Below are 72,089 nucleotides of genomic sequence, written 5' to 3'. Positions count from 1 at the left end.
GAAACTCCCGTGTTCCTGGCGCCCACTCTGACTTGGGTTCTTTCGTGACCATCATCTCTTCAGCCAGCGATTCGTTGACTCGCTCTTTCACTTGCTCACGTACTCGTTCGCTCGTTCGCTTAGTACATTTTGACTGACAGCTGCTCTGTGCGTGAGGCACTGTTGTCGGCGTTCTACCCCGAGACTCTTGCGTGGAACGGCTTGTCCCTTCTACGCCCGCTAATGTCTCCTCGGCATCCGCAGCCCTCTTGTTCCAGGTGGCCACCGCCTCCAGAGAGCGTTGAATAACCAAACAAAACTTCCCCCTCTCACCGGGCTGATATCCTGACGGGGAGAGACAGCCAATAAGTAATAAGTGAGGAAAATGGAGAGCGCCTGGTTTGCTCTTGAAGGAACCAGGGTGCCCGGAGGGGAGATGAGGCCAAGAGGCCACAGGTCCTTCAGGTCACTGTAAGAACGTAGGTGCGTACTTGCAGTGAGCTGGGACTCACTGGAGGGCATCACATCTCAGCAGGATCGCTCCCCTGCTGCGTTCAGACGAGACTGGGTGCTGCGGGGAGAGTGGGTGGGCAAGGGCAGGAGTGGGGAGACCACTAAGCAGGCTCCTGCCACGACCCAGGTGAGAGATGGCGGTTGGCTTGCTTCGAAAGGCGGTGGTCAGACCCTGGATGTACGTGGAAGGGGGAGCCGACTGCATTTGCACTCGGGCCCGACGTGGGGAGGGACAGCGAGACCCAGGACCCCAGATGTGGAGAGTGAGTTCACAGCTTTCGCCTGAGCAACTGCAAGTGTCCAGTTGTCGTCAGCTGAGAAAGGGACGCCTACCCAAGTTGCTACTTTGGGGAGGGAATGTCAGGATCGTGGTTGCGTGAGGTCCGACGTGACCAGCAGCTACCCAAGGGGAGACGGGGGAGCAGGCAGTTTGATCGATGGGTCTGGAGGTCAGGGAAGAGGTCTGGGCAGGAGATGAGTAAATAGTCAGCAGCATGGGGACAGTACCGGAAACCATGATCCCATAGGAGGTCATCTAGTGAGTGAGGCTTGACACAAAGGTCTGGGTCCGGGGCTCTGCGACACCTCGGGTCTGGGGAAGGGGTTGAACCAGCAAAAACAGTCTGAGCAAGAAGGGCCAGAGAAAGAGAAGGACATCCGAGCCTGTGACATCGTTAGAGCCACGCGAAGGGGGCGTCTTAAGAAACACCACATGCTGCTAAGTGTCCGAGAGAGGCATGGTCTGAGCACTGACCTAGAGCCTTGGCAATGTGGGTCATCGCAACCTCGGAGTGGTGAGGACAGGGGCCTGGTTGGGGTGAGTTCAAGAGCGTGGGACGCCGTGGACGTTGACACCTCTTTGGGGTAGTTTGAAGGGGCAAAATGGAGCAGGAGCCGGAGGAGGAAGTGGGATCGGGAACGGGTTCCTCGGGATGATGCGAAATCACAGTGACTTTGCAGGGCCCGCTCTGCTGGTGTCCTCGTCGATGAGGAAGGACTCTGTGATGGGCTTTAAGACAAGATCTCGGGCCCGCCAGAGAGGAGGAGGTGGGACCCCAACCCAGGTCTGTCCCGCTCAGCTTTGTTCTGTCCACTGCATCTTGCCGGATTTTTAAAAAAATCTTATTGTAGACCCAGAAATTCCACTCCGAGGCACACGGTCTAGAGAAATGCACATTTACGTGCACCAAGAAATATCTAAAAGAGTGTTCACTGTGACAGTCTTCATCTCAGAGCCCTAAACTGAAAACAATTCGAATCTCCATCAGTAGTAAAATGGATAAAGAGATTGTGATATATTCTTTTTGTTTAATTTTTTTAAATGTTTATTTATTTTTGAGAGAGAGACAGAGCATGAGTGGGGGAGGAGCAGAGAGAGAGGGAGACACAGAATCCAAAGCAGGCTCCGGGTTCTGAGCTGTCAGCACAGAGCTCGACGCGGGGCTCGAAGCCACGAACCGTGAGATCGTGACCTGAGCTGAAGTCGGACGCTTAACCGACTGAGCCGCCCAGGCGCCCCTATGATATTTTTAATGTCATAGACTTTTTAGTTAAAAATAAGAGGAAAAAAAACCCCTTCTTGTAACCAGAATCCCTGGAGCTATCTCCGAAGCTCTTTCTGACTTAAAAGACCCCTCTCTTCTACATCTGTTGAAAGTTTTCCTCCTCTGGAAAGTTCCTCTGGACCGGCACTTTGGTGCCAGGTGCTCACATCCACCAAGCCCTGCAGAGCTGCTGTGGGTCCCAGCCCACCTGCGTGTACCCCATGTGTGTGTATCCTACGTGCGCCCAAGTCATTTTCTGCACCGCTGAGCCTAGATGGGGAGCTCCTGGAAGACAAAAAAATAGCTTATTACATCTCCCCAAGATATACACCACAATCTCCGTCCCTTTCCTTCCCTCCTACACACACACACACACACACACACACACACACACACCTCCTTCACACACTATACACAGATGTTTAAAGCGTGTCTTGGGCTTTAAAACAGAAATCTGCATTCAGAACCTCTCCTTCCATGAGAAAAGGCCAAGAAAAGGGGTTTACGACCCACACTCAGGATTGGGGGGCGGGGAGGGGGGGTCGTTGGTTGTCTCACACTTCTCATTGGATTCTTGCAGTACAAAGTCGAGAATGGAAAAAGCAGCCCTTTGCGAGCATATGCTTTGTGTCCTTTCTAGTTCAAGATAAGATGAATCGTTGATCTTGCTTTTTGCCTCTTTCTGTCTTGTAATTTTTCGCTTTTGAGCAATAAATAATGAGGGGTTTGCCCTGAAAGCAACTTCTCGTGTTTTTGTTAGTCAGAAGTGTTCTGAGGTCAGAACAGCATGAACCGTAAAGTCCAGTCTACAAAAGAGAGCGTACTCCCATTTCGCGGGCGGCAAGTCTGGGGAGCGGGGAAGATGATGTGATCTTGCTGGTGACTTGAGGTTAGGGGATGACCCTGATGTCAAACAAAAAGCCAGATGTGGGCCGGAAAACTGCCGGCACAGAGGCCCCTCACACTTCTCCTGGATTCATTCAAACGCTTCAGGCTTTTAAGGGAGGGAAGCAAAAATCCGTGGCGATCGATCCTTGCTCTTTTCCCAGCCTTGCTTCTTCCCTAAGACTTGTATTTCCCACTTGTAATTCTTCCTACGTACGTGTGATTAACTTTCTACCCAATTTAATATTTCAGCTGAAATTATCAGGAACGTAATTTGGTTTCAATTTTAAAAGGCTACATGTAGACCTGATCCTTTCTAGAAGGTACTTGTAATGTGAAATTAAGGACAAGACTCCAGCTTTAAGGCAACTGTTAAAGGAATAAGTAATGGAAAGTTGCCTTTCACATCTCACTCATTTTAGACACATTCTAATTAACTCCGCCGGAAAAAATAATTGGCTTAGATCGGGTCGATCTGATTGAGGATCTAAATAACCTCGCTTGAGTGGTATTTATATTTCAGCTTCTGGTCTTAGGTGAAGTTAGTGTGTGGATTGAATGCTAATTGCACGCTACGTGGGGACAGAAATAACACCAAGGCCCGTCGAATGATCTGTACTTGCTCCCTAATCTTGTAAATAGGTGCATAGAGAGTCTTTCAAAAGTTCATTTCATGTGAGTGGTTTCTCAAAGTTCCTTTTAAGTTGGTTGTTTGGAGCTCACATTATTTCCCTAAAGAAGTAATATGCTTAGTGCTTAACTTCACTGGTCATAGCAATAATAATGGCAAAATCCATCTAAGCTCTAATGCAGCTAAAATAAAGTATTTAAAGAACCAGCCAGAGCCACTGGTCCTGGGTGGCAGATGCCATCTAGTTTAGGAGAAAGGAAGACAATAAGAGGATGCCTCTTATCCCAGGTCCTGGGACAGACACCACCCCGTCCGTGTCCAGAGAGAGACGCATCCAGAGCGATGACCAGGACAGATGCTCACCTGGACAGGTTGGCAAGTCCAGAAGCAGATGGCCATCAGCTTTGGATGGATGACCCAGCTCAGCAGACTCCCATGGTTGCCAGGGGTTGAGAAAGGCTCATATCAGAAGAGTAAGCAAAGGGATTGAGATGAAATCCAAGCAGGAAGACTGGTAGTTGAGTTGGCATCTAAGAACTGACTCTGAACCTGGGAAAAGTCTGAAGCTAACTCTAACAAATAAAAGAGAATCAAAACCCCACGGTGGGTTTCAGATTGAGGGTCAGACAGGGCTGAGGATGTGGTTGGGTGGAGAGTGGGTAGAGGGGACAGGGTAGAAGGAGCAGGGGCAGGAAATGAGATGGGTTCATTACAACCCTTCCTTCCCCATGTGAAACTTTTCCTTTCCTACTCTTTAAGGGAACCATATTTGAAGCGGCATTTTGAAATCAAAGGCACTTGTCTCTGGCCATCTGCACTTCTCGCCCTCCTCTCCATAGACTCTGGGTGATAGGACCCTCATCTGAGACACCCTCAGCTCCTTGCTGCAACATCTGACTCACGTCTGCCTGCACTCGTACTCAAACGACCTCTCTCCTCCCTCCCTTCCCTGCTGGCCAAGGTTCCAGGCTCTCACTGCGAATGAAACTACCATGCTTGAGGAAAGGACTTACATACACTGCGAAAGAAACCCTTCCAGAAGGGTCTGCATCCTGGAAGGATGCTTGTTAGCGAAGAGGAAGCTCCGAAAGGTGGGTTCCAGGCCATGCAAAGTGAAGGCAGTGGAGGAGAGGGTGTGGAGAGGGGAGAAGAGGAAGGTTTTTAGGCAGGGAGGACTGACCTGCCCAAGAGTCTGTCCGTAGCTGTGCCCCTCTGAGTGGGTGCTGTTGCTCAAGTTTTCCTTCCTCCAATTCTGAGCCACGGGTTTCCGAAAAGCTCTGGATTTTCACTGCATATTCTACTGCTATAACAAGGACTAGATTATACTGGAGAAAGGGTGACAGGGACATGATAATGGTAACCCCCTAAAATCTACTGAGTACCTTCTCAGTACTCCTAGATGCCAGAAATTGTTCTAAGTATTATATATAATATATTTATTATATATTTATATATATATATATTATATATTTGTATATATTTATTTAAGGGCTTTTTTTTTTAAGAGAGGGAGAGAGAGTTTGAGTGGAGGAGAAGGGCAGTAGGAGAGAGAGAGAGAGAGCAAGAGAATCCCAAGTAGGCTCCACGCCCCTGGGATCATGACCCAAGCAGACATCAAGAGTTGAACGCTCAACCGACTGAGCCACGAAGGCGCCCCAAGGGCTCCTTTTTTATGACTACATATTTTTATTTTGTTTTATCGATGCCCATAATTTATTTCATCAGTCCCCCATTGTTGGTATTTAGGTTATTTCCAATTTTCATTGTCTATTTATAAGAATGCTTCTTCCGGGGCGCCTGGGTGGCTCGGTCGGTTAAGCATCTGACTTCGGCTCAGGTCATGATCTCGTGGTCCGTGAGTTCGAGCCCCGTGTCGGGCTCTGTGCTGACAGCTCAGAGCCTGGAGCCTGTTTCAGATTCTGTGTCTTCCTCTCTCTGACCCTCCCCCGTTCATGCTCTGTCTCTCTCTGTCTCAAGAATTAAATAAAAAAAATGTTAAAAAAAAATTAAAAAAAAAAAGAATGCTTCTTCCATTTAACCAGATAACATTTAAGCTGCTATGCAGAAATTTTGTCACCCAGTTCCTAGTTTGCCTTTTAACTTTATCGTGGGTTTGCATTGAGGAGTTTGTTTTTAATGTATTTTTTCTTTTTAGCTTTGGTCCCCCATCACCATTTCCCCTGCCCGCCATCTCCCACCTCTGGCAACCGCCATTCTGTTCTTTATATCTGGGAACTGGGTTTTGCCTTTCTCTGTCTGACTCGTTTCATTTAGTATAACGTCCTTGAGGTTCATCCAAGCCATCACAAATGGCAAGATTTGTTTTTAATGCCTGAATAGTATTCCATTGTATATTCCATTGACCCTTAAATAACGACGATTTGAGCACAGATCCACTTATACATGGATTTTTTTTTACAGTACAATAGTATAGACATATCATCTCTTTATTATGAGTTTGTAATAACACTTTTCTTTTCTCTGGCTTCCTTTATTTTAAGAATATGGTATATAATACATATAACATACAAAATATGTGTCAATCAACTGTTATCGGTAAGGCTTCTGGTCAACAGGAGGCTATTGGTGGTTACGTTTTGGGGGAGTCAAGAGTTATACACAGATTTTTGACGACACAGGGGGCTGGTGTCCCTAACCCCTGCATTGTTCAAGGGTCAAATGTGTATACCACAATGTCTACAATCATCTATCGTGGACACTTAGGTTGCTTCCGTAGCTTGGCTATTGCTTAAATACTGCCGTCGTGAGCATGGCAGAGGGGTGGGGGTGCAGATATCTTTTCAAGTTAGCGTTGTCATTTTCTTTGAACAAAGACCCAGGAGTGTAATTGCTGGATCATATGGTATTTCTATTGTGAATTTTTTGAGAAACCACCATCATGTGTTCTCTAGTGGCCATGCCTATTTGCATTTCCACCAAGAGAGCACCAAGGTTCTTTTTTCTCCACCTCCTTGCTAACCCTTGTTATTTCTTATCTTTTTGATCATGCCCATTCTAACATGTGCGAGGTGATACCTCACTGAGGTTTTCTATATGCATTTCCAGGATGATTAATAGTGTCGAGTACCTTTCAAGTACCTATTGGCCATCTGTTATGTGTTCTCTGGAAAAATATCTATTCAGATCTTCTGCCCATTTTTACTTTATTGTTTTTATCTTATATATAGATAGCATGCACACATGCAAACATGGGAGAGGGGCAGAGGGAGAGAGCGAGAATCTTCAGCAGACTCTCAACCCCATGACCCTGAGATCATGACCTGAGCCCAAATCAAGAGTTGGTCGCTCAGCCAACTGAGCCACTCAGGCACCTCTCTGCCCATTGTAAAATCAGATTGTGTGGGTTTTTTGGTTTTTGTTTTTTAACTTTTTTTTTTGCTATTGAGTTGTACAGGTTCTTTATACATTTTGGATATTAGCTCCATATAGTTGAGAAAACTAGGATTTGCAAATATTTTCTCAGTCATAGGTTACCTTTGTGTTTTGTTAATGGTTTCCTTCGCTGTGCCAAGGCTTTTTAGTTTGATACGGTGCTGTTTGTTTACTTTTGCTTTGGTTTTTTTTTTTGCTTTTGGTATCAGATTTAAAAAATCATGGGAAGAAGCTTGGCACCTGTGTTTTCTTCTGGGAAGTTTATGGTTTCAGGTATTTGTCTTTTTTTTTTTTTTTTTTTTTTTTCCAAAAGAGAAAAGTCAATTATATTTTATTATGTTTATGAGAGTAAATGACAATGTGATGCATAGAAAAAACTATCTTTAAACATTGCAGTACTATTTGAATTATGTAAAGATCTCTGGAAGATTTCTTTTTTTTTTTTTTTTTTTTTTTATTTTTTAATATATGAAATTTACTGTCAAATTGGTTTCCATACAACACCCAGTGCTCATCCCAAAAGGTGCCCTCCTCAATACCCATCACCCACCCTCCCCTCCCTCCCACCCTGCCCTCCCTCCCACCCCCCATCAACCCTCAGTTTGTTCTCAGTTTTTAACAGTCTCTTATGCTTTGGCTCTCTCCCACTCTAACCTCTTTTTTTTTTTTTTTTTTCCTTCCCCTCCCCCATGGGTTTCTGTTATGTTTCTCAGGATCCACCTAAGAGTGAAACCATATGGTATCTGTCTTTCTCTGTATGGCTTATTTCACTTAGCATCACACTCTCCAGTTCCATCCATGTTGCTACAAAAGGCCATATTTCATTTTTTCTCATTGCCACGTAGTATTCCATTGTGTATATAAACCACAATTTCTTTATCCATTCATCAGTTGATGGACATTTAGGCTCTTTCCATAATTTGGCTATTGTTGAGAGTGCCGCTATAAACATTGGGGTACAGGTGCCCCTATGCATCAGTACTCCTGTATCCCTTGGATAAATTCCTAGCAGTGCTATTGCTGGGTCATAGGGTAGGTCTATTTTTAATTTTCTGAGGAACCTCCACACTGCTTTCCAGAGCGGCTGCACCAATTTGCATTCCCACCAACAGTGCAAGAGGGTTCCTGTTTCTCCACATCCTCTCCAGCATCTATAGTCTCCTGATTTGTTCATTTTGGCCACTCTGACTGGCGTGAGGTGGTATCTGAGTGTGGTTTTGATTTGTATTTCCCTGATAAGGAGCGACGTTGAACATCTTTTCATGTGCCTGTTGGCCATCCGGATGTCTTCTTTAGAGAAGTGTCTATTCATGTTTTCTGCCCATTTCTTCACTGGGTTATTTGTTTTTCGGGTGTGGAGTTTGATGAGCTCTTTATAGATTTTGGATACTAGCCCTTTGTCCGATGTGTCATTTGCAAATATCTTTTCCCATTCCATTGGTTGCCTTTGAGTTTTGTTGGTTGTTTCCTTTGCTGTGCAGAAGCTTTTTATCTTCATAAGGTCCCAGTAATTCACTTTTGCTTTTAATTCCCTTGCCTTTGGGGATGTGCCGAGTAAGAGATTGCTACGGCTGAGGTCAGAGAGGTCTTTTCCTGCTTTCTCCTCTAAGGTTTTGATGGTTTCCTGTCTCACATTCAGGTCCTTTATCCATTTTGAGTTTATTTTTGTGAATGGTGTGAGAAAGTGGTCTAGTTTCAACCTTCTGCATGTTGCTGTCCAGTTCTCCCAGCACCATTTGTTAAAGAGACTGTCTTTTTTCCATTGGATGTTCTTTCCTGCTTTGTCAAAGATGAGTTGGCCATACGTTTGTGGGTCTAGTTCTGGGGTTTCTATTCTATTCCATTGGTCTATGTGTCTGTTTTTGTGCCAATACCATGCTGTCTTGATGATGACAGCTTTGTAGTAGAGGCTAAAGTCTGGGATTGTGATGCCTCCTGCTTTGGTCTTCTTCTTCAAAATTACTTTGGCTATTCGGGGCCTTTTGTGGTTCCATATGAATTTTAGGATTGCTTGTTCTAGTTTCGAGAAGAATGCTGGTGCAATTTTGATTGGGATTGCATTGAATGTGTAGATAGCTTTGGGTAGTATTGACATTTTGACAATATTTATTCTTCCAATCCATGAGCAGGGAATGTCTTTCCATTTCTTTATATCTTCTTCAATTACCTGCAGAAGCTTTCTATAGTTTTCAGCATACAGATCTTTTACATCTTTGGTTAGATTTATTCCTAGGTATTTTATGCTTCTTGGTGCAATTGTGAATGGGATCAGTTTCTTCATTTGTCTTTCTGTTGCTTCATTGTTAGTGTATAAGAATGCAACTGATTTCTGCACATTGATTTTATATCCTGCAACTTTGCTGAATTCATGTATCAGTTCTAGCAGACTTTTGGTGGAGTCTATCGGATTTTCCATGTATAATATCATGTCATCTGCAAAAAGCGAAAGCTTGACTTCATCTTTGCCAATTTTGATGCCTTTGATTTCCTTTTGTTGTCTGATTGCTGATGCTAGAACTTCCAGCACTATATTAAACAGCAGCGGTGACAGTGGGCATCCCTGTCGTGTTCCTGATCTCAGGGAAAAAGCTCTCAGTTTTTCCCCGTTGAGGATGATGTTAGCTGTGGGCTTTTCATAAATGGCCTTTATGATCTTTAAGTATGTTCCTTCTATCCCGACTTTCTCAAGGGTTTTTATTAAGAAAGGGTGCTGGATTTTGTCAAAGGCCTTTTCTGCATCGATTGACAGGATCATATGGTTCTTCTCTTTTTTTTTGTTAATGTGATGTATCACGTTGATCGATTTGCGAATGTTGAACCAGCCCTGCATCCCAGGAATGAATCCCACTTGATCATGGTGAATAATTCTTTTTATATGCTGTTGAATTCGATTTGCTAGTATCTTATTAAGAATTTTTGCATCCATATTCATCAGGGATATTGGCCTGTAGTTCTCTTTTTTTACTGGGTCTCTGTCTGGTTTAGGAATCAAAGTAATACTGGCTTCATAGAATGAGTCTGGAAGTTTTCCTTCCCTTTCTATTTCTTGGAATAGCTTGAGAAGGATAGGTATTATCTCTGCTTTAAATGTCTGGTAGAACTCCCCTGGGAAGCCATCTGGTCCTGGACTCTTATTTGTTGGGAGATTTTTGATAACCGATTCAATTTCTTCGCTGGTGATGGGTCTGTTCAAGCTTTCTATTTCCTCCTGATTGAGTTTTGGAAGAGTGTGGGTGTTTAGAAATTTGTCCATTTCTTCCAGGTTGTCCAATTTGCTGGCATATAATTTTTCATAGTATTCCCTGATAATTGTTTGTATCTCTGAGGGATTGGTTGTAATCATTCCATTTTCATTCATGATTTTATCTATTTGGGTCATCTCCCTTTTCTTTTTGAGAAGCCTGGCTAGAGGTTTGTCAATTTTGTTTATTTTTTCAAAAAACCAACTCTTGGTTTCGTTGATCTGCTCTACAGTTTTTTTAGATTCTATATTGTTTATTTCTGCTCTGATCTTTATGATTTCTCTTCTTCTGCTGGGTTTAGGCTGCCTTTGCTGTTCTGCTTCTATTTCCTTTAGGTGTGCTGTTAGATTTTGTATTTGGGATTTTTCTTGTTTCTTGAGATAGGCCTGGATTGCAATGTATTTTCCTCTCAGGACTGCCTTCGCTGCATCCCAAAGCGTTTGGATTGTTGTATTTTCATTTTCGTTTGTTTCCATATATATTTTAATTTCTTCTCTAATTGCCTGGTTGACCCACTCATTCGTTAGTAGGGTGTTCTTTAACCTCCATGCTTTTGGAGGTTTTCCAGACTTTTTCCTGTGGTTGATTTCAAGTTTCATAGCATTGTGGTCTGAAAGTATGCATGGTATAATTTCAATTCTTGTAAACTTATGAAGGGCTGTTTTGTGACCCAGTATATGATCTATCTTGGAGAACGTTCCATGTGCACTCGAGAAGAAAGTATATTCTGTTGCTTTGGGATGCAGAGTTCTAAATATATCTGTCAAGTCCATCTGATCCAATGTATCATTCAGGGCCCTTGTTTCTTTATTGACTGTGTGCCTAGATGATCTATCCATTTCTGTAAGTGGGGTGTTAAAGTCCCCTGCAATGACCACATTCTTATCAATAAGGTTGCTTATGTTTATGAGTAATTGTTTTATATATCTGGGGGCTTGGGTATTTGGCGCATAGACATTTATAATAGTTAGCTCTTCCTGGTGGATAGACCCTGTGATTATTATATAATGCCCTTCTTCATCTCTTGTTACAGCCTTTAATTTAAAGTCTAGTTTGTCTGATATAAGTATGGCTACTCCAGCTTTCTTTTGGCTTCCAGGAGCATGATAGATAGTTCTCCATCCCCTCACTCTCAATCTAAAGGTGTCCTCAGATCTAAAATGAGTCTCTTGTAGACAGCAAATAGATGGGTCTTGTTTTTTTATCCATTCTGATACCCTATGTCTTTTAGTTGGCGCATTTAATCCATTTACATTCAGTGTTATTATAGAAAGATATGGGTTTAGAGTCATTGTGATGTCTGTATGTTTTATGCTTGTAGTGATGTCTCTGGTACTTTGTCTCACAGGATCCCCCTTAGGATCTCTTGTAGGGCTGGTTTCGTGGTGACAAATTCCTTCAGTTTTTGTTTGTTTGGGAAGACCTTTATCTCTCCTTCTATTCTAAATGACAGACTTGCTGGATAAAGGATTCTCGGCTGCATATTTTTTCTGTTTAGCACACTGTAGATATCGTGCCAAGCCTTTCTGGCCTGCCAAGTTTCAAAGGAGAGATCAGTCACGAGTCTTATAGGTGTCCCTTTATATGTGAGGGCACGTTTATCCCTTGCTGCTTTCAGAATTTTCTCTTTATCCTTGTATTTTGCCAGTTTCACTATGATATGTCGTGCAGAAGATCGATTCAAGTTACGTCTGAAGGGAGTTCTCTGTGCCTCTTGGATTTCAATGCCTTTTTCCTTCCCCAGTTCAGGGAAGTTCTCAGCTATAATTTGTTCAAGTACCCCTTCAGCACCTTTCCCTCTCTCTTCCTCCTCTGGGATACCAATTATGCGTATATTATTTTTTTTTAGTGTATCACTTAGTTCTCTAATTTTCCCCTCATACTCCTGGATTTTTTTATCTCTCTTTCTTTCAGCTTCCTCTTTCTCCATAACTTTATCTTCTAGTTCACCTATTCTCTCCTCTGCCTCTTCAAGCCGAGCCATCGTGGATTCCATTTTGTTTTGCATTTCGTTTAAAGCGTTTTTCAACTCCTCGTGACTGTTCCTTAGTCCCTCGATCTTTGTGGCAAGAGATTCTCTGCTGTCCTGTATACTGTTTTCAAGCCCAGCGATTAATTTTATGACTATTATTCTAAATTCACTTTCTGTTATATTATTTAAATCCTTTTTGATCAGTTCATTAGCTGTTGTTATTTCCTGGAGATTCTTCTGAGGGGAATTCTTCCGTTTGGTCATTTTGGAGAGTCCCTGGCGTGGTGAGGACCTGCAGTGCACTTCCCCTGTGCTGTGGTGTATAACTGGAGTTAGTGGGCGGGGCCGCAGTCCGACCCGATGTCTGCCCCCAGCCCACTGCTGGGGCCACAGTCAGACTGGTGTGTGCCTTCTCTTCCCCTCTCCTAGGGGCAGGATTCACTGTGGGGTGGCGTGGTCTGGGCTACTTGCACACTGCCAGGCTTGTGTTGCTGGGGATCTGGCGTATTAGCTGGGGTGGGTAGGCAAGGTGCACGGGGGCTGGAGGGGCAGGCTTAGCTCGCTTCTCCTTAGGTGATCCGCTTCAGGAGGAGCCCTGTGGCAGCGGGAGGGAGTCAGATCCGCTGCCGGAGGTTTGGCTCCGCAGAAGCACAGAGTTGGGTGTTTGCGCGGAGCGAGCAAGTTCCCTGGCAGGAACTGGTTCCCTTTGGGATTTTGGCTGGGGGATGGGCGGGGGAGATGGCGCTGGCGCCTTTGTTCCCCGCCAAGCTGAGCTCTGCCGTCCAGGGGCTCAGCAGCTCTCCCTCCCTTTGTCCTCCAGCCTTCCCGCTTTCCGAGCAGAGCTGTTAACTTATGACCTCCCGGACGCTAAGTCGCGCTTGCTGTCGGAACACAGTCTGTCCGGCCCCTCCGCTTTTGCCAGCCAGACTCGGGGGCTCTGCTTGGCCGGCGAGCCGCCCCTCCGCCCCGGCTCCCTCCCGCCAGTCCGTGGAGCGCGCACCGCCTCGCCGCCCTTCCTACCCTCTTCCGTGGGCCTCTGGTCTGCGCTTGACTCCGGAGACTCCCTTCTGCTAATCCTCTGGCGGTTTTCTGGGTTCTTTAGGCAGGTGTAGGTGGAATCTAAGTGATCGGCAGGACGCGCTGTGAGCCCCGCGTCCTCCTACGCCGCCATCTTCCGGAACCCCCTGTCTTTATTTTAAGTAAATTTTTGTGTGTGGTGTGAGATAGCAGGTGAGTTACTTTTTTTTTTTTTTTTTTTTTTTTTTTTTGCACAGGGCTGTCCAATTTTCCCAAGGCGCTTTATTGAAGAGACTGTCTTTTCCCCGTTGTATATTCTTAGCTCCTCTGTCGCAAATTAACTGACCATATACGCACGGGTTTATTTCCGAGCTCTCTATTCTGTTCCACCGATCTATGTGTCTGTTTTCATGCCAATACCATACTGTCTTGATGACTACGTCTCGGAAACATAGTTTGAAGTCAAGGAGCATGATGCTTCTAGCCTGGTTTTTCTTTCTTAAGATTTCTTTGGCTCTTTGGAGTCTTTTATGCTTCCACAGCCATTTTAGGATTGTTTGTTCTATGTTTTTGTGAAAAATCCCATTGGCGCCTTGATGGGGCTTGCGCTGAAACTGTACGTTTTGGTAGGTAGTATGGACATTTTAACACGCTTCATTCTTCCCATCCATGAGCACAGAATATCTTTTCATTTGCTTGTGTTGTCCTGGGTTTCTTTCATTAATGTCTTGTACTTTTCAACATATAGGTCTTTCACCTTCTGAGTTAAATTTATTCCTCGCTTTTTTATTCTTTCTGAGCCAATTGTCAATGGGATTGTTTTCTTCATTTCTCTTTCCTATACTTGAGCGTACAGAACTGCCACAGATCTTAGGGCATTGATTTTGTATCCTGCAACGTTACCGAACTTGCTTATCAGTTCTAACAGTTATCTGACGAACTTTCCAGGGTTTTCTATATAATAGCATTTCATCTGCGAAGAGTGACAGGAGTTTTTATCGTGAATGCTGCATTTTGTCAGATGCTGTTTCTGCATCTATGGAGACCATCATGTGATTTTGATCCTCTGCTTTTGCTAGTGTGGTGTATCGCACGGACTGATTTAGGGGATGTTGAACCATCCCTGCAATAAATCCCACGTGATCATAGAGGCGATCCTTTCAGTCGATTGTAAAATTAAACGGGGTAGTATTTTGCTGAGGATTTTTGCAGCTATTTTCATCAGGGATGTTGGCCTGTAATTTTCTTTTCTGTGGCATCATTGTTTGGTTTTCATATCAGGGTATTGCTGGCATCATAAAATGAATTTGGAAGGTTTTCCTCCTGTTCTATTTTTTGGAAGAGTTTGAGATGGATAAGTATTAATTTTCTTTGAACGTTTGGTAGAATTCACCAGTGAGGCCATCTGGCCCTGGACTTTTGTTTGTTGGCAGGTTTTTGATTACTGATGACTGATCTCCTTACTAGTAATTGGTCTGTTCAGATCTTTGTTTAAATGTTTATTTATTTTTGACACAGAAAGAGAGACAGAGCATGAGCAGGGAAGGGGCAGAGAGAGAGGGAGACACAGAATCTGAAGCAGGCTCCAGATTTGAGCTGCCAGTACAGAGCCCAATGCGGGGCTTGAACTCACAGACCGCAAGATCGTGACCTGAGCCGAAGTCAGACGCTCAACCGACTGAGCCACCCAGGCGCCCCTTTTTTTGTGTATTTCTATTGTATCAGTTGTAAATCTCTTCCATTTCCTATTTTATTTTAAGTATTTTAATGCCTTGCATCTTTTAAGCCTCAGCAGCCCATCTTTCCTTGTATCACAGCAAGGAATCCTGCGGCAAATGAGGCAATTTGGACACGACCATGTTCCTAAAGCATGGCAGGGCCAGGATTGGAACGCAGGAGAGCTGTGTCAGGATTTGACCCAAAGCCTGTGCCTCTGAGTATGTCTGTCTGATGTCTATACAACTAGAGCAAGGCAGCTCACGGCACGGTGCTCGGCGGCTGGCAGCTTTTCCAGGCAGACTCGTCTGTGATTTCCAGCCAAGGTGGACTAGAAGTTGTGCTAAGGAAATGAGGATGAAATAGAAGGGGGTATCAGTAAAGGGAAAAACAGGGAGAGGAGCAGGTGGCAGAAACGAGTCAGCTCAGACCTTAAGTTGCCGGGTTAATGAAGTCAAGCCAAATTGAGTTAAGTCAATGAAGTTGGGCAGAAGGGTGAAAAGAGTGGGTCAGGGAGTAGTCAGGAAAAAAAACAAGATTTCTACCTGAACAGAGCCTGGAAGATGAACTGGGAAAAGGCTGGGGAAAGACATGCGGATGGGATTAAGGTCATAACTTGTCTAGCATCAGGATCGGGGTGTAGGTGAGGTGTGATGGAATGAAAAGCTTAGGAGGGCAGGAGAATGGAGAGGGGGCAGGACTGAGTGGCACACACCTCTCTGGAAAGGTAAGTTTTCTTCAAAGAGAAGAATCATACGTTCGTAGCGGCCGAGCTTGCGAAAGACCGGTCGTTATCGCGCGAGCCGTCATTCCTACAGTGTAACTGCGCTGCGACCCTGCCGCGTGCCTGGCACCGCCGAAGATTCTTTACATGCTTCATTCTAATTCTCAAAACCCTTCAAGATGGATGCCGATACTTCCAATTTACCAGTGGAGGGAACTGAGGCCCAGAATGGTGAAGTCACCCGCCCAAGGACATGGGGTTAGGAAATCACAGAGTGGGACTCTGAAGTCAAGGTTAGCTTGCTGCATTAGTCAAGGCGCAGGGCAAGGTGCTGTAACAAAGACGCCCAAAGAACAGTGCGTTACGCGAGGCGGAAACTTCTTTCTTTCTCATGTAATAGACTGCAGGTCAGGCACCCAGGCAAGTGGGGTGGCCGTGCTCTGAAATGTCGTTTCAGAGACATTCTACCAAACGTTCAAAGAAAATTAATACTTATCCTTCTCAAACTGTAGTGGTTGTTACTGCAGATCATTGTGCGAACATGAACGGACCCATCACCGCTGGAGGCTCAACCCAGAGCCCGTATCTGACTTGCACAGGCAGGGCCTGAGCCAGGAAGGGTAGAGATGGGGTAGACTGATGGGTGCCCACCATCCCGGACTGTGCTGCTCTCGATTCTCAGAGTTGTCCTTTCCAACATGTTCTTCTGTCTCTCTAGGACCTAGGAACCATTGGCTGTTCAAGCCCACAAGAGAAACGTAAACTCAAAATGCCAGAGCTGAGATGTGACGGGACTGAATATCGCCTGGTCCAGCTTCTAGTCCCCAGAGGAAGCACAAGGAGAGTCTGCCCCCTGGGATCACAGAGGGTAGTCAGCAGGTAGTCTGTCCATGCTCTGTCCACCCACCATCCACCCTCCCAGGAATAGGAATGAGGAAGCCCCACACCCTCTGAGCTCAGGGCATCCATGATCCACATTAAACCAATCCTGGCCTTCCCACTCTCCTCCGTTACCCATGCCGCGGAGAGGGGTAAAGGCAGCCTTCCCAGCGCTTCAGTCCAGACTGTGGCAGGTCCTGTCTTCATTCTTAGGTTGACAGGTGGCCCATTTTTTTCTCTCCAGTGCCTTGGAACACCCCACAGCAACATGGAGTCACTTGCCTTAAAATATCCTGGATGATGGGAAAGGACAACTCCTTTCCAGGCGTAGGCTGGGTGGGTTTAGATGTGGGATGGCCTTGGCCTTGGGTGGCTGACAGCAGAGCATGGGGACATGTCTGTCCTCACCCTCCCAGCCATTGACTAGTCCAGGTTCAAGCTTAGGATTGAACTCATCTCTTCTCTTGACTCAGATCAAAACCCTCAAGCCGCTGCGTTTAATGTAATCCGGTTCCCAACTTCAGGCTCAGTGATGTGCTCAGGCTTCCCTTCGATGTTTGTGTGCCTTCTGTGTAGACCTGGGCTCTCTCCAAGAAGTCAGGGGGAGCTAGGGAGGAGGGAACCACCCCTCCTTAGTCCCTAGAACCGTGGCCAGCCCTTGGGTGGTGCAACCCTTCTCCTCTGCGTCTCCTCTGCCTGGAATGCTCATCACTTCCTCTGAGTTGAGAACGACGACTGACATTAACACAGTGCTTACTAAGTATATCTAGTCCTGTAGTGCTCACGTGCTGTTATTGTAGTGCTGTCCGTCTGTCTAGGAGGGAGAGCACTGTACGAGCACTGGGCATCGTTCAGTTCTCAATCCTTATAGCACACTAGGGGCTGGTTCCATTATGATTCCCACTTTACAGATGAGAAAACTGAGGCACCTGCCAGATGGTTATTGTCAGATCGTACAGGTCCACTTGCACACTTTACTCCCGCCGTGTCGGATCCGGGTCTATATGGATGGCGTCGACAGGCTTCCAAATTCTGTGGTTTTTGGTTGTGTTTAGCCAGTGAGGAGAATGAAGGGGGAGGGGTGGAGAGAGTGAGGTTGTGCGCTTGCCCCCCTGGCTCTCTCCCTGCGAGGTGGCCGGGGCCGCGTGTGTCTCCCAGCCTGAGGACGCTGCCGCTTTCAGGGCTCTCCCTTCTCCTGGGCTCCCTCTTCTCGTTCCTTCTGGCCTCAGGTGGTGGCGGTTCCTGGGTTCCTGCACAAGCCCCCAGGGGCTCCGGAGACTCTGCCCAGGGGAACAAATCCCTTTGTAAACAGCCCCCTCCAATTATTTACTTTCCCTCTCTCTGAACTCCGTTTAATTAAATCACAAAACAACACAAAAGAAGCTGTATTCCTGGCGAGTGGATGCGGTCTTCCTTCGAAAAGTGCTGAGCACACCAAAAGCTTGCAAGCTTCTTGCGTTTGCAGTTTGGTGAAGCTGGCTTGCTTTTTTACGAGCAGCCAGCGATTGAACGCCAACCCCGGAAATTAAGGATTCGTCTTGGTTTAAAAAAAAGGTGGTTAGCCACCTGCACCAAATGCAAGCTTACGCCAGGTCCAGGAATTTTGTAAGTGAAGACCGCCATCTAGAAGAAGTTTCACCCTTTAGTTTCCCAGGGAGCTGGGCAGGGAGAGTTCGAGCAAACAGAGTGAGGGAGGCTACACAGGACTGAAGGGGGTGCGGCGACAGGGTTGGGGAGATTTTTGCAAACATAGCCATCCCCAAACAGGATAGCTCCCAAGTAACCCGGCCCCCCATCCCCACCCCAACACCAAGACAAGGGAAGGCTGAGGGATACTAGGTTTGAGAGCATTTATTTAACGTGAAAAGGATCAGACGGTCTCAGTAGACCACAGGTTGACAGAGGTGGTTGTTCTTCGAGACAAAAAGTCTAAAAATTGTGAATTTTCACCCAAAGTTGCATAGCTTGGGCAAAGCCAGGACTCATACTAGGACCTGCCTGCTGTAGAACCCATGTTCGTTTCTTTATACTATAGCTTCCGAAACCCGAGGAACTGATAAAAACATACAGATTCTCAGACCCCAGTCCTGACTTACTGAATCAGAAAATTCAGAGGGAGTAGCTTAGGAATTGATACTTTTAGAAGAGCACCACAGTGATACGGTCTACATAATCCAGGGATCCGGGGAGTGTGTGGGCGAAACGAGAGTGGTTGAGTTAATCATGACCGCAGCTGAGTGATGCGCTCATGGGGGTTGATTTTCCTTTTCTCTTTGCTTTTGTGCGTGTTTTAATTATTCCACAATGAACCCTTAAGAAAAGAGAAAACAGAAAGAATTAGCAAGAAATCTATAAATCAACCAGATTGGAGACCCCCCTCGTTTGATATTCCACACTGGGGGGCCCTGCCAATTTATGAACAGGTATGGAGGGAGGGACTGAGTCAAATGTGTCATCTAAAAAGGACGCAAGTCTTATCTGCTCCCCAGTTGGTAGAGCTGTCAACGATTAAACATCATGGAATGCAGACTCAAAGGGCCAAATGACACTTGCAAGGTCCATTCTCCCCCCCACCCCCCGGGGTGGGGGTGGGGTCCTGACATCATTGCCATAAACCACGCCCAGCAAGAAGGTAGTCAGTTTGGGGTAGGATTTGCTCTTTTCCCGGCCTTGCAAAAATAACCAGAGAAAGGAAACTCCCAAGACCCAGGCAAACTGGGTGTTTTCTCTGGCTCAGCAAAACCAGCCCCGTCCACGGGACCGCAGTTAAGAGAGTCGGTGCTGCAGTATCGCCAGGGACAAGCCGGCCTGGGATGGGCAAGTGGCCCACAGAGCCTCTGCCCTACACGCCTGGCACCGGGAGGAGATGTGCGCGCGCCTGCCCGCCCACGCCGTCTCCAGTGGGGGCGGGCATTCGCTGCAGGGTGCTTAGGTGTGCTAACTCCGGGTCGTGCAGACCTAGGACCTCAGCCCGTGTCGGCCACTGCTGTGGGCGAGTTGCCAGACCTTTGGGAGCCCCGGTTTTCTCATCTGCAAAATGACAATAACAAAAGGGCAAGTTCCATGGCTTGTGAGGAGGTGACCCCCGTGCGGCGCGTTAGCAGTGAGCCCCAGGCCCGGGGACGGTGAATTTTTCCTCTCGCTGAGCCCCAGCTGTCCGTTCTTCCTGCCTCCCTGGAGCAGAAGCTGTGGGTGCTCTGCCTGCACCCTCCGCTCTAGGGGTGCTCCAGCCGACTTCCAGCTGTGTCTCATTGCCCGAGGCCTTTCTCTGCAGCCACAGAAGGTCACTTGGGCCCCAGGTGAGGCAGGACAGGACCAGTCCTCAAACCCTGCACGGAAATACCACAGCCCCCTCCCACCTGCCATATTCTTATTTACTGGGTCTGTCAGGCATCTCGCTCATGGGGACCACAGACCTCACCTGTTTTTCCTCCTGCCTGATCGGTGGTTGTCACCTTGTGCCATCAACAGCCACTTTGCGGAGAGCTATGGCGCCGGTGCAGTGAACCCCTCCCCAAGCTCGAGAGCCTAAGAGGGACCCGCTGTGGCCCTGGAGGCCAAAGCTCCCCCGCGGCCACCCATGGGGGTGGCTGGCCGATAACACACCCTTTCTTTGTCCCCCCACCTCCCAGATAAACCACTTGTACTCAAACCCTTGCTTTGGGATCAGATCTGGGCAGTCCAAATGAAGACACTTGGTATTACGAGGTCCAGACAGCAGATCCTGTGTCTTGGGTCATTTATTTGTTAGTAGATGGCGACAAGGACCTGGGTCTTCGCAGGGAGGGGGTGGTGATACCCCCTGGCATGCTGTAGCCCATCATGAAGACCCCCTTCTGTGAATACCCGGGATGCATGCTGGTTATTTGGCACCTGCAGTCCTGTCCCCAGGGGGGAGGTGACCTTCTGTGCCCTGTGATGCTGCAGCTGGGACCCTCAACATTCCATTTCCATGCCGCCTGGGTGGAATTAGGCTCTGGGGTGCCGTGGGACGCTGGAGGGAAACAGGGGGCTGGACGAGGAAGAAGGGACTTGCCACTTCCCATCGCTGCCAGGGTCGCTCAGCGATGATTCTTCGTTCTGGAGAGGAAGTCGGTTCCAACCGCTACAGGTGGTTCCAGTTAATGGTTTTTCCCGTAACCCGTTTCATGGCCCCCCCTCAGTAGGGGTGCCCCCTGTCGAGACAAAACCCTTCCCCATGATCCCCCAGTCTTGGGGTCTTCGTCGCTTCCTGCAATTACTACCTCGGCGACACCACAGTGAGGGTGGCCAACAGGTCTGGTTTGCCTGGGGCTACGGGGTTTCCCAGAAGGCAGGACGTTCAGCACTGATAGTAACATAGCTCTGGGCAAACCGAGGTGACTGGTCTCAGTGCTCCCTTCTTACCTGCCCAGGTCCTCAATAGCTGTTTTCAAATTCTCCATACGAAGTTTTCTATGTAAAAATTCCTTGGTGAGGCTTATAACTTCTTCTGACCAAAGCCTGACCGGTACCATATGCGATGCAGGTGCCGGAAGATGAGCCGGCTTACCCGATGTCGCTAGCATTTGAGCGGGATGGTGGCGGTCACGGGGGACTCTTAGTGCATCAGGGCAGGAAGACAACGGCAGACCCAAGTCAGAAAACCATTGACGAGGGCACCAGATTGGAAGCCAGAAGCCCTCTGTGGTAGCACGTAAAAGGACGGTCGCCTGCCGGGGCCGGTGGCACATCCCGCTGTACACGTGGCTTTGGACCCGATAAAACGCGTGGTGAGGTCTGACGTTACGGCCCCAGCAAGTAGCCGGTGCCAAAGTCAAGGCGCCGTAAAGAAGAGCGGGACCCGGCAGCCTAGAAGGGGTCGTCTGGGTACGTGTGCTCCAGACCCCTCAATCCTCAGGTTACCTGGCCCTCTCGGTGCTTTCATAGCCTCCCCTTGCCCCAAGGTGACGTGGAGGTCTCACCTGAAGCCGGTGCTTTGTAAGATGATACTTGCCCTCGTGGCTTTTTGGCCAGGGGTGGTAAACTTTCTCTGTAAAGGGACAGATAGCAAATATCTTAGGCTTTTCTCGGCCAGGGGTGGTAAACTTTCTCTGTAAAGGGACAGAAAGCAAATATCTTAGGCTTTTCTCGGCCAGGGGTGGTAAACTTACTCTGTAAAGGGACAGATAGCAAATATCTTAGGCTTTTCTCGGCCAGGGGTGGTAAACTTACTCTGTAAAGGGACAGATAGCAAATATCTTAGGCTTTTCTCGGCCAGGGGTGGTAAACTTTCTCTGTAAAGGGACAGACAGCAAATATCTTAGGCTTTGCAGGCCATGCAACCCCTCTCATAACTACTCAACTCGTGCACTGCATCCAGAAAGCAGCCTCACCCGGTGCCCCGGGTGGCTCAGTCGGTTAAGCGTGATCTCGGCTCCGGTCAAGATCTCACAGTTTGTGGGTTCGAGCCATGCTTGGCTGACGCCCCTCCCCAACTCGTGTGGACAAGCCCCTGCGCGCTCTCTCTCAAAATAAATAAATGAACTTAAAAACAAAACCAAACCAAAAAGCAGCCTCGCCAATATGTAGATGAATGGGTGTGGCTAGAGTCCTAACAACACTTTATTCGCAAAAACAGGCCGTGTTTGACCCGTGGACCGCAGTTTGCCAGTCCCTGTGGTAGACCAATAATTAGCCCTAGCATATCTCAGCACGGCAGACGCGAAAAATGCCTCCCGTCTTCGGAAAGGGCCGCGGAACCCAGCTAACATGCACCCTCGTGATTCAGGAGGTCCCATCTGGGAATGAATCTTGAGATAACTGGCGTGAAAGAAAACAGAAGGCTGGAGAAGGGAGACTTCACTGACATGTGGGCACTGTCCCATGACTCAGGATTTAGCACCCTGGCAAGGACCCTTAGCGCCCCCCTAATCTGCTACTGACACAGTGCCCCGCAGCGTGGTGATAAAGGATGGCCTCAACCAAATGAGACATTAATGCCAGAACGGCCTTGGGAGCAGAAGGGGGAGAATGCTCAGTGAGGCAGGCATACAAAAATAGATTCTGTAAAATCAGAGCTTCTACCTCGCCTTCTCTGTCTGCCCCTCCCCTGCTCATGGGCTCGCTCGCTCTCTCGCTCTCTCTCTCGCAGATAAACTTTTTTTTTTTTTTTTTTTTTAAAGAAAAGCACAGCACGGTTGGCAGGGCTAACCCATCAGAGGTGACGTGGACAAATGACTGTAACAGCAGAAGAGTTCCAGTGGCAACCTGGACCCTTATCTGCAAGAATCAGGGGGGCGTGACTAACAGACCGTGGTGTTCCTAGTGGTGAGATCGCAGCATGTTGCTTGAACTGTGTAACCAAAGATGAAGGGCAGGTGAGGCAAAGACTGATGTCAGCTGCTGCAATGGAAAACCAGGATGCTTTGCCCAGTTTCCAGACCTGAGCCTGTTGTCAGACCCAGAGCGAATTGCCGAAGGGGAGCCTGGGTGTCCTTGAGGAATGCCCTTGCAGCATCATAGCACTGCATACATGGTAGTGATTATCTCCTTCATCTGTCACTGAAAAAAAACTTATGGCTATTTCTCCTGAGGCAAAGGAATGCCTCAGATCTTTAAAGAGCTGTGGATGGAAGATCTGGGCTAAAACTTAAAATGCCATCCCAACCCTCCCCCTGATGTGGAGAACTTCTGGCTCCAAACCCATCTCATAGTGAGTTCAACGGATTCACACCCCACCTCGTGTTCATTTGTCTGTTCCCTGAATGTGTCACTGGAAAGGACGCACGTGAGAGCTGGAAGGACACTGTTGCGGAGTAAGAGCCACAGCGGTAAGAAAAACCCAAGTGGAAACTCTCGAAACTTCCTCATTCTGGCTAAGATAGGAAATCAGAAGAAATGTCTCGTTCTGGGTTAGAAGGTCGCCTAAAAACTTAACGACGGCAAACAAACAAACAAACACCAAAAAAACTTAAAGAAGGAAGCGGGCAGGGCCCCTGGGTGGCTGAGTTGGTTAAGCATCTGACTTCAGCTCAGGCCATGATCTCACCGTTCCCCAATTTGAGCCCCACGTCAGGCTCTGTGCTGACAGCCCAGAGTCTGGAAACTGTTTGAGATTCTGTCTCTCTCTCTCTGCCCCTCTCCCACTCTTTCTCTCTCTCTGTAAAAAATAAATAAGCATTAAAAAAATTAAAAATAAATAAACATTAAATAAATAAATGAAATTGGGTTTGTAAATTTAATATATATTTTTTCCTCTGTAAGGTACTTCAATTGTCCGATAGATAAACCAAGCCTTTCCAGGGTCTTTAGTCAATTTTCATAAGTCCAATTAATTGTAATTTATAAACAAGATGAATCTAGGTCCTTTTAAGTGTTCTTACACTCTATATAAATTTAGTAAATCTAGAATGTATTATGCTAAGCAAAATAAATTAGTCAGGGAAAGACAAATATGATTTCACTCATACGTGGAATTTAAGGAACAAAACAGATGAACATAGGGGAAGGGAGGGAAAAATAAAGACAAAAACAGAGAGGGAGACAAACAGAAGAGACTCTTAAATACTGAGTTGAGAACAAACTGAGGGTTGGGGGAGGGGTGGTGGGGGGGGGATGGGCTACATGTGTGATGGGCATTAAGGAGGGCACTTGTTGGGATGAGCACTGGGTATCATATGTAAGTGATGAATCACTAAATTCTATTCCTGAGACCAATACTACATTACATGTGAAGTAATTTGAATTTACATTTTAAAAAAATCACAAATTTATTTTATTTTTTTAATGTTTATTTATTTTTGGGAGAGAAAGGGGGGAGCAGAGAGAGAAGGAGACACAGAATCCCAAGAAGACTCCAGGCTCTGAGCTGTCAGCACAGAGCCCAACACGGGGCTTGAACCCATGAACTGTGAGATCATGACCTGAGCTAAATAAAGTCTGGTTCTTAACCGACTGAGCCACCCAGGTGCCCCCCAAAAATCACAAATGTAAATCACTTAATTTTAATATGGAATCACAAAACTGGCCTATTACTTGCATAAGCCAAAATCTCTTAAGTACTGTAGGAACTTAAGTACTAAATATGAGTTGAATACTTACGTCAAGAATTGTGAAGAGTCTGAAATTTAGCCTACTTTCAAAATAATCAGTTTGGTGGCTGCTGGCAAAGGATAGGAGCCTTCTGAGTCAGAGACAAAGGACTTAGTTACTCATAGCAATAGTAGAATTCAGCATTTATACCAGTTTCTGAGTCCCAGTCCCCAAGGGTGGTGTGAAACAGGCCAAGTGACACCTGCACCCACAATGGATTATGGGAGAGGAGCCCTGAGCTTAGGGTGCCCAGATCTTTTCTAATGGACAGTAAGTCTGCTTCAATTTTGCTGTGGAGAATGGCGTTATCTTTATTGTACTGGACAGTAAATAAACCTGCCCTTTGCTCTGGAGGAACACTGTCTCTGTTTTCCAAAGCTGTTCACCACATATCCTTGAAAAGATAGTGCAGAAGAAAGGCAGTCATGCGTCTGCTCACACGATGTGCAGAAACAGGAGAAACCCATGGAAAATGCTCTCTCAACACCTTACCCACAAAATAGTCTCACTGTGGGTTGATTCTCTTAAGCATTTCTAATTTAAATCTAGATCTTTCTGTGATTGAAAGATGTTTCCCTGCTAGGGGATCAATCCAGACAACTTTTGGGTTATTTTCTCATACAATTGTTGTGGTTGCCTCCCAGTTAACTGGGGAATTTTTAATGATCAGTAGATCTCTGGCTGGAATATGGCTTGGGTGCTTGTTGGGGACCTTGACTGCCAGGTGAATCCTGGCTTCAGAGTCATTGTGCCAATAGTCTCCAAACAGGGTGGTCTCCACATGTATTTCACCTATACTTGTGTTACATGACCTCATTCTGCTGACTTGTGACAGAGCGGTCAGCCCTCCAGCCAATTGTTGCTCCCTCTGGTTGGATTTCACATATCTATTTACATCTTTATTCTTGTCATGCTATTCCTATCTTTTACTCTTTTTTTTTAATGTTTATTTATTTATTTTGCGAGAGGAGAGGCAGAGAGCGAGGGAGAGAGAATCCCAAGCAAGCTCCTTGCTCAGCACAGAGCCCAACACGGGGCTTGATCTCAGGAACAGTGAAATCATGACCTGAGCAGAAATCAAGAGTCGGATGCTTGACTGACTGAGCCACTGAGGTGTCCCTATTCCTATCTTTTAGACCACAGACCTCAGAGATACACTTGACTCCATTGTCTTCACGTTTAAGAAGAGCATTTTGTTTAGTTCTTTGACAGGCTGGGAAAGGGTATCTTCTCATCTGATCCTCTCTTTCCTGTTCTGGAAAGTGCCAAAGTGTGCCACTTGGGCAAAGGGAAAGAGGAAACCCTTCCTGTGGAGGTCCCTCAGAGATGTAACAGTTAAGGCAGCAGCCCCTTGCTGTGGCCAGGAGTTGGAGATTTCACCCTTCTCAGAAGAGCTCCCGCCCCCTGGCTGAAGCTCCGCCTTCAACTGCTCTGTCAGTGAAAGTCCTGCTCCTCCCCAGGAGGACCCCTTGCCAGGGGGGCTGAGTCCTGAGTGCTCACCTGTATGGCACAGAGGGCAGCAACTAGGGAGAGAGGAGGGCTCTGGCGACACCTTGAGCCAGCCCATAAATTCCCCCTTCCTTCCACCGACAGATCATGAATCCCTTGGAACAGAAGCTGAGTAATAATTGGTCTAATAATGGGAAATGGGTCAGAGAGAAGGGCCTCCATGGTGGAATGGAGATGACTTTTTTAGGTACATAGTTTTGATAGGCATGTGAGAAGGAATTACAGCCCTACGGCAACCTCTGGTTTGCCCAGCTTGAAATAACTAAAGTTTCTCTCCATTTCAAATTCTAAATTAATTATAGCCTGAGTGCACTATCGCATTCAGCTTTCATCGTCCATTCAGTTTGAAGGCCATTACCAGCCGCCGAGCCTCCCAGCTCCTACAACCGGCGGCGGTCTGTCTATACTCTGCACTCCCAGAGTAAAACTTGAGCTGGTGTCTCATTTCCCTCTCCTAATAGCAAAGTAAAGCCCAAAGGAAAGGGGCCCTGTTGGTGGCAGGATAGCGTCCTGGCATAGCTTATGGATAGATGGCACCTGGCAGGGTCTCACATCGCCTGGGGAGCAGCAGGAGAAGGGGCAGCCCAAGCTGGGTTCTTTGTGGGGGGCGGGCACTCCATCTGAGCTTGGGCACCAGGGCATGTCCACTAACCGTGAGAAGTTTGCTGGTTTTCACAGTTATTTTTTGGCCGGAACGCACAGCAGCCAAGATGCTCTTACTTGTGCTTTATGATGTTGTGATAAGGGCCCCAGGATTCCCAGAGACTGGTACCACTGACGAGGAGCCAGGAGACCCGAGTTCTAGTCCCGTCGCCGCCACTCACTGCCACCATCACTGAATAAGTCCCTCGATGTGTTAGTTATCTAACTCATAAGCAAGTGTAATTGTACCTGCCACGCCATATCCCAGGGTTATTGCTGGGCTTGGTTATTTCATCACATGAAATAATGGAATACTAGATGTGAATATACCCTGCGAAGTACTGTGTTGCTCATTCTAAATGAGAGTCCAAGGGACCCACTTCAATTCTCAGCACAGGACAGCTCTTCTGATCACTCAGAGACTGACAACAAGCTCCCCAGGTTCCTGGTTTGAATCTCTATCCAAGAGATAGAAAGCTCAGCCACGGTGTTCCACCTGGAGGGATCTTGGGATGTGGCTCTCAGCTGGAAAAAGGTGGGGGGACCCGTCTGCCTGACTGCGGGAACTTAGGGGAGGCACCTAAGTGGCCGGGTTTACCGAGGGCTGGAGTGCAGAGAGAAAGGAGGCAGGAAGAAGAGAGGGCAGCGAAGGACGGAGAGGTATGGTGTGGGCTCTGTCCTCAAGCCAGATCCGGAATCCCGGGACTTCCTTCCACCTGCTACCTCGCACACCTGTCACCTGAAGGGGCTCCTCACAGGTCTCCCTGCTTCTGCCCGACGGCCTTCAACACGGAAGTCAGATTCCTCCACAGCACCCAAAGCCCTCAGCAGCTCTGGATTCCCCTCAGAGCAAGAGCCCAGTCTCCAGCGAAGCCCACGAAGCTCCCCCTTCTCAGCCCCTGCTTCTGGTCGCTCCCAGCCACCCTCGCCATGCGGGCTTCCGGCCTGTTTCAGACTGCTGTTTTGCACCAACCGTTGTTCTGCTTGGACCCCTCTTTCCCGGATTTCCCCAGTCATTCCCAGTGACTTTCCTCACCTCACTTGAGTCTGTGCCCATTTACGTTTTTCACCATGAGACTTAGAACCACCACAGACCGCCCAGCGCCCTCCCGAACTCTTCGTACCTCTTAGCCTGGGTTGTCCTTCCGGTGGTCCTTATCACCTTCAACACCACGTAACTTATTTCTTACACTTTCTGTTTATTCCGCCTCCTCCCTCCCCCGGCCAGAATGTAAACCCCAGGAGCGCATCTGCTTCCTTTCACCGACGTATCCCAGGGGCCTAGAACACCGCCTGGCCCATATCAAGTATTCAATAAATATTTGTAAGAAAATGAGTAATTCCGTGGGAGGAAAGGGAGGAGACCGTCTCAAGAAAGAGAAAGAATTCAACAATGTCAACACTTCCAAATGCTTCAGAGAGGTCAAGGCGAGAGCCGGAATCCTTGGCAAACACACTCCCGTCTGTTTGGACTGGAAACAGAGTACCATGCAGGATTACGAGATGAATGAATGGGACTTAAGTACAGGAAAAATAAGTGTCAACAACGCCTTCAAGAAATGCAGGGCAGGGGGGGGGGGGGGGGGGGGGGCAGGGGGAAGGTTGTAAATCATTTCGATGCTAACTTGAGGGCACCACATCAAGAAAAAGAAATGCTTTCTGTGGTTTTAAACCGTCTTCTGGTTCTGAAATTAATGTGTGCCCCTTTTAGAAGGATTTGGAAATTGTAAAAGACCCAAAGACAGAGATGAACGTCTCGCCCCATCCCACCACCCAGAGAAAATCACAACTGACCGTGCCCTATGCTTGTTCTCTAGGCCCAGGTATTTATGACGGTTCTGTTGCTTGTTAGAGTGCTTCCTCAAAACTCAGGGGCGTCTGGGCGGCTCAGTCGGTCAAGCGTCCAACTTTAGCTCAGGTCATGATCTCACGGTTCGTGAGTTCGAGCCTGGCGCGGAGCTCCGCGCTGACAGCTCGGAGTCTGCTTCAGACCCTTTGTCCCCACCTCTCTCTGCCCCTCCCCCACTCATGTGCACACATGCTCCCTCTCTCTAAAAAATAAACATAACAAAACTTTTTAAATTACACAGCTATGCGTGATATGGCTACTTTGTATTTGCATGTCCATTTTGTAGCTTTGTATTCATTTCCTGTTGTAGCAGGAATTTTTCTTCATACCCTCATAGGTTTTTGTATGATGTAAATCTGGGGGGCGCAAATGACTTTGTTCAATAACGTATATAGCCAATTCTCTCCTTGGACCTTTATGTTTTACCCATTTCTTTATTATTATAAGCCACACTTAGAGCATGATGTTTCTTTTCCTTTCCTTTCCTTTCCTTTCCTTTCCTTTCCTTTCCTTCCCTTCCCTTCCCTTTCCTTTCCTTTCCTTTCCTTCCTTTCCTTTCCTTTCTTTTCCTTCCTCTCCTCTCCTCTCCTCTCCTCTCCTCTCCTCTCCTTTCCTTTCCTTTCTTATTTTTTTCTTTTTGGAAAGAGAAAGAGAAAGCCCAGAGAGGAGAAGTTGAAGAAATAAGAGAAAATGGAAATAACTCGTGGCAAAATGTCTTGAGGAATCTGGACAAGATGAAAGGAAAGGCGAGGGAGCACGTAAGACTTGACCTTGAGGGGTCAGCCTGTCACCGCCCACAGGCCCTGTCAGTACCAGCATCACTGCAGTGGGCACACGAGAGTGTGCCACACTGTGTACAACAGGAGCCCATGGCATCCCCCGTGGTCCAGGCGCCAGAAGACCCTGAAAAGCTAGTGGGGAGCACAGAGCCCCAGCCTCACCAAGGCAGGTTCGGGCCTCGGTCTCTGTGTTTCTACCACGTTACCCAGCTGAGTCTGACGCTCACCAGAGTTTGAAAACCCGTCAAGCCTCTTCGGACTTCCGGTCAACGTGAAATATGGGGCACAGAAAAATGAATTAGATGACAGGCTGAGGAATCAGACGCATCCAGAAAGTGTAGCATCCATCACAGAGGACATCCTAAATGGTCTCTTCCACCGGGCAGTGCCCGGGGAAGGGTTGGGGAGGGCGGCTTAAGACTTAACAACATTTAAGTATACAAGAACCGAATACAAAGTTTGAATTCTGTCTTGTTTGAATTCTGTCTCAAGCAAAGCAATTTGGGGAGGGCCAACAAGGGGTATTTGAATGCGGAGGGGTATAAGACATTACTAAGGAATCACTGTTCACTTGGCTTGCTGTCCTATGGTATTATCGCTGGGTCAGAAAATGCCTTTATATTTTAGAGTCACGTGCCAAAGTTTTGAAAGTAAATGTGACACGTGCCTCTTTGTAATATTTCAGCAAGGCAAAAGTGAGCAAACAGATATGGACAGTGTTAACGGATAGATCTAGGTCACGGACACAGGGGGACTCGTTTTAATATCGTAGCTGGTTTTCTATATATTTGAAAAATTGTCGTAATAAAACGCTAACGAGACACGTGGGAGATCAGCCGTAGCAAGTTGGAGAGACCATCGGTCCTCAAAAACTGGCCTGTACGGAGAGAGAGGTGATAGAGATTTTTCAGGTGGAGGAAGTTTGAGGAAACTCAAGTTGAGTAGCCCACCTATCACTTAGGCAGAGAGGGAGAAGTGCAGTGACGAGGCAGGGGGATTGCCTTGAAGGGAAGGAAATCACGACTGAATCACCTCACGGAGCCTACCGGATGCCTGGAGAAGTCCTTGGGGATGCGGGATTCTGAGGTGGCCGAGGCTGATCAGGCTTGTGTGTCTGCCTTCGTGTGTGGCTGAGGGTGTGCAGAGGGGGGTGTTGGTGAGTAGTTTCAATACCTCTCATACTGAAAAAAGCTGAGTTTTATGCCTTTCAAATCTTGCTGGCCCACACTTTCCGAGGGCGGAGAGACCCAACGTTGATCTAGCAAAGATTTAGCGAGCACTTTATTCTAGGCTACACCTCAGCCCCATCAACCTTTGTGGTTTTTCTGGTCAGCAGGAGGGGCAGGCTTAGAACTGTCCATCACAATGCATTTCTTACTATCCAAGTTATATCGCAGTGGGGTTGTATTCATAATTTTTAAGAAGTTATGTCTTCTTTTTTAATGTTTATTTATTTCGAGAGAGAGAGAGAGCGCGCGTGCGCGAGCCAGTGGAGGAAGGGCAGAGAGCGGGGAGAGAGAGAATCCCGAGCAGGCTCTGTGCTCTCAGCACAGAGCCCGACCTGGGGGTTGATCTCACAAACTGTGATATCATGACCTGAGCCCAAATCAAACGTCTGACGCTTAACCGATGGAGCCACCCAGGCATCCAGAGTTGTATCCATATTTATCTTAAACGTTTTTAGGGCAAAGCCTTCTCTGAAACCCGGTAAAAGTTATTTCTTTTTTTCTCCTGAGAAAAGATGTACAGATGCCCATACGTGGGAATCTGCGTAGGAGTTCAAGAAAGGGGCTCCTGGGTGGATCAGTCGGTTAAGTTGGCCAACTCTCGATTTTGGCTCAGGTCACTCTGCTGTGATTGAGCCCCGAGTTGGGCTCAGCACTGATAATGCAGAGCCTGCTTGGGATTTTCTCTCTGCCTCTCTCTCCTCCCCTGCTCTCTCTCTCTCTCTCTCTCTCTCAAAATAAATAAATAAACATTAAAAAAAAAAGTGCAGGAAATTCACAAACTCCCGGAAGCCAACTGGTGAATCTTTGTAAAGTTTTCACAGACATGTTGTGGGAAGAGACAAGGAGGTAATAGGCTTGTCCTGGAGACTGAGGAAGCCTCTAGAAGTGCCAGCTGAGCCAGGCCTTGGAGAGCAGCCAGGACTTATATCCTTGACCCAGCTGGGGACCTGGGCTTGCGGACGGGAACCCAGAACGAAGGAGGCCTGGGGAATGAGAGCCGGTGAGTCTAACTGGCCTCCGTGCCTGCATTCACCCCTTCACTGACAGCCTCAGTCCGGGGGTGTGCGGGGCTCACATGATGCAGGTAAGTGATGTGAGGCGGGGTTGGCTCTGGAGACCATCGGAGTCCCTGATGGAAGTGCACGTTTCCCATAATCTGGCCAGATCTCCTGGCAGAGAGAAGACGGGCTTCGGACATGGAGGGAGAGGTGTCTCTCCGTGGGAGGGGTGCCTGCTGTTTAAGCACATCTGTTTTGATTTGGCTCCCAGGCTGTGGATTCATTTAACAGATGCAGGCTTTCAGTGGGTTCAGCTTTTTATATCCCCGTCAGGCACCGATTTAGGGAGGCTCGGCCGATTCTCTGTGCTTGTTTGGCTTTGAGGAATGGAAAATGTGGTTCTTTCAACATCCCTCCCTTCAAGCAGGTGGCTGGAGGGGGGCGGGGCGCGGGATGGCCACAGCCTCATGAATAGCTGCTGGTCTTTTCCCATCTTTGTTCCTCTTTCTCATTACTCCACTGACAGGCTCAGGCCCCCGGGGAGGAGTGAGAATGTTGGCACATTTCAGTGGCTCTGCTTCGGGCCCATCGGCATCCAATAAGCCAGTGACTCCATCTGGCTATACTTCAGCCGCCATAGGATGGGCTGTTGGCAACGGGACTGCGGGGCAGACCCGTTCGTGTGAAAGATTGAAATCGACAACTGTCAGATATTTCTTTCTCTTTTCAGCAAGCAAATCTCGCATGCGTGTGTGCATGTGCGCGCACTCAGGGAAGTACATATGCTCCTTAAGGTTTGACTTCTGATCTTCCTATTTTAAATAAAAAGGTCCAGGAAATTTCTGATTGGTGGTGTTGATAAACGATTACAGAGATCATACCCATACACCTGCCGCACTTTACAATTTTTTTAAATTTTTCAAAATTTATTTATTTATTTTTTAATTTACATCCAAGTTAGTTAGCATAGAGGGCAACAATGATTTCAGGAGTAGATTCCTTAGTGCCCTTTACCCATTTAGCCCATCCCTCCTCCCACAACCCCTCCAGTAACCCTCTGTTTGTTCTCCATATTTAAGAGTCTCTTATGTTTTGTCCCCCTCCCTGTTTTTTATATTATTTTTGCTTTCCTTCCATATGCTCATCTGCTCTGTGTCTTAAAATCCTCATGTGAGTGAAGTCATATGATATTTGTCTTTCTCTCACTAATTTCGCTTAGCATAATACCTTCCAGTTCCATCCACATAGTTGCAAATGGCAAGATTTCATTCTTGTTGATTGCCGAGTAATACTCCAGTGTGTGTGTGTGTGTGTGTGTGTGTGTGTGTGTGTATATATGTATATATGTATATATGTATATGTTGATGTATATATGTGTATGTTGTTGATAGTGCTGCTATAAACATTGTGGTGCATGTGTCCCTTCGAAACAGCACATTTGAATCCCTTGGATAAACACCTAGTAGTGCAATTGCTGGGTCGTAGGGTAGTTCCACTTTTAATGTTTTCAGGAACCTCCATACTGTTTTCCAGAGTGGCTGCACCAGTTGGCATTCACACCAGCAGTGCAGAAGAGATCCTCTTTCTCCGCATTTTCATCAATATCTGTTGTTGCCTCAGTTGTTAACGTTAGCCATTCTGACAGGTGTGAGGTGGTAAGTCATTGTGGTTTTGATTCGTATCTCCCTGATAATGAGTGATGTTGAGCATTTTTTTCATGTGTCGGTTGGCCATCTGGATGTCTTCTTTGGAAAAGTGTCTATTCATGTCTTTTGCCCATTTCTTCACTGGATTATTTGTTTTTTGGGTGTTGAGCTTGATAAGTTCTTTACAGATTTTGGATACTAACCCTTTATCTGATATGTCATTGCAAATATCTTCTCCCATTCCGTTGGTTGCCTTTTAGTTTTGCTGATTGTTTCCTTCACTGTGCAGAAGGCTTTTATTTTGATGAGGTCCCAGTAGTTAGTTCATTCTTGCTTTTGTTTCCCTTGCCTCCAGAGACGTGTTGAGTAAGAAGTTTCTGTGGCTGAGGTCAAAGAGGTTGTTGCCTGTTTTCTCCTCGAGGATTTTGATGACTTCTTGTCTTACGTTTAGGTCTTTCATCCATTTTGAGTTTATTTTTGTGTAGGGTGTAAGAAAGTGGTCCACGTTCGTTTTTCTGCATGTTGCTGTCCAGTTTTCCCAGAACCATTTGCTGGAGAGAATGTCTTTATTCCACTGGATAGTCTTTCCTGCTTTGTTAAAGATTAGTCGGCCATACGTTTGTGGGTTGCACTTTATAATTTTTAAAGTACGCTCCCAGCTATGACTTTATAATGGTCCTGAGAAGCAGGCACAACCACCAGCATTGTAATAATCCTATTTTGCAGATGAGCAAACTGAAATCCTCGGATATAATTTACCATTACCACACTACCAAGAAACAGTACATACCATTCCAGAACTCTCCTTTTGCAATCTAAGTCACATATGTTGCAGAAAGTTTCATCGTTGGCTACCTGCAGTTCAGATACTTGGTCTTCAAAGTTGGAAAGTCACTACACAAACTCCTTGATTTTTCACTTGGTCTGGAAATAAAAGAAATAAAGAAAATAAATAAAAGAAATAAAAGAAAAGAAAAGACATTTTAAGCTGTATCTTCTGGTTAATCAAGGAAAGAATATTCATAGTCAATGTTTTGAGCTTTTACTATATGACAGACACTAATCTAAAATCATTGTGTTAATTAACATACTCATTTAGCCCTTGTAGCAACCCTGTTATGTATGTTTTACAAATGATGAAAGAGACATCTAAAGAAGCTATTTAATGCCCACAAACACACATTAAGTAAGAGTCGAGACTTGAACCAGGCAGTGTGAGCTTAGAGTCCACGAGTGCTCAGTAGTTGGGGTCATCAGACAAACGAGTAATAATTCAGAAGAATGGGACTGAGAATAATCTATTCTACTCAGGCCCTGGAGACTGGGTCAAAGCATTTGCCCTGTTTCTCTGAGAGCAGAGATAGACTTTTATCTCCAATGGTGACACAGGGAAACTTGGAGAAACCTTTCCACTGGGAACCATTACAAATGCTGGAAAAATGTGTATGCATGATTTGAAGGCAATGGAGAGCTACCAGAGCAGTGAAAAATTACTTGGTTAACATCCAAATGCAAAGAACGCAGAGAAACGAGCAAGGAATTCAAGACCCCTTTTGCACAGGGAACATTTGCAGTTCCAGGAGAGGAGGCTCAATTGACCAGGGGCTAGGAGGACAAATTCAAGCTTTGGCTCACCAAAAGAAGTAGCCATAGTAAATCCCTTAGGTTTTGAGTGTGGTTGCATCCTACAAATAAGGGTGAACTAGAAGCAGATCAGTTCTTCTAGACTATCAAGCCCAACTTGGAATTATCCCAACCTAGGCTTGAATTAAATTCATCTGAGATTGATGGTGCCCTTAACTAACTGCCAGAAACAGATATGAGCCTCCTTAGAAAAAGATAACATCCAGAGCCTCAAATTGCTTCTAAAATTTTTCATAAAAATTTCAGACATATAAGTTAAAAAGTAACATGAATTCAAATAGAGGGGCCAACACAATTTTTTTAAAACCAAGAGAAACTACAGATAATAGCAGCAGACCCACAGGTGTTCCAGATAATGAAGTTATCTAACATGAAATTTATTTTATTTCATTTTATTTTATTTTATTTCATTTTATTTTAAATTTTTAAATACAACCTTAATTTTTTAGAGAAGTTTTAGGTTTACAACAAAATCGAGAGGCCTCCCCCCATCATCTGCATCTCCCGCCAGAGGGTACATTTGTCTAGCATGAATTTTAAACTAACTATTTTTAATATGTTCAAGAAAAGACAAGATTGGGAATTTGGCAGAGAGCTGAAAGCTATTTAAAAACTAACTATATGGAGCATTCTAGAATAGAAAAATACAATAACTGAAACTAAATACCAAGAGGGTGGATTGAGAGATACATTAGAACTTAAGAGGATTAGTGAACTTGAATAAAGCTTAGAAGAAAATATTCAGAATACTTTCCTGGAAACACAGAAGAATGAACAATTCAGAAAAAGGATAGGAGACATAGTGGATATAGCGAAGATGACTAAAAAAATATGTGATTGAAGTTCTAGAAGAGGAGAGAGAGAATGACGCTGAAGCGATAATAAAGCTAACAGATGATTTTCTCAAAGGAAACACAGAATCCAGAAGAACAAGGAGGCGTTATCATCCAAGTGCTGGAAGAAAATAACTACCAGCCTAGATCCTTATACCCAGCAAAAACATCCATCATGAATAAAAGTAAAATAAGCACATTTTCAGATAATCAAAAACTAGAGGATTTGTCATCAGCAGACCTGAACTAAAAAAAAAAACCAAAAAAACAAAAAAAACAAAAAACAAAAAAAAACACACCTGTTGTTCAGGTATAAAAAAAAAAAACAAAAAACAAAAAAATGAAACCACATGGAAACCCAGACCCGGGAATGAAAGCAGAAAAACATAAAAGGCAACTCTGTAGGTAAATCTAAATAAATATTGACCATAAAAATTAGTGTGAGATTCTTTTTTTAATATTGAAAATTAAAATATATCAACCAATAGCATATGATTTAGGAGGTAGGTAAATTAAGTTAAGGTATTCTAAGGGGGCTTGGATGGCTCAGTTGGTTAAGCATCCAACTCTTCACTTCAGCTCAGGTCATGATCTTGTTGGGCATGGACCCTGCTTGAGATTCTCTCTCCCTCCCCCTCTGTCCCTAGTATAAATCAAGACTGCACATTATAATTTCTAAGATAAAAACATTTTGAAGTAAACTAATAAAATACAGAGATGTGATCTTTAAAACATCTATCCAAAGGAAAAGACAGAAAGAAAGTGGAACAAAAATAGAAATGCAAAATACGCGTGGGGCTCTGTGCTGACAGCTCAGAGCCCGGAGGCGGCTTCAGATTCTGTGTCTCCCTCTCTCTGGCCCTCCCCCATTGATGCTCTGTCTCTCTCTGTCTCAAAAATAAATAAACATTAAAAAAAAATTTTTGTTTTAAAGGGGCGCCTGGGTAGCTCAGTCGGTTAAGCATCCGACTTCAGCTCAGGTCATGATCTCATGGTCCGTGAGTTCGAGCCCCGCGTTGGGCTCTGTGCTGACAGCTCAGAGCCCAGAGTCAGCTTCAGATTCCGTGTCTCCCTCTCTTTGACCCTCCCTCATTCATGATCTCTCTCTCTCTGTCTCAAAAATAAATAAACATTAAACAAAATTGGAAATGCAAAATAAAAACCAATTTGCTAATAGATTTATATTAGATGTAAATAGTTTTAATATTCTAATTAAAAGACAAGGATGTTGAAGACTAGATTCAAAAACCAAACCAAACATGTCGTGTACGAAAGAAAATTTAGATATACACATATTTAAATACACACATATACATATATGTATATTTAAATATACACACATTTACATATATTTAAATATACACATATACATATATAGAGAAAAGTTGAAAGTAAAAGAATGAAAAAATACATATTTGATTTCATATATAGGTATATATATTTACATATAATATATATCCTAACAGAAAAACTGATGTAGCTATATTAATACCAGACAAATTATATTTTAAAGCATAAGATAAGATATAAAGGGGATCACTTCACAATAATAAAAGAGTTAATTCACTAGGAAGATGTAACATTTAAAATTGAATATGACAAATAGCCTCAAAATATATAAAGCAAAATTTCCCCAAACTACAAGGAGATAGACAACTTCACAATCATAATGGAAGATTTTTCAGTCAGTTTGCTCAGTGATTGGTAGAACAAACGAACAAAAAGATTAGTAAAAACAGAATTGGCCAAAACAAGAAATAAACAACCTAGTTATTATTTGTCTATGTGTATATATGTATTATAATTCACTCACGAATAACTGGTACGATATAATATTTTTCAAAATTTACCATGTGCTAGTTTATACGGCAAGTGTCAACAAATTTAAAAGCCTTTAAATCATACAAAGTATATTCTCTGATTACAAATTAATTAAGCTAGAAATAAATAACAAAAAGATAAAAAGAAAATTTCCATTAGTTTGGAAAAGTATAAATATACTTCTAAGTAACCCACGGGTCAAAGAAGAAATTGCAATGGAAATATGTGAATTGAATGATATTCGTATTTCATATAAGACAAACCATGTGTGAGAGGAAATGATAGCTATAAATGCATATGTTTTAAAAGCAAAAGTTGAAAATTAGTAAGTGTGTCCTGCAAGCAGTTAGAATATAAACAACCGATTAAATTCAAGGAAATTAGAAGGAATGAAATAATTAAACGAGACCAGAAATTAATAAAATAGAGAAAATACATAAAATAGAGCTCACCAATAAATAAATAAATAAATAAATAAATAAAATAAAATAGAGTTCGCCAAAGCTGAGAGTTGGTTCTTTCAAAACTCTGCTAAAACTGAACAAGTTAAAAAACAGAGAAACTTAAGGAATATCGGGAATGTAAAAAGGTAGACTAATACTAAGCCTAAGTTGTTAAAGACTGCCCCCTCAAATAACAGAATATTATTGAAAGCTGAAGGCCAAAATTTGAGAATTTAGAGGAAATGAGAAAATTAATAGGAAAACAAAATTTACTAAAGATGAAGTAGAAAATTTGAATGTTCTCTAGCTACTAAAGAAATTGATTTTGTAAATGAAAATCTTCCCGTCGGAGAGCTATTTTCAGTTTCATATGTAGAAAGCCACAGGAGAATGTCACTCCTACTATAGCAATGAGAAAACCCAGGTAATCTGCACAACTACAACTTTCTTGAGCCCATCAGAGACTCAGCTTTCCAGGCAATCAGGTCGAACGAATTTGAAGTGATGAGCCCCTTTAAGGAGAGATGGGCAAACAAACTGCTCTACCTTTGGCAGGTGGTCACCATTAAAGTGAGTCAGGAGAAAGCAGATTTCATTTTAGCAAATTCATAGAGGCCATGTGTGGGCTATAATGTTGATCCCGAATCACTTGGAGCTCTACACCTAGGAGGAGTCTGCACTCAATCTCATGCTTTTATCCATGGGCCTCCACTGAGTCCACAGAAGGAATACTGGGACCGGGGAGAAGACCAGAGACAGCTCCCCTTAGTGCCACAATCATACCAGAAGTAGTCAGTGGCCACTGAGAGACTCACACAAAGCCCTGTCATCTTCTCAGACTCTTTTCTCATAAGAAGAAAGAGCCTTAAGTCATCGGGGAACTCCCATACCCAGAGTCCAGGCAGAGACTCACTGCTTATAAGGGAGGAATAGAAACACAACCTATCACTGGAAGAAAAGCAGAAAGCTCACACACCACTGAGTCTCAGCCACACCACAGCTGCAAGGGACAGCTTGGCTTCCTTGGGATGGAGTGCATAGCAGCAACAATGAGAAACCTCCACTCTCCAGACCAGGTGCACAGGACCTGCCAAAGACAGGAGCTGGATGAGGAGACCTAAGAATCCCTCTTGCCTTCACCATGAGTCTCACACGAAGTTACAAGAAATGGCAGTCTACTTCTAGGGAAGAAACAAGAGAAATCATCTCTTGTGGTGCAGAGCATACTGGGACCCCTGAAAGCTAAGAAAAAAGCAGAAACATTGAGAAAAGTCCACTAGCATCACAGACACTGCAAAATGAAAAAAGAGCCCTCGGCTGCCCCTGAAGGAAATTAAAGTCTGTGGTGCCCCTAAAGTGACTAGAACAACAACTGAGCTAAACAATGGACTAGACAAATACACACACGCACACACAATGATGAACTGACAGGAAAAGAGCTGTGTCCATTTCCGTGCATAAATATTATTTATTTTCATCTGTACTGTTTTTCTAAATACAATATTCATCATTGCATGAAAAATCAGAAAACATACAAAAGCCAAACAAACAAAACCTCATTGTTAAGAGGTAAACCAATCAATAGAAGTAGACTAAGAAATGACCTAAGACTTTATAATAACTATGATTGGTAAGTAATCTACTGGAAAAAGTGGACAACATGCATGAGCAATGGAGAATTTTAACAGAGAGGTGAAAATGATTTTTACAAATAGTCAAATGGAAATACTAAGAATTAAAAAAAAAAAAACATGACGTCAAAGATGAATTCCTTTCACAGGTTGAAAAGGGAACTGGAAATTGTTGAGGAAAGAATAAGTGAACTTGAAGATAGGTCAGCAGAAATGGTTAAACCAGGGCAAAGAGTGGGGCACCTGGGTGGCTTAGTTGGTTGAGTGCCCAACTCTTGATTTTGGCTCAGGTAGTGATCCTGGTGTTGTGGGATCAAGTCCCACATCAGGGTCTGCAGTGAGCATGGAGCCTACTTGGGATTCTCTCTCTCTATCCTGTGTGCTCTCTCTCTCTTTCTCTCTGAAAACAAAAACCAAGACAAAGAAAAAATATGAACAAAACAAAACAAGTCCAGAACACCAAGAGCTGTGGGACAATATCAAATGGAATTTAAATATATTATTGGAGTTCTCAGAGAGAAGAAAGAGGAAGAGACATAAATAGCTGAAGAGAAATGACTGAGAACTTTAGATTTTAACTTAAAAACAGTAATAAAAAAGCAAAACACGTATACAAGAAATTCAGAGTCCCAAATAGGATCACACACACACACACACACACACACACACACACACACGTCAATTTCTGAAAACCAAAGATAAAGAGTAATCTTAAAAGCAGCCAGAGGAAAAATAACTTTAAATACAGTGGAACAAAGGTATGAATATCAAGCATACTTTTTGGCAGAAAGAAGGCAAATCAGAAGATAGTGGGGTCACATCCTTATAGTACTGAAAGAAAAAGCAAAAGGTCAACTCAGAACTCTGTATCCAGTGAAAAAAATCTTTCAAATATGAAGGGAAAACAAGTTGTTTTTTTCAGATGACAAAAGCTGAGAGAATTCATTGCCAGGAGACTCACCCAACAAGAGATATTAAAGGAAGTCTGAGACAGCAAAACAATACTAGGTGGAAATGAAGAGCTTTATCATACAAAGAGATGTAGAGCTGTAAAAATATTAAAATTAAGGGGCTCCTGGGTGGCTGAGTCGGTTAAGCGTCTGACTTCGGCTCAGGTCATGATCTCACAGTTCGTGGGTTTGAGTCCCGTGTTGGGCTCTGTGCTGACAGCCCAGAGCCTGGGGCCTGCTTCAGATTCTGTCTCTCCTCTCTCTGTTCCTCCCCCACTCATGCTCTGTCTCTCTCTCCCCTTCAAAAATAAATAAAAACACTAAAAAAATTTTTTAAAAATAGTAAAACTAAAGATAAATATAAACAATTGTTCTTTTTTTAAAAAAAATGTTTAATGTTAATTTTTTGAGAGAGAGAGACAGAGTGTGAACGGGGGAGGGGCAGAGAGAGAGGGAGACACAGAATCCGAAGCAGGCTCCAGGATCCGAGCTGTCACCACAGAGCCCGACATGGGGCTCGAACCCACAAGCTGTGAGATCATGACCTGAGCCAAAGTCAGACGTTTAACTGACTGAGCCACTCAGGAGCCTCTAAAAACAATTGTTCTTATTTTGTATTATTGGTTTGTAAGAAAATTGACTCTCTAACCAAAAGAGTAGGGATGAATTTTGGAGCTTAAAGTGTATGTAGAAGTAAAACGTATGACAAAAATAGCTCAAAGGATGGGAGGGAGAAAATGGAAATCCAGTGTCGCAAAGTTATTTCACTATACCTAAAGTGGCCTAATATTGTTGAAAGCAGCCTCTGACAAGTTAATGAGTCTGTGGGAATCTGTAGACTAAGAATGAAATAAATTTTCAAAGAAGAATAACTAATAAGCCAAGAGTGGACGTAAAATGGAATTATACAATATAAATTTCATACCAAAAAAAGGGCAGGAAAGCAAGGAAAAAGGGGACAAAAGATAGATGAGGCAATATGAATGATATAGTTGATTTAAATCCAACCATATCAGTCATTACATTAAATGTAGACTAAATACAACAAAATTAAAGGCAGAAATGGTCTACTTGGATGAAAAAGCAAGACCCAGCGACACTCTCTACAAGAAACCAATTAAAAATAAATAAATTTGTACTTTAAAAGTAAAAAGATGCAAAAAGATGTGCGAGGCAAACACTAATCAAAAAATTGGAAGGGACTACTGATTGGAAGGGGCTATGAATATCAGACAAATTGGATTTCAGAACAATAAACATTAGCACAGATAAGGATATTACATAATGAAAGAGGAAACAGTTGATCAAAAAGACATAATCCTAACTGTGTACACATGTAATACAGTTTTTCAATGTATGAAGGAGAATGTGATAGAAGTGAAAATCATATTTGGAGACTTTAACACTCCTCTTTACATAATTAAAAGAACAAATAAGCATAAGTGACATTTATAGAATGTTCAACCTGACAACGGCAGAGCACGCATTCTCTTCAAATGTATGGATGAATTATTTTCAAGCGTGTGGATTCTTTTCAAATGTATGCATGGAACATTCACCACGATGGATTATGTTCTGTGCCATGAAACAAATCCCAAAAATTTTTTAAAAATGGAAATTTAATAAGTATCTTCTTTGACACCAAAATGAAACAAGACATCAGTAACAGAAATGTATCTGAGAACCCCTGAATATTTTGAAATTAAACAACAAAGTACTACTAAACAACACAGGAGTCAAAGGAGAACTCAGGGGGAATAAGAAAAATTTGAATAGAATGAAAATAAAAACCAAACAGATCAAAACTTATGAGACACAGCTAAAGCCTTGCTAAAGGGGAAATCTATAACATTATATTAGAAAAGGTAAAAGGGGACATTTGGGTGGTTCAGTTAGTTGATCATCTGACTCCTGACTTCAGCTTAGGTCATGATCCCAGAGCTGTGGGATCAAGCCCCACATAGGGCTCCAAGCTCAATGTGGAGCCTGCTTAAAATCCTCTCTCTCTCTCTCTCTCTCTCTCTCTCTCTCTCCCTCTACTCTTCTCCCAGCTCGTGCATGCTCTCTCAAAATAAAGAAAACAAAAAGGGAAAAAAATCATAAGAAAACGTTTCAATCAAATCAAAAAGATTTCAAATCAAGTTTCTACCTTAAGAAATTGGGAAAAGGAGAGCCAATTACTCAAGTATGCAGAAGGAAGGAAATAATAAAAGCAATGACAGAAATAAGTGAATTTGAAAACAAAAGAACAATAGTGAAAATTAATGAAACTAAAACTTGATTCTTTGGAAAAAATAATATTGCTAAATCTCTAGGCAGATTGATCAGGAGGAAAAGATATGTAGAGTGAAGACACAAATTACCAATATCAGGAATGAAAGAGAACATAACTACAGATCCAGCAGATAGCACATGGTTAATAAGGGGGAAATGAAAAGTTGTGGGCAATGGGTCTGTAGTTTCAATTATGCAAGCAGAGTAAGTTCTAGAGATGTGCTGTACAAGGTTGTGTATATGGTTAACAACACTGTATTACACGCTTACAATTTGTCAAGAGGGTAAGTCTCATGTTGTGTTCTTATCCCAATAAGAAAATATGTAAATATTATGTAAAACTGTATGAACATAAATTCAACAACTTAGATGAAATGAACACATTCCTTTGTAAACACCAGATGACCAGAACTCAACCAAGAAAAAGTAAACATCCTGAATAGCCCTATAGCTAGTAAAGAAAATGCATTCATATTTAAAACTTTCCATTATGAAAGTTCCACATCCAAACTGCTGCACTGGTAAATTCTACCAATTAAGACAGAAATAATACCAATTCCACATAAAGTCTTCTAGAAAAAAGGTAAAGAAGAACAGGGAATGCTTCCCAATTTATTCTATGAGGCCAGCATAACTTTGATCCCAGAACCAGATAAAGATAGTATGAGAAAAGAAAACTACAGAGTAATCATTTTTGCATGATGAAAATGCATGCAAAAATATCAGATGTTAACAAATTGAATTATACAGTATATTACAAAAGACTAAGTTAGTTTTATTCTAAGAATGCTTGATTGGCTCAACATTTAAAAATCAATCATTACAGGGGCACCTGGGTGGCCCTGATCGGTTGGCACATGGTCAGTTTAATAGATGCAGAAAATGCATTTGACAAAACTTAACTTACATCATGATAAAAACTCTCAATAAAGCCAGGAACAGAACAGAACGTCTTCAACCTGACAAAGGGCATCTATAAGAAATCTACAGCTAACCTCATCTTTAATGATGAAAGACTGAGTGCTTTACTCCTAAGATTGAACAAGAAAAGGATGTCTGCTGTCATCGATTATATACAAGAGGCCTTTCCACTGCAACAAGCCAAGGAAGTGAAACAAAAGGTGTCGGAAAGGGAGATATAAGCCTATCTTTAATCACAGATGAAACACTCCTCAAAGAAAATTGCAAAGAATCTACAAAAAAGCTAGAATTAATAAGTGTATTAGCAAGATTATAAGAGTAAAATAATCAATCGAGAAATCAATTTTTTGGTGTATACTAGCAATGAGCCATTGGAAATTGAAATTATAGAATACCATTTATAATAACATTAAAATATATAATATTTAGGAATAAATGCAACAGGACATGTGCAAAACTTGGATGCTGTAAGTTATAAAACATTGCTGACAGAAATGAAAGAAGATCTGAACAAATGTGTACCATATTAATGGATAAGAAAACAATAGTATTAGGATGTCAGTTCTCCTCGAATTGATCTACAGATTCAATGGAAAGTCAATCAAATTCCCAGCCGGACTTTTTTTTCTTCTTTTGCAGGTGTTTGGGAAAATTATTTGATATACAGAAGTCTTGAAAAAGAACAAAGAATCTGCAATATCTAATTTCAAAGTTTACTGTGAAGCTATAGTAATCAAGAGTGTGGTTTTAGCATAAGGGTTAGACATACAGAAATAGTGTGTGAAAATAGATCCACACTTGTATATACAATTGAGTTTTGACAGAGTGACAAAGTAACTCAATGGAGAAATGATAGTCTTTTGCACATACTTTAAGAAGCAACTGAACACTTAAAATAGATACAAAAATTAACTCAAAATCATACTAACTGGGAAAGCTAAAACTATAAAATTTCTAGAAGAAACTATAGGAACACGTTTGTCACTTGAGTTAAGCAAAGCATTTTTAGATAAGGGATAAAAGAAAAGTTATAAGTTATAAGCAATAAAAGTTAACTACCTCAAAATTAAAAGTTTTTACTGTTTAAAGAATGAGCCATTGACTAGAAGAAAATATTTGTATAACACATATCTGGTAAAAGATTGTACCCAAAATGACTCTCCCAATTCAATTATCTCTTTTTTTTAATGTTTATTTATTTTTGAGAGACAGAGAGAGAGAGGCTAGCGGAGGAGCAGAGTGAGGGAGACAGAAGATCCAAAGCAGGCTCTGACTGACAGCAGAGAGCCTGATGCAGGGCTCGAACCCACGAACCATGAGATCACGACCTGAGCCAAAATCAGACGCTCAACCAACTGAGCCACCCAGGCGCCCCATTCCCAATTCAATTCTAAGAAGGCAACCCTATAAACACTGAGCCAAAGATTTTAGTAGACACTTCAGTAGAGAAGTTATGTGTGTGGAAAATAAGCACGGGAAAATGTGTTCAGTGTTACTTTTCATTAGAAAAGGTGTATATTAAAATCCCCCAAATTAAAATGGCTGCTTTTTTCACTTACAATATCAAATATTGGTGAAGATGCTGGTGATAATGCAAAATGGTGGAAGACCCACTCTGGAAAAGTTTGGTCGTCCCTTGTCACGTTAAACGTGCATTTGCCATATGATTCAACAGTCCCCTCTCCAGTAGTTATCCTCCTAGCTCTTTACTCCTAGGTGTGTCCACATAAAGACCCGCAAGTGAATATTTTCAGGCACCTTTTCATAATAGCCCACCCAGTGTCTATATATCGCTGAATGGATAACCAAATTGTGGTCCTTCATTTACCTGACTGTAGCAACACTTAAGCAATAAAAGGAACAAAGTCCTGGAATACAGCAGCTAGATGACTCTCCCAGGAGTTATGCTCAATGCAAGAAGCCAGATGGTCTTACAGAAGAACTCAATGGTCTCACAGCTACGGCATTCCAGAAAAACCAAAATGGTGGGGACAGAAGACTGAGCAACGGTTGCCTAGGACGGGGGTTGAGGGTTAAGGGAACTTTCTGGCATGGCAGGAGTGTTTTACACACTGATTCTGGTGGTGTTTTCACAAGTGTGTACAGTTGTGAAAACTCCCTGAGGTATATACTTCAAAACAATGAATTTTACTCTTTGTAAATTATACCTCAAGAAAAAAACATTACTTAAATAAAAACTTAAATAAAAATTAAATTTAAAAAATGTCTTCTTTCTTTTTTTATATATTAAATAGTATTTATTGTCAAATTGGTTTCCATACAACACCCAGTGATCATCCCAACAGGTCCCCTCCTCAATGCCCATCACCCACTTTCCCCTCTCCCCAACCCCCATCAACCCTCAGTTTGTTCTCAGTATTTAAGAGTCTCTTAGGGTTTTTTTCATGAGAAAATTACAGTCCCAGATGGCTTCACGGTCAAGTTATACCAAGTATTTAAGTAAAAATGATGTCTATCCCAAAATTCTTGCAAAAAATAGAAAAGGAGAGAACTTCTTAATATGCTTTATAAGGCCAGTGCAACCTTGATTCTGAAACCCACAAAAACAGTGTAAAAAAGGAAACTTATATAGACCAATCTTACGAATTGCCCAACAATTCTAAATAAAATATTAGCAAACCAAATCCAGCAAAATATTTAAAAATATGGCATTACTAAACTGGGTTATTCCAAGAATACAAGGCAAGCTTTACATTTGTAAATCGATCAGTGTAATTCATTGCATAGAATAAAAAGAAAAATCGTACAGTGACCTCAACAGAGACATAAAATGCACTTGATAACATCCTATATCCATTTATAATTTTAAAAGCTTCTTAGCAAAACCAACAAAAGAAGGCAAATTTAATAATCTGTCAAGATTTTTTTAAAGTTTATTTATTTATTATGAGAGAGACAGGGAGAGTGCGAGTAAGGAGACGCAGAGAGAGAGAGGGAGAGAGAATCCCAAGCAGGCTCCACACTGCCAGCACAGAGCTCGACTGGGGCTCAAACCCATGGAGCTGTGAGAAGCCAAGGGTGGGACACTTAACCTACTGAACCACCCCAGTGCCCTAAGATATATGTTTCGAAACCTACAGCAAACATAATACTTAACAGTGAAATATTAAAAGCTTTCCTTTTGAGGTCAGGATAAGGATGTCTGTTATCACCACCTCTACTTAACATTTTATCTGTGGTTCAAAACAATCCAATAAAGCAATGAAAACAAATATAAGGTGTTAAAGATCGGAAGGCAGAAATTACAAGTGTCTTTTTTTTTCAAATACCATAATTGTGTATACAGAAAGAAATTAAAACTACAGATAATAATGTGTAGTTTTTCTTCTTCTGCAATAAATTGCTAAATACAAGGTCGATACAGAAAATACAATAATAATTGCATTCCTATAGAGCAGCAATAAACATAAAATAAATTTTAAAATAGATACCTATATCCAATAGCATATTAAATCTAACAGAAGCAAATCTAATACAAGATAATTCAAGGCAATAAAACAATACTGAGAGACACTAAGGAAGACCTAAATAAATGAAGGAACGTATTATGATTCTGGATTGAAATACATCCAGAGAAAGAAAGAGACGAGGGGAATGGAGAAAACCTGGTAAAGATTATCCTCAAATTGGTTGATAGATGGCGTAAAATCTTGACAAGAATCCCCACAGATTTGGGTGGCTGTGTATTTGTGTGGAAATTGACAAGCTGACTCTAAAATTCATAGGGAAATGCAATTGCCAAGACATTCTTTTTTTAAATGTTTTTTTATTTTTGAGAGAGACAGAACTTGAAATGGGGGAGGGGCAGAGAGAGAGGGAGACACAGAATCTGAAGAGGCTCCAGGCTCCGAGCTGTCAGCACAGAGCCTGATGCAGGGCTCAAACTCACGAACCGTGAGATCATGACCTGAGCCGAAGTTGGATGCTTAACCGACTGAGCCACCCAGGTGCCCCGCCAAGGCATTCTTAAAAAGCACAACATGCAAGACTTACTCTGCAAGGTGTTAAGACTGATTGGAAAGCTAGACTGAGTGGCATTCGTGCAAGAAGAGACAAACCAATAGAGCAGAACAGAGTCTAGAAACAGACCCAGGAATACATGTGTTTAGAAGTAGCATTGCAGAACAATAGGAAGTAACAGATTGTTAATAAATGGTGCAGCATCAGTTAGGGATTCGGATGAGGAAAAAACAAAACGTGACCTTTCCAACTGCCTCACACCATATACAGAAATAAATTCCTAGTGGGCTATAGATTTAAATGTGGAAGGTGAAACAATAAAGCTTCATGAACATACGCAGGAGAATTTCTTTGTGAGCCTGAAATGGGTAAGGACTTTTCTTTAAACAAGGCGCAGAAACCCACGGACCATAAGGAAAAGGTTGGCAGGTGACACTACAATAGAATTAAGTGGGGGCTGGCCACCAACTTAACTGTGAGTATTGTGTGAGGAATTGTATTTTTTTTTTAATGTTTATTTATTTGGAGAGAGAAAAGAGAGAGCAAGAGGACGATTGAGGGAGAGGCAGAGAGAGAGGCTCTGCACTGTCAGCACAGAGCCCAACATGGAGCTCGATCTCATGAACTGTGAGTTCATGACCTGAGCCCAAATCGAGAGTCAGGCACTCAACCAACTGAGCCACCCAGGCGTGCCATAATGTGAGGAATTGTTAATATAATCTGTACTATCCTTACATAGACAAAGCAAAGATGAAGACTCTTGACTCTTTTTTTGTTGTTTTTGGCAGGGTCTGTATTTTGGAGCCCACAAGGACACTCAAAGTTAAGTAAAAAAAACTTCCCAGACTTGAAGGACCAAAAAGGAATGAAAGGAGGTAAGGATTTTAAGACATGTATGTCATGTGGATAACTCTACTTTCCATGGCTTTCTGTGATCAGACTGAACGGTCTGCCTTTCCATAGACCCTCTCTCCTCATCAAACTTGCTCAAATTCTCTGCCCCATGGTAGCAGGCCATCGGTCTCCTAAGATGGCAAACCTTTTAATGAGCAACCTGAAAAGAAGTTTGTGATCCAGAAGGTGAAAGTTGTCGGTTACAAGTGAAGACACCAGGGCAAGCTCTTGGTGTCCCACTTTGGTCACACCCCATGGAGCTCAAGTGCCAAGTCATTGAAGTCGTATAGTACAAGTGACATGTTGACTTGAGCCAAGAGTTAGATCAATGGAGTCATTACGTAAGCAACATTTTGAACACAAGAGAGGATGCAGAGACGTTAACAGTGAAGTTCTGGAATTTTCTCTAAGAGCTAACTTCAGAGAACATAAATGGAATATTGATGCTACCCTGACAGATAAAATTTCCAGAGCATTGTATCCCCCCCCAGCACATAAGTTTTGTTCTTCTCCTTCTTTCTCACTATGTCTATCTTCCCTTTCTCTCTTTTACATTCTCTCTCTCATTTTCTCCCTATCTTTCTTTCTATTTCTTGATCCCCAATTCTTCCCCAATTCTGTATTTCTAGCTCTTTCTCTTTAGAGTAATCATTTTCTAACTCTTTTGATTCTTTCTCTTTGTCTACTTACCTTTCTTCTTTTAGCTTTCCTTCACTTCTTCTCTCTTACTAGCGCTTTCTTTGTGGCTGTCTGCTTTTTTCCCCTTACCCCCCTTCTCCTGTTTTACCAGACCCAGGGCAATAGGCAGGTCACATCAAAGCTGCCATCCACTTTGGTCTCACTCTGCTCACCTCTGCAGACGCATGAGCCTATAAAACCTCCCACAATTCCCTTTGGATCCTTTCTGAAAGACATGGCAATGGGCAGATGGAGATGGGTGGGCAGGGTGACATCAGTTTCCAGGAGAACTGGCATCATCCAGCAAACAACAGAGATTTTATTGTCAGACTGTAAACCGCCCCTGGTATTTTGTGGCTGGTAAATTTTGTGCATAAGAGTGATGAGCTCACGCAGGTTTATTGACTTTTGAACTACCGCATCCCTGTGACACATGCTCCAAACAGAATGTGTGAGACGAGGCAAGAGGGAAAGAATGAAAGCTTTTGACGTGGCTTTAAAGCCCTGGCCAGGGCAAGCTGGCAGCCGTGTAGATCTATTTGTCTACCTGTCAAGTTCCAAATCATAATCCAAGTTGCTTCACTGTACTCTTTTCCCACACATTCATCCACCTTTCTCTTGTCGACAGAAAAATAAACAGCACAGAATCCAATCACAGTGTGGTTCATTAAAACATTTTTAAAAATCACTGAAGCAATTAGCCAACAAGAGAACTTTTGAGTTAATGGCATGCCTGGACGATTTATAAGTTGGCTAAGTCTTGATTAAATTAATTAATCAGGAGTTAACTGTTTTAGCTGCCAGCCCTGGCGTGGATAATTGCTGCTGTCTTGTGAAATCGTTGACAGCTCACTCTGAGAGTCAGATAGTATGTACCACCTTGCTCAGAGACCCGCCCTGCCCATTAGAATAAGGTGCTCTCAAAAATGGTACAGGGGGCCCCCCGGGTGGCTGAGTCAGTGAAGCGTCCAGCTCTTCATTTTGGTTCAGGTCATGATCCCAGGGTTATGGGATTGACCCCTGAGTTGGGCTCAGCAGAGCCTGCTTGGGATTCTCTCTCTCCTTCTCTCTGTGCCCCTCTCCCACTTGCGCCCGCCCTCTCCTGCACTCTCTCTGCCTCTCTCTCTCTCAAAATAAATATACAGACATTAAAAGAAATGGGTATGGAAAGCATCCATGTTAGGGCAGAGTAAGCCATGAGAATAGTAAGGTATCACCAGGATAGGATGAGGCTTAGGATAGATAAGTAGGGTCCACAGAGCAGAAATGGTAGGATACAGGAAAGGCAGCACAAGGAAGGGAAGAAGGAAAAACTAACAACAATGATGGCCGCCATTTTTATGAGCGCTGTGCACCTGGCGTTTTCCAGATGTCCCCTCAATTGCAGATCTCAGAGGGCCCAAAGAGTGATGATTACTATTTTCATTCTCCAGAAGAGGAAACCTATTTCCCTAGCAGTTAAGGGGGGCACGTATCCCATGCCAGGTACTTTGTGTGTCTTATCTCTTTGAATCACCACCACCACCTTTGAAGATTTTACAGATGGGGAAATGGAATAACTTGGGAGTTGTTGAAGAATTCGCCTAGCATCAGAGAGCTGGACAATGCCAGAGCCTGGCTGAACACATCTGCTCACCACCACACACAGTCCGCCTTGCATTCCTGGGAATGTAGAGTGGAGACCAGTGGGGAGAAAGCCTCACCAACCTCACAGTCTACAAGCACCAGCCCTGATTCGTAGCCACGAAACTGTTGCTCAAAACCAGGCTTCTATCATTGGCTTACAGCAGTGGCGAATTTTGATGCAGATAAACCTAAGTTTAAATTCTGCTTCTAGAATTTTCTGCCTCTCTGGCTTTGTCACTCAAATTCCCCAAACTTCAGTTTCCTCCAGAGGGTGGCTTACAGACCGTGGAGGAATTAAGAGGTGGGATAGAGTGTCTGGCCCATAGTAGGTTCTCAACCGAGGGCTCGTTTTATTACTCTAACTAGCGTCACAGGATGAATTGTGTGTGTCCTCCAAATTTCTTATTTTGAAGTCCTAACACCCAGTAGTTCAGAGTGTGATTGTATTTGGAGATCGGGTCTTTAAAGGTAAGCTACAATGAGGCTCTTACAATAGACCCTGATCCAATCTGGCTGGTGCTTTTATAAGAAGGGATGAAGACACAGACACACACAGATGAAAACAACGCGAAGACACAGGGAGAAGATGGCGGTCTACGTGCCATGGGGAGGGCTCTGAAGGACACTTACCTGCCAACATGTTAGTCTTGGACTTTCAGCCTCCAGAAGCGTGAGGAATAAATGTCTGTATTGAAGCCCCCCCGGTCTGTAATGCTTTGTCATAGCAGCCGGAGCCGACTAAGACACTGAGCAAAACAGAATCTGGGCAGACACCCACTTTCCTCAGTACCTTTTCAGTTATTACTTCTGTCGTAGAAGCCTCCAGAGAGGGCTGGTCTCGCCCCACATAAGAGCAGCTCTCCCGGCCCTCGGTTACTCCCTGGCCGGCCCCCTTGTTGATTGACTTCTTCCCCGGCACACAGGCTCCATGAAGGAGAACCTTGTTGGTATTTCCAGAGCTACTCGAATGGCCCAAGGAAGGCATTTACCAAATGAATGGACTAATTAATTCATTAGCTAATTAATCTCTTCCAAGTATTCAGACAAATAAATGTAAACCATGATCCTACCTCTCAGAGAGGGTGTTGAGGACGTGGCTTCTATTAGTGAAGTCACTTTCTGGTTCCCAGAAGTAAAATACCTGTCACCCGGTATTTTCTGGAATGTCCCCAAGTACAAGAGCTGTCATGTCTGTGAAATGCGTCTTCTCTCCAGACACTGTTGGGCTCTGAACTTCCTGTTCCAATTTGTCTCCTTCTAAGAATGATCCCCATGGGACCAAAGTATGACCATGAATGACATTTTCACGTCACCCCCTGCCCCCGGGAGGATCCACAGGCCACCTTGGTTGTCCCGTAAGGGCTGATGAACAGCGTTCATTCAGAATGCAAACCTCTTAAAGGAAAATATAGGAGACTGCTCATGAGAATATAAGAAATAAGATTTTTAAATATATATTTTGTCTTAATCTATTAAGAAGTGAGGTAATATAATTCAGAATTTCTCCTTATTTTAAGAAAAATATAGGTGGTCCATAAGGAAAGAAGAAATATTTTAAATGTATTATAAGATCTTATAAATAGGAATTTTTCTTTCTTTTTTTTTTAAGTTTATTTATTTATTTTGAGAGAGCCAGAGACAACATGTGTAGGGGAGAGGCAGAGAGAGAGGTAGAGAGGAAGTGAGAATCCCAAGCAGGCTCTGCCAGCACAGAGCCCAATGTGGGGCTCGAACTCACAAAACGGAGAGATCATGACCTGAGCCAAAACTGCGTTGGGCGCTTAGCCGACTGAGCCACCCACGTGTCCTTTTTCTTTTAAGAAAAATATAGGAGGTGGGGCACCTGGGTGGCTCAGTCAGTTGAGTGTCCAACTTCGGCTCAGGTCATGATCTCACGGTTTGTGAGTTCGAGCCCCGCGTCGGGCTCTGTGCTGAAAGCTCAGATCCTGGAGGCTGCTTCAGATTCTGCGTGCCTCTGCCTCTCTCCCTCTCTCTCTTTCTCAAAAATAAGTAAACATCAAAAATTTTATTATAAAAAAAAAACATAGGAGGTTGTCCATAAGGATGCAAGAAATATTTTAAAGTATACTATGAGATCATATAAGTCATGGCAGAGAGGAGATTGCTCTTTTTAACTCAGTTCTAGGGTGATACATATTCCTTCCTAGGGGGTCTCCATTTCGGGGTTATTAGCACTTACTAGAATAGATAATCAAGTACGAAAAAAAGTATTTACCCGTATATACTTGCCACCTACCTCAGCACCCAGCTCACTGGAAGGCTCCCTACAAGGTCTGCCGAGCTGAATGAAATACAGCAAATGTGAAAGCTGCCCGGATAGAAGAAATTTTCTGGAACACTCTCAAGGTGAAAGAGTAAAGGGAGTGGTCGTGGGGGGCAAAATACTGGCAAATGGAAAGGAGACCAAAAGGAAATACCTCCCCAGACTCCAGCCAGTGGTAAATATTTCATTTGGCTCACATGGTATAGCCTGAGGATTTTAAGGCCTCCTTTATCTTGTGCTTTATTGTGCTTTAGTGAAATTTTACAGCTCATACCCTAAATTACGTGTATGGGAAATTTCATAGATGTTAGATTTCATTTGCCGCGTGATTTGGCTCTGATAAAAAAGAAAAATAGAGAAGTAAGAGAACAAGAACTTTATTAGCTGCAGTGGTAAATGAATATACATTTCTAGGGCCGTGCCCCCCCCCAGGTGTTATTATAGATGTTATACGACGTCTATAAAAATACATGCTACAAAGACCAAAAAAGCGATTTAATGAGGCCACCTTCCTTAATAAAACTGTAAAGATAGGTGCGGTGCTGCAGGAGAGGACAAGATCATTTGCAAATATGGGTAAAAATGGCTGTAGCTGATAGATTTTTTTTCCCCCGGTGTGTGTGTGTGTGTGTGTGTGTGTGTGTGTGTGTGTGTGTCGTGTTCAGTGTATATGTGTGTGCATATCTGAACGTCCATGAGTGTGGATATTTGTATGATGGGAGAGACCAGGGTGGGGGGAGGGTCTTGGGAGTGCTCAGATTTTCAGATCTTCCAAATGTGATCATCGAGGAGCTGGGGGAGAGAGAATCAGAGTGCCGTGGGGAAGGACGCCCTGCCCCTGACAGAGGCCACCCCGCAGCCTTCGAGTCTGGTTGCAGGTGGACACACGTACCCATGCAAGGCTCCCGCTGTCCTTGCCTGACAAGAGCCATTTTTGACTTGACTAGTGGATGTCAATGGGATTCTAAATTGTGATTACTTTTCAGAAAAAGCAACATGAAAATATGTGTCAAGAGCCTTAAAAACGTTATATCCATTCTAGTCATTTCCCTCCTAGGTAATCTAAAGTAGGAAAATCAACCCAAAACATGAGCCACTATTTCTATAGGAGATTTTGACCAGAAAATCAGTTATTAAATAGAAAAGATATGAGCAACTTAAATTTCCCATATGAGAACAATGATAGTACAGCCACTGTATGAAACATCGTGGGTCCCCAAAAAGGATATTTATAAAGAACTTTAAAAAAATGTGAAATTTTCAACGAGGCAGTTTGATTTATTTAAGAAGGATGATTTTTAAAACTGTCATAGGATGACAAGTATAGAAAAATGCAAAGAAAAAATCTAAAAGGAAAGAGCCAAAATGTGAGCAGTGATGGTCTCTGATTGATGAGATACTAACATTTATTTTCCTGCTTTTTCAAATCTTACCATACATTCCTCATTTACCACAATGAGCTTGGGTAATTTTGCAATCTGACAAAAATGAAAATAAAGTGGGCAAGCATTCATGGACAGTTTGTTCTCAAAGAGAGTGCCTCTCTGGCTTTATGCAAAAGATCTATGTCATTAGGATTGGAACCTTCTCCAATGGGGAGATTGCAATTTTCTGTTCATTCCCTTATCTCCAGTGCCTTAAAAAACACCCAGAAGGTGTATGCAACAAAAATCATACATCTCAATAAATCATCACAAAGCAAGCAGCAATCTAATCTACTCCAGGTCAAGAAAACGAACACCACAGCACCCCAGAATCACCCCTGCCCTCTCCCGATCGTTGAATTCTCTTTCCAGATCTAACCCTTTATCCCAACTTCCTTTTTCTTAATGATTTTTTATATCCTGACTTGTAACACCGTTTTTATATCTCCTATTTATTACACTGTCTAAATAGTATCATGCGTGCTTACTCTCTTGGACACGACTTCCTCTCCTCGGCGCTGTGCTTGTGAGATCTCTCCATGTTGCACGTAGCTGTGGCTTGTTTAGTTTTACTGCTACACTCGGAAAACATTTTGTGATAGCAATATTCATCCATTCTGTTGTCTGTTGGTTTACTCTACTGATGTGCATTTGGCTGTTTCCAGTTTTTGGTTTTTGTAAATATAATGCTGCTGGGATCATTTTTGTGCAATCTCTTGCTATACCTATGCATGCATTTGTATTGGTATAGAACTAGGAGTGGAAATTCCAGGTTAAAGGCTATGCGTGTATTCAACTTCTATAGATAATGATGATTTGTTTTCCAAAATTGTACCAATTTATACTCTCACTAACAGTAGATAGGAATGCCTGATGGTCCACATCCTCATCAACATTTAGTGTTATCTCTTTTTAATTTTAGCAATTCTGGAGGGTGATTGGAAGTATATTATTGTACATTTCAATTGCATTTCCTTGATTACCATTGAGGTTGAAGATATGTTTATCGACCATTTGGATATCCTCTCTTGTGATTTACCCATTCAAGTTATTTATTTTATTTTATTTTTTGCATTGGGTTATATGTCCTTTTGTTATTAATGTACAGAAATCGTTCGTGTCTTTGGACATGAGCCCCTTATTGGTTGTGTAAGTGCTGAAATATCTTTTCACATTCTGTAACTTGCATTTTGTGTCTTTTTATGGTGTCTTCCAATGAACAGAAGTTCTTAAATGTAATGGAATCCAATTTATCAATCTCTTCCTTTATAACTAGTGTTTTTAGTGTCTTCTTTAAGTACGCTTTTCTTACTGAACTCATGAAAATATCCTCATAGGTTTCCTAAAAGCTTTCATTTTTTTGTCTTTCATGTTTAGAGCTACCATCAAAATGGAATTAATTTTTATTTATGTTTTACGGAAGTGTCATTTTTCTAAACAGATATTGAATGGTCTTGGCCTCATTTATTTTTTTATTTTTAGTTTTTAGGGTTTTTTTTTAAGTTTTTATTTAAATTCCTGTTAGTTAACAAATAGTGTAATACTAATTTCAGGTGTACAATTTAGTGAGTCAACACTTACATACAACACTCCTTGCTCCTCACAGGTGCCCTCCTTAATCCCTATCACCTATGTCACACATCCCCCCCATCCCCCTCCCCTCTGGTAACCATCAGATTGTTCTCTATAGGAAGAGTCTGTTTCTTGCTTTGTCTCTCTTTTTTTCCCCGTTTTGCTCATTTGGTTCATGTCCTAAATTCCACATGTGAGTGATATCATATGGCATTTGTCTTTCTCTGCCTGACTTATTTCAGTTGGCATAATACTCTATAGCTCCATCTATGTCATTGCAAATGGCAAGATTCAGCCTTTTTATGGCTGAATAATATTCCATTCTGTATATACACCACTTCTTTATCCGTTCATCAGTCCCGTTTATTAAAGACACCGCCCCGTTCCATTCCTCTGAGGTGCAAAAATTGTCATACATCAAGGTTCCATACGTAAGTTGGTTGGTTTCTGGGTTCTCTTTCCATTGGACACTTTCTTAATTACCATAGCTTTATAATAAGGCTTGACTTTGATAGAACAAGTCCATCTACCTTATTCTTGGCTCTTTGAGCATTTATATACATATAAGATTGATCATAACAAGTTCTGGGGTGGGAGTACATAACTGTTGAGATTTTGATTGGTATTGCGTTGACTCTACTAATCTATCTGGGGAGGATTTACATCTTTACAATATTAATTTTTCCAATCCATTGACTTTGTATTGTGTTTCTTTCTTTAATTTCTTTTAATAACATCTCATAGTTTTCTTCATAGAAAATTTACACAACTTTTCTTAGATCTATTCCCGTGTGTTTCATACTTTTGGCCTTATTTTTGAATGGTTTCTTTTCATAAATTTCACTTTCTTTTTGTTCTTGACATATGAAAGCAGTAGATTTTGTTTATTGACCATGTATCCAGAAAAACTCACTTATTAAACTCGCTTACTCGTTCAAATGATTTATTTATAATTTAAAATTCTTATGTATATATAATCATATCATGTGTCAAACTCACAGACCATGAGATCATGACCTGAGGCGAAGTCAGATGCTTAACCGACTGAGCCACCCAGGCACCCCTGAAGAAAATTTTTTTCTCTAACCTTAACTGGCTAAGAGGTTTTGTCATGAGCAAATGTTGAATTTTAACAGATATTTTTCATTTATTGAGAAGAGCATTTAAGTTGTCGCTTTTGTTGTTTCAATTTTGCCAACTTTACCGATGGATTTTCAAAGGGTTAAACAGACCATGCATTCTTGTAATAAACCCAGTTGGGTCATAATGTGTTACCCTTCTCCGATATATGGATTTAGTTTGCTATTATTCTTGTTAAGGGTTTTACATCAAGACTATACAAGACTCCTAAAATGTGTTGGGAAGTAATCCCTTATTTTGTACTAAGAATTTGTGTTAGATTGAGATTTTGCGAAAGAGTCGGATAGAACTCACTAACTTAGCCATCTGGGCTTGAAATTTTCTTCCAGATGCCCCTCATACGCACCCATTCAGTCACTAGTCTCTTCCTGAGGGTGATGACTCCTGATTTCTAGCACCATCCATGAGTTTTGGCTTTTTAATCTTTACGTAAATGGAATCAAATAGTGTACATGCAGTCTTTTGTGTCTAGGTACTTTTGTTCAACATTTGGTTTGTGAAACTCATTCATATGTTTGGGATTACATGTAGTTCACATATTGTCATTGTTGTTTAGGATTCCATTGAGTGGATATATCATGATTGGCTTATTCATTCTACTTCTGGAACGCATTTGAGCAGTTTTCAGTTTGACGCTATTCCAAAAAGTGCTCTACTGAGCATTCCCTTCTCTTCAATTTTTTTTTTTCTTTTGGAAGAGTTTGAAAAAATATTAGCTGTAATTCTTCTTTAAGTGTTTGGTAGAATTCACCAGGGAAACCATCTGGTCCTGGGTTTTTCTTTTTTGGAAAGTTTTTGGTTATTGATTCAATCTCCTTATTCATTTTTGGTCCATTCAGATTTCCTATTTCTTCATGATTCAGTCTTAGTAGATTGTATGTTTCTAGGAATTTTTCCATTTCTTCCAGGTTTTTTTTAATCTTTATTTATTTTTGAGAGAGAGAGAGAGAGAGAGAGCAGGAGAGGAACAGAGAGAGAGGGAGACACAGAATTGGAAGCAGGCTCTAGGCTCTGAGCTGTCAGCATAGAGCCCAAAATAGGGCTCAAAATCATGAACCGCGAGTTCATGACCTGAGCCAAAGTTGGACGTTCAACCACTTAACCAACTAAGTCCCCCAGGAACCCCTCTTCCAGGTTTTTTAATGTTTTGGTGAGTAATTATTCATAGGAGTCTCTTATGGATCCTTTTGTATTTCTGTGGTATCAATTATGACTCCTCTTTCATTTTTCTGGTTTTATTAATTTGAGTCTTTCTGTTTTTAGTCTAGCTAAAGTTTTGTCAATTTTGTTGACTTCTTCTAAAATATAGCTCTTAGTTTGATCTTTTCAAATTTCTTGTCTCTATTTTACTTATTGCTGATCTAATCTTTATCATTTCCTTCTTTTCACTGACTTTGGGCTGAGTTGTTTTTGTTTTTCTGTTCCTTGAGGTGTAGAGTTGTTTATTCAAAATCTTTGTGTGTGTGTGTGTTTTAATGTAAGCATTTACTGCAATAAACTTTCCTGTTAGAACTGCTTTTGTGGCATTTCATAAATTTTGGTAGACCATATTTGCATTTTCATCTGTTTCAAGATATTTTTGATTTCCCATTCAATTCCCTTTGACCCAGGACTGTGTTGTTTAATTTCCACATATTAGTACATTTTCCAGTTTTCCTCCTCTTATCGATTTCTAGTTGCATGCCTTTGTGATCAAGAAGGATACTTGGTATGATTTCCATCTTCTTAGATTTCCAGATTTGTTTTGTGAACAAACACAGGATCTATCCTGGAGGATATTTTGTGTGTGCTTGAGAAAAATGTGTATTCTGCTGCTGTTGGATGCACTGTTATTTACGTGCCTGTTAGATCCATTTGGTCTAAAGTATACTTCAAGTCCAATGTTCCTCATTGATTTTCCGTCTGGATGATCTATCCACTGTTGACAGTGCAGTATTGAAGTTTCTTACTGTTATCATAGTGTTGTCTATTTCTCCCTTCAGACCTGTTAGTATTTGCTTAATATATATAGACACTCCAATAATTAGAGCGTGTGTATTTAGAACTGTTATATCCTCTTAGTGAATTAACCACTTTGTCATTATATAATCACCTTCTCTCTCTCTTGTCACAGTTTTTGACTAAAGTCTATTCTGTATAGCGCCCCCTGCTCTCTTTTGGTTCCATTTGCATGGAATATCTTTTTCCATCCCTTCGTTTTGAGTCTATTTGCCTCCTTCAAGCTGAAATGAATCGCTTGGAGGCAGCATATAGTTGGACCTTGGGGTTTTTCTGTTCATTTTTTCAGCCAGCCACTCTACTTCTTTTGATTGAAGAATTTAATCTATTTACATTTAAAGTAAACTGATTGATAGGTAAGAAGTTACTAATTCTATCTTACTGTGTTCTGGATGTTTTGTAGTTCTTTTTTTTTCCTTTCTTCCTCTTTTGTTGTCTTCCTTTGTGAATGTGTGGTTTTCTGGAATGGTACTTTTCTTTCCTTCTCTATATCTTTTGTGTATCTACTATAGACTATGGCGCTGTGGCTGCCAAGAGACTTACATAAAATATCTTGTATATATAACAGTCCATTTTAACCTGATGACATTTTAACTTTCATCACTTACTGTTTCCCTCTGCTTCCCAACATTTTCCTTTCTCGTGCCCTAATTTTCATGTTTTTATGTTGTGTGTCCATTAACAATTATTGTAGCTACTTTAATACTTTTGTCCTTTCACCATTATATTAAAGTTGAGTGTTTGACACACCACCCCATCCCAGTATTAGAGTGTTCTGAATTTAACTATACACTTAACTGTAGTAGTGTGTTTTGTATTTTCATACATTTTTATGTTAAGAATTAACATCCTATCGGGGCGCCTGGGTGGCTCAATCACTTAAGCATCCGACTTCGGCTCAGGTCATGATCTCACGGTTCATGGGTTCAAGCCCCACATCGGCCTCTGGGCTGACAGCTCAGAGCCTGGAGCTTGTTTCAGATTCTATGTCTCCCTCTGTCTCTGCCCCTCCCCCACTCGCACTCTGTCTTCCTCTGTCTCAAAAATAAATAAACATGAAGAAAAAAAAAAAAGAATTAACATCCTGTCCTTTCAGCCTGTGGAACTCCTTCCAGCATTTCTTGTAAGGCACGTCTAGTGGTGATGACCTCCCTCAGGTTTCATTTATCTGGCAACATCTTTACCTATTTTATTTCTGAAAAAAATTTTTATTAGGTAAAATATTCTTGGTCGGCAGTTGAATATATCAGCTCGGTCACTCCTGGCCTGTAAGGGTTGCTGCTAAGAAATCCACTGATAGCCCTATGGGAGTTCCTTTGTAGGTGAGGGTATTTTTCCTTTTTCTGCCCTTAAAATTCTCTCTTTGTCTTTGATTTTAAATAGTTTTATTATACTGTATCCTGAAGAAGATCATTTTGAGTTGAAAATTTGGGGAAACCTATAAGCTTCATGAACTTGGATGTCCAAATCTCTCCATGGATTTGGGGAGTGCTTAGCCATTATTTCTTTAAATAAGTTTTCTGCCCCCCTTCTCCTTCTCTCCCCTGTAACTCCCATGGAGTGTATATTGTTTCTTTTAGTTCTGTCCCACGGTCCATGTGGGGGATACACGGATAACTTCACATGACCTGCCTTCGTATATTCTCTTGCTTGATCAAGTCTGCGGTTGACGTTCTCTATTCAACCGTTCATTTCATTCATTGTGTCTTCCGCGCCAGAATTTCTGTTTGGTTCTTGTTTTATGATTTCTATCTCTCCGTCAAACTTCTCGTTTAGCTCATGCATGGAAAGGGGCAGTCATCTCCTCCAGTCTTTATAGACGGGCCTCTTCAGTGCATCCAATGCCGGTGCTGGTGGTGTTTTCTCTCACAGTGTGCTGGAACAGTGTGGAACGCTCAGACTTCCACAAATGCACCCTTGTCTGTGGATGACTGTCTGTGGATGTTCTCTCAGGGGAAGCCAATAAAAAACTCTTTTGCCATTTTGACAGCAGCCTGACGATTCCAGTGGCTTCGGGTCTTTGCGCGCTGCTTTTCCACCCTTCTCTGTTCTACTTTTGGAAATCTAGTGGGATTTTTCTCTCTAGTCTCTGTTTGTGTGACCCTTCTGTCCTGGTTTCCCGGGTTATTCCTATTGTTGTTATGTATCACTCTCTTGAGCATTTTCCCATGTTTAATAAAGTATTCTTGGGGCGCCTGGGTGGCTCGGTCGGTTGAGCGTCCGACTTTGGCTCAGGTCATGATCTCATGGTCTGTGAGTTCGAGCCCCACGTCCAGCTCTGTGCTGACAGCTCAGAGCCTGGAGCCTGCTTCTGATTCTGTGTCTCCCTCTCTCTCTGCCCCTCCCCCGTTCATGCTCTGTCTCTCTCTGTCTCAAAAATAAATAAACGTTAAAAAAAAAAAAAGAAGTAAAAAAAAAAAAGTAAAATATATTTAAAAAAATCCTTGAGCAGAGCAGTATGAATTTTCTTTACTGGCTATCACGAATCAGATAGTATAAATATTTAAACCTTTGAAGAATTCATTTGTAAATTCATCTGAGTGCTCAGCAATGATATTAAAGTCTTTTGTAAATCTTCTAAATTTGAAGTGAGTTGTGTTGTTGTTTTTTTTTTTTTTTTTTTTTCAAAATCTCTTGGTAATCTTTATTCCCAGAAATCAATGCATGGAATGCCAGAAGCTTCTTTTAGAGCTTCTGATACTTTCAGAGAATTGCATTTATTCAAAACAAGACTTGCAAATAAGAAGACAAATTTATCTCTCCAGAAGCAAAAGAGGCCCTAAATAAATTAAAAGATAAGAGCTCAAGGAGTGTACAAGAGTTAGTTTTGAAATTGCATATTTGAGCTGTGGAATATTTGGAGTTTTTTGGTGGAGCTCTTATTTTTAACTAGATAAGTTTTATTTTCCTGGAATGGAATGAAATTGAGAAAGGCTGTGATTTTTGTAGCATCAGAGTTTGGCAAAACTTAAAAGAAATTGGCAAATTTGGTACTCTGAAAAATGGCTGAAAAGCGCCTATGTGACTATTTGGGTGACACATTTGCATATTCAAGGCAGAAGTGATTGGAATTGAGAATAGCCAGTAGGGAGCAGAGCATGACCTGAGTTTCCAGTGTACCTTTGCACCCGTAGAGAGAGTCTTTTCCTAAATAAAAATGTTATAGCCTTCAGAAAAGTATCAAAGGTGCCAATAATTTCAAGTTGACTTACCTTCAGACGCGGGCTTGAAGACTCAAGAGTTCTGTGAAAAAAAATTTGAAAGGGGAAGACCACGCTGAAAGAAAGACAAAAACAAAAGAGAAAAAAAAACCACGCTTACTCATCAGAAAAGAGTGAAACAGAATTAGAGCTACATACGGTCAAGAAACTGACGAAAGTATGTGACTATGTGCCATGAACCACAAGTCTGCTTATGTTATTTTTAACGTTCAGATCAATATCAAGAAGTGCCTCCCAAATTTTGCTTCCATATACATAGATATATATTATTTTTACCTTTTAGGAAGAAGTTTCTTGCAAAGGAGTTTTTAAAATCGAACCGTATTGTAGATCCATCAGTGTAAAAAACCGGGATTTTCAGTCAGTAATTTCAATCATGATAACTTACTCTCAAAGTCATACGGAGTTGGGACGCCTGCGTGGCTCAGTGGGTTTGGCAACAGGCTCTTGATTTCAACTCAGGTCGTGATTTCACTGTTGGTGGGTTTGAACCCCATGGCACCCATTCATTCATGCATTCACTCATTCATTCGACAAATCACTTTCCGTGTTCCGGGTGCGGAGGGCACTTAGAAGGATGAGACAAGGCCCGTACCCTTGAGAAACTCACTCCGTGGGCATGTTTGCGGGGAAACAATGGGTTTTTCCCAGCGCCCTGAAATATACAGTCTTCTGACTCTAGGGAAGTTAGTCCAGTGGACTGCGGGACAAGCGAGGCTAAAGAATACTGCACCTGTCCCCCAGATCGCTTACCTACAGAGAAAAAAAGAAAAAAAAAAAATGACAGATAGACCCTCAACCATACTTTTAGTCCCTCTAGGGCACCGAAGCAGGGTAACTGCAAAATCTCACTGGCCCAGTCCCCGTAGGCCTGGGGGTGTGGCCCCATGGGCAGGCACTATCTCCTCTGTCAATCTCCTTACCTGTCCCCAGGCATGGCAGTCAGGAAGAGCCTTTGTCCCTCCACACCGAAAATCCGCACTCACTCTTTCATGGAGCCCGGATGCTGAGAGGCCGAAGTCCTGGCCTCTCGGTCATTCTGTCCAGCTCTGCCCTGGGCTGGGATTTTTCTCTCGCCACCCTGGGGTTAGAACCCCCACAGCTCCAGGCTTGTGCGGCAGACACAAGAACACACACTCCACCTCGCTCCAAGGTGCGTGGACCCTCTGCTTTGCCCAGACCCCAGATAATGCCCGTCCTCCCTCTTCTCCGCCTGAACCAGATGGCCCCGTGAGGCTGACACTTCTGCTCCCTGGCTGGACTGAACTCTTCTCCTGCCTGGGACCCCGAGACGTGGGTCTCTTTTCTCCACGCACCAACAGTCTGGGTTGCGGTTTGCAAGCTCTCTTTGATTCCTGTGCCCCTTGTTTTTTTAAAAACTGGTGCTCTGGGGCGCCTGGGTGGCTCAGTGGGTTAAGCATCCGACCTCGGCTCCGGTCACGATCTCACAGTTCGTGGGTTCGAGCCCCGCATTGAGCTCTGTGCTGACAGCTCAGAGCCTGGAGCCTGCTTCTGATTCTGTGTCTCCCTCTCTCTGCCCCTCTCCCACTCACATTCTGTCTCTCTCTCTCTCTCTCTCTCTCTCAAAAGTAAGTAAAAAAAAGGTTAAATGAATGAATGAATAAATAAATAAATAATGGGGATGCTGGTCAATATCATAATGGGAAAACACGTAAAACAAACAAACAAAAAAAACGTGAATTAACTGCATAAAATTCTGCGTTAAGAATTTGAAAAGAAAGAAAGAAAAAAGAAATGGTAGAGTAGAGAACATGGGCCAAACAGGCCTAACACCAGGAGGCAGGAAAGTCCTGCAGGAAGGTGTGTGATAGACGGGTAGGGGGATCTCCACAGAGGGGGACAGGGGGCTCTCCTTTCCCAGCTTGGGGAGGTGGGGTCCAAGGCACCTACGATGGTCTTTGCCTCTAGGAGTAAAAGTGGTGGTCGCCAACACGTTTCAGACATATATTTGCCCCGCCTTCAGTAAGGCGAGGTGTGCGCGTGACCCTGTTGGCCTCTTTTGCGTAACTCCCTGGGCACCAAAGTAACCTTGGCCCCCGCCATGGCAGGAGCCCCCGTTCTCATGCGCGAACTCTCCCACCGTGAAGTTCACAGGGAGCTCTGCCAAGTGCACGGACTCAGCAACCCCGGCATGAACCCCAGGTTGGCCCCAGAGGTCCTCGGAACCTCAGGAAATGGGTCTTGTTTTAACTCCTTTCTTCTCCCTCCCGTACATCTCTTCTGACTTCTGGACCGTGTACATGTCTGCCCGGAAGAGATTTCAAGTGACTTCGGAAGGTGAACCTTTGAAAATTTGTGCATATCACGCACTTAAATATCATAACTGGATTCTCGGCCCTGAGCGAATTTCACATCCAATCTTCAGGACAGCACGGTAAAGAAGCTTATAAGGATTATTACTCCCCTTCTGCGGATGTGGACCAAAAGGCACAGAGAGGTTAAGCGACTTGGCCAAGATCACACAGCTAGTGAGCGGCAGAGCCAGAATATGAAGGAGGTGGTCTGGGCCCAGGGTCCTTGCTTCTAAACCCTAAGCCATGCTGCCATATATGTGGAAAGATTGGTATCACTGGATAAAGTAAACGGGTTAGAAAGATTTTCAAGAGCTCGTAATACATGAGCAAACCGAAGCCAAAATAGAAATAGCATGCAACACAGTTTCTATCACAGGGTGCTGGTGAAGGGGTGGTCTATGGAACGCCCAGGGCTTTGCCCTCCAGCTGTGGTGATACACAGGCTCTTGGGCGCCAATGTTAATTTTTTTTTAATGTTTATTATTTGAGAGAGAGAGAGAGAGAGAGACAGAGAGCAAGCAGGGGAGGGGCAGAGAGAGAGGGAGACACAGAATCGGAAGCAGGCTCCAGGCTCTGAGCTGCCAGCCCAGAGCCCGACGCGGGGCTCGAACTCACGGACCTCGAGATCATGACCCGAGCTGAAGTCGGCCGCCCAACCGGCTGAGCCACCCAGGCGCCCCATCTTGGCCGCCAATGTAAGAACACCCTTGGGGCATGTCAGCAAAAATGGTGGAAAAGGGAAGACAATGTGGAAAGTGAACTACTGTTTCCCAAGGAAAAGGACAAAGATAAACAGGTCCTAGCAGACGTGGCCCTGGAAACAGCTGTGGACAGCTTGATAAAGAGCTGGGGTGGGGAGGCAGGTACAGGAGAAAACATAGGCTGGAGAAGAAGGAATAGAAAAAAGAAAAAGAGGGCCACGTGGGTGGCCAGTAGGTTGAGTGTGCGACCCTTGATTTCAGCTCAGGTTACCGTCAGGTCGTGGGGCTCTGTGCTGACAGTGCGGAGCCTGCTTGGGATTCTCTCTCTCCCTCTCTCTCTCTCTGCTCCTCCCCTGCTCATTCTCTCTCTCTCTCTCTCCAAATAAATAAACTAAAAAAAAAAAAAGAAGAAGAAGAAAAGAAAAGAATGATTCAACTTCAGTATGCATGAGAAATGAGTGCAACCTCTCTAAAAAGATTTCCTTTTATCTGGGAGTTTGTTTATAATCACATACAGCCTCTGAGCAGGGCTGTGATCAGACTCTGTAAGAATCACGGCGCTATGCAAAAGCCCCTTTAGCTGTTTAGAAAATGCTGGCACCACTGTCCATCCTGGGCACAGGCGCTGGGGCAGGAGGCTGTGCCCTTCGTGAGCTCCCGGGGGAGACGGCTATCCGGGTGCTGGTAGAGTCATGGGAGGTATGGCGGGGGGGGGGGGGGGGGGGGGGCGGGGCTGGGAACATTCACAAGAACACATTTCTTTCCCAGTTGTCCCCAGCGAGTGACTTTCCTCCCTAGGCTCTAGCCGCTACAGTGTGGGAGCCCCCCATTCGTTTCCGGAAGGAAACTAAAATCAAGAGCATTTCTTCATTCCCACTCACCAGGGGCAGTGCCTGGCCGTTCTGGAAGGGCTGAGTGAGGGCATCCCTTTCCTGCCAGGTTCACGGTTGGTGTGAACAGGTGGGGCTTTTTCTTCCTGGGGTATTTCCCTCCCCTGCCCCTGCCAAATTCCATTTATTCCTTTTTATTCTTTGTCAGATTATCGCTGAGTTTGGGGACCGAGGTTTTTCACACATATGTTTAAATCAATATGTGGTTTTCTGCTCTAAACAATTTCCAACAACAGGTTTTTTTTTTTTTCTTTGGGCGAGAGAGAAAAATGTGATTTATTACGAGAGCTTGAGATCTTAGTTCAGCATTGAAAAGTGGTGCTGAGGAGGATGTCATATTGGAGAGCAGGAAAGGCCCATGCAGGCAGAACGGCTGAGAGAGAGAGAGAAAGTGGGAGATTGAGAGAGAGAGAATTTGAGAGAGAGAGGGGGAGAGTTTTCACCTCTCGATTACGTCCCTCCAAGCCAGACACCTTCCGGATCTGCCAGTTACTTGAGCTAGTCTGGGTGGAGTTTCCCAATGTGTCCTCAACTGAGTCCCGACTCGTGTAGGTACTGAGGTGTGAGAGACAGAGAAGATCATCATGAACTCTGGAGTCCTAGGTGAGGGACGCCCATGAGAAATTCCCTGAACTTTCCAGAAAAGACAAGGACAGCGCGAGGATCTCTTCTGCAGGGAAAAACAAAGGTGAAGGAAAACTTTGAACAGTGAATTAAGAAAAGAAAGACCGGGAGGCACCCGGGTGGCTCAGTTGGTTGAGCGTCCAACTCTTGGTTTCCGCTCAGGTCACGATCTCAGGATTTGTGGGTTCGAGCCCCGTGTTGGGCTCTGTGCTGACAGTGCAGGGTCTGCTTGGGATTCCCTCTCTCTCTCTCTCTCTCTCTCTCAATCTCTCAAAATAAATAAATAAATAACCTTAAAAAGAGAAAGAAAGAAAGAAAGAAAGAAAGAAAGAAAGAAAGAAAAGAAAGACCAGAACCAGGAACAAATGCTGACTTAGATATTTGATATCTAAATGCTGACTTTGATATTTTGTGCCTCGACCCCCCGCCCCCTCCATTCCCACCCTGAGATGTCAGTGCAGTAATGACACGCACTGAGGATTTCCTCCCCGTGCTTCACTTCGGCATACTTTTGATTTTCCATAAATTCAGATGTAAACTGTGACTCAGGCTCCCGATCCTGGCGACATCATTGAACAACCTGACTAGGGCTGTGTATATACATGGAGCCATGCCTGACAATTCAGTGAGAAAGGCACACGGGTGCTTTAACTGCACTGACCTTTTGGTTATATGACAAAGTTAATTATTGTTACAGACAATCCAATGATACATATTGACACAGCCTAGCATGAACTCTATTGTCTGGGGTAGGTAGAATTTCAAATAAGTTCCTTAACTTTTCTCAGCTCCATTTTTTTTTTTTTCTTGCTAAACCTGGAGGAGCGAATGGAACGTATCTGGCACACTCAGAAAAGTGGGCAAGACGTCCCGTGTAGCGTTTTTGGATAATAGCAAAACATCGTGAATAACCTAAATCTGAACCAAAAGGATGAAATAAGGCATAGTGCATTCAGATGCAATATAAAGATAAAGATACCTGGGTTTCGATGCTGCTCTATTTTTGTTTTATGACAAGCATCTATTTTTTAATAACTTAAGAAACCCCGTAAGTATATTTACATTTTAGAAATAAAATAACACTCGGAGTGCCTGGGGGGCTCTGTCGGTCACACGCCGACGTCGGCTCAGGTCATGATCTCACGGTTCTTGAGTTCGAGCCCCGCGTCGGGCTCTGTGCCGACAGCTCGGAGCCTGGAGCCTGCTTCGGATTCTGTGTCTCCCTCTCTCTGCTCCTTCCCCACTAGTACTCTGTCTCTCTCAAATAAATAAACATTAACAATGTTTAAATAACACTCATTTTTCGGTGTGAAGAGAGTGCACGTAAAGGCCTTATCACAGGGGTTTCGTCAATTATACCGATGAATATGTTTTCACTCTTATGTGGAGTTTGAGAAACTGAACAGAAGACCATAGGGGAAGGGAAGGAAAAATAAGTTACCAACAGAGAGGGAGGCACACCATAAGAGGCTCTTAAATACCGAGAACGAACCGAGGGTTGATGGGGGTGGGGAAAACGGGGGATGGGCATTGAGGGGGGCACTTGCTGGGATGTGCACCGGGTGTCGTATGTAAGTGATGACTCAACGGGAACCTGCCCCTTGAAGCCAAGACGACGCTGCATGTTAGCTAACTTGGGAATAAATTGAAAAGTAATAAATAAAAATAGACTGCAAAAATAAATAAATAAATAAACAAACAAATAAATAAATAAATGTGTTCAATGAAAAAAGAAAAAGAAAACAACTTTGCCGGTTACTGTTACCGCTATCAAATATCAACGTCTCCTTCCTTCGCGGTTCGCTCCCTGAATTTCTTTATGTCTTTAGGCAGGTGTTCCTATCCTGGTGAAGCTTTGCCTGAAGTCCCTCTCTGCATTGCTGTCCTCTTTCACCACACGCGCGCGCGCGCACACACACACACACACACACACACACACAGATACTCCACACCTCTTCCTTGCTTGAGATGGAAGGGACTTTACGGCCTCACACACATTATTTGCTTTCTTTTGCCTTGTGTGCTGTCTCTTCCTTCTGCTAGAACGCTAGGTCTAACAGGTCAGGGGACTTGAGTAAACTTTGCTCACGGCTGTATTCCTAGCACCTAGAACTGGCCTGGCACGTAGAAGGCCCTCAGCAAATATTTGCCAAGTGAACAAATGAATAACAATGTTTGCCTTAGAATATCTTTGCAACTACGGAATAAGATCACCCACATGGGGTGTGCGGGCCGCCTAACAGCAGTAGACGATAGTAACTCTTAAAAGCATGGCTCTGACGTCGGACTACCCAGATGTGAACATGAACTTCCTGGTTGCAAGCTGAGTTACCCTGGGCAGATGCCTCAATCCCTCCAAGTCTCAGGTTTCTCTGCTATAAAAATGAGATTAAAAAGTCAAAGAAGGACTTCTGTTTCTAGCCAAGACAGATGACAGAAACCATATTTACTCTCCCCAAAGAGGACGGAATATATGAAGCAATGGAGTTTAAGACACTGGCCGTGAGGCTGTAAAGACCAGCGGTCCCTGAGAGACAGGAAACGAATAAATGAGGGGAGCCCTACAATTGTTCCCATTTACAGCTGTGAAAGTGTTCAGGCTGTGACACATAGAAATGGAACCCCGACAGAGGCTGGGGGACCTTCTGAATTGAGGACAATGGAGTTGAGAGCAGGGAAGACTGAGGTGACCAGAGTCACAAGACAGATTACCAACCAGGAGAGAGCCCTGCACAGAGGGAGAATTCTGGAGTCCTGCACTAAGGGTCTCCCTAAGTATTCGGCAGAGTACTGATGATGCACAGTATATAGTAAAAAGATTACAAATCTACAAAGAAGCAGGAAGGGTTGCCTGGGTGGCTCAGTCGGTTAAGCGTCCGACTTCAGCCCAGGTCACGATCTCACAGTTCGTGAGTTCGAGCCCCGCGTCAGGCTCTGTGCTGACAGCTCAGAGCCTGGAGCCTGCTTCCGATTCTGCGTCTCCCTCTCTGTCTGTTCCTCCCCCGCTGGCACTCTGTCTCTCTCTCTCTCTCTCAAAAATAAATAAAGATGAAAAAAATGTAAAAAAAAAGAAAGCAAAATAAAGCTTTCAGAAACACAAAAGCTGAAAGAATTTATCACCAGCACACCGGCGTTACAAAAAAATATTAAAGGAGTCATTCAGGCAGAAAGAAATAATACCAGATGAAAATATGGATCTGCACCAAGGAGTGAATGGTTCGTAGGTGGGTCAGCACATAAGGACCTAAAAACGATTTAAATATCCTTAAAATAGAACTGTTTGCTGAAAAACAATGATGACAACATAGCACGGGGTCTAGAACACCTGACAGAATGAATCGTATGACAACAACAGCACAAAGATGGGGAGGGGACAACTGGAAGGGTGTCGTTGTGTGATACTTAGAGGTAAAGTGACTACTATCACCGGAAGTGGAATTGTGGGAAGTTCGAGACGGACACTTTGAAGTCTACATTCACCACTAAAAATAACACAAAGAGTAATGGCTAATGAGCCAAAAAGGAACTAAAATGGAATAATAAAAATTCAATGACTTCAAAAGAAGGCAGGAAAAGAGAAAAGGAGGAACAAAGAGCACGTGAGTCAAATAGAAAACAAACAGCAATATCATAAATTTAAAGCTAACCGTACAAATAACTAAATGTAATGTAAATGTTCTAACCATCCCAATGAGAAGGTAAAGCTTGTCAGATCGACCCAACGACACGCGGCCTACAAGAAACTCACTTCAAATGTTAATACACGATTTGGTTAAAAAGATGAAAAAAGATACACAGCGCTAACGCTGATCAAAAGAAAGCTAGATTCCCTATATTACTATCACACAAAGTAGACTTCAGAGGAAATAATAGTATCAGGGATAGAAAGGTTATTTCGTAATGATAAAGGAATCAATTCCTCAAGAGGACATGAAAACACTGAATATACAGGCATCTGATAAAAAGAGCTTTAAAATACGTGAATTTAAAAAGTACATGGAGGGGGCGCCTGGGTGGCTCAGTCGGTTAAGCGTATGCCTCCGACTCGAGTCGTGATCTCCCGTTCGTGAGTTCGAGCCCCATTTGGGGTTCTCTGCTGTCAGCACAGAGCCTGCTTCAGATCCTCTGCTCCCCTGTCTCTCTGCCCCTGCCCCATCCACACACACACACACTCTCTCCTAAAAATAAATACATAAAACTGTTTTTAAAAGTACAAGGAGAAATAGAGAAATCCCATGGGAGGGATTTTAATATCCCATTTTTGATAATTAATACAACAAGGTGAGAGACAATTAGTAAGGATGTGGAAGATTTAAACAATACTATCAACCAGTTTGACCTAATTGACATTTTCTATAGCACTTCAGCCAAGAGCAGCAGAATATACATTCGTTTCAAATGTGCACAGAACATTTACCAAAACAGCTCATATTCTGGGCCGTGAAACAATTCTCAATACCTCTAAAAGGATTTTCATACAGTGTGTCCTCTGACCACAGGGGAATTAAAACATAAATCAATTCCTGAACGATCACTAGCAAATCTCCAGCTATTTGGAAACTAAGTAACGTACTTCTAAATAACTCAGGGGTCAAAGAAGAAATCATCAGGGAAATTAGAAAGTATTTGAGCTGAATACAATTGAAAACACGGCGTATCAAAATGTGTGGGATGTTGCTAAACAGTGCCGAGAAGAGATTTTATTGCACTGATCTAAAACATTAGAGGAGAGGAATGGTCTCAAATCAATGCACTCTGATTTTACATCAAGAAACCAGAAAAATGAAGAGCTAGTTAAATCCACAGTAGGTAGAAGAGAAGAAATAATACACAGTCGAGTGGAACTCGATGGAATAGAAAACAGCCACTCGAGAGAGAAACATCAAGGAAACCAAAAGCTGGTTCTTGAAGAAGATCAATAAGATTGATACGGCTCACGCCAGGATAATCAGGAAAAATGAAAGAGAAGACATAAATTACCAATCTCAAGGAAGAGAAAGGTGACAGATTCTATAGGTATTAAAA

The 72,089-nt window shown here is 43.3% G+C and overlaps 1 long non-coding RNA gene across 3 annotated transcripts; it reads right to left on the bottom strand.

Moving 5' to 3' along the window:
* Positions 1 to 18,395: 18,395 nt before the first annotated feature.
* LOC122202060 lies at positions 18,396 to 27,974 on the bottom strand. Of its 3 annotated transcripts, none has more exons than XR_006194439.1 (4): positions 27,823 to 27,974; positions 21,439 to 21,750; positions 19,454 to 19,525; positions 18,396 to 18,806 (listed from the first exon to the last, which is right to left on the bottom strand). It is a non-coding gene; the product is annotated as an uncharacterized LOC122202060 (long non-coding RNA). The 3 variants fall into 3 exon arrangements; XR_006194441.1 differs by having other exon boundaries at positions 21,439 to 21,506; XR_006194440.1 differs by lacking the exon at positions 18,396 to 18,806 and having other exon boundaries at positions 19,387 to 19,525.
* Between the last annotated feature and the right edge of the window lie 44,115 nt (positions 27,975 to 72,089).

The sequence above is a fragment of the Panthera leo genome, chromosome D2 (assembly GCF_018350215.1).
Source record: "Panthera leo isolate Ple1 chromosome D2, P.leo_Ple1_pat1.1, whole genome shotgun sequence".
Classification (NCBI taxonomy): domain Eukaryota; kingdom Metazoa; phylum Chordata; class Mammalia; order Carnivora; family Felidae; genus Panthera; species Panthera leo.
This window is presented reverse-complemented; position numbering and strand designations above follow the sequence as displayed.